We start from the raw sequence: 72,089 nt of genomic DNA on the forward strand, positions 1-72,089 counted from the left end.
GCTCCACTAGTCAGAAACACTAGCACACAGGAATAGAGCAGCTGAGCAATCAGCCCACTGCTTATCTCTCCCAGCACACGCCCGCTGCAGGGAGAAACACAGGATGCTGTTTTGTTACCAGGGGGCGTAGCTTAGCAGCCCTTTTCTCCTGGCATGGCCTCACCGAAGCCAGATATGGCGCTGCTGGAGCCCGGACAGGTGAGTTTGTGACACACATCTAACATCTGCTGGCATCAGATAGGCTTAGGAAAGTTAATTTGAATATCTTTCCCAGAAACCCAGAGGGGCATTGCCAGACCTACAATACTCTGCATACATATCTCAGACAATGCTTATATATTGATAAAAAAAAAAACTCAGAGTAGAGTACAAGGCTCTCGTTCTCACACTCAAAATAGGAGCCCTGATAGTGTTACATGCCAACTTTCAGGTCAACTTGAGCAAACTCGATTGGGCAAAATAAGTTCAGGTCTAAACCAAATGTATTGAAAAATTTGGCGAACCTGAAACAAACCAAATCTCAAAAGGTTCTTTTATGTGTAACTCCTACCACTTCACCCTCGACACTTTCAGCACAGCTGCTCTGAATGGGCCCTATATCATTGTGTAATACAATGAAGGGAACACATGGTGGCATGGTTACGTTCATTGTATTAATATTAAAGTTATCTTACCTGGTGATAGGTGTCATCCACGAGGATCAACTGTATTTCTGGTCAGTCATCTTCCACTTTATCTTCATTGGATGGCAGCCTAACAGTGAAGGCGGGAGGACACCTGTAAAAAAAGAAGTTAAACGTTAATTGCGCATTCACGGTGCAGAGAAGCATCTCTGAGGACCTGCTACACTCACCCCAATAGAAGACTTACTAAAAGAGCTAATCTACAAAGCTGAAGCTAATGGGGGAGAAGATTGGCTAAGAAAATGCTTGTCCCTATCCTACTTACCTTCCGATGACGTTCCGGCATCCTTCTGCGCAGTCCCCTGCACAAGCCACGAGCTGATCGATCCTTCTCTGGTCGACGCAGCGCACACGCACAGTAAAGATCCAAACATATCGGAGGTTAGTAAGAGGAATTGTAGGGACAGAGTAATCTACTCACCTCAGCCTCCACCAGCTAAGAGAGCCAGAAGCAGGAAGAGATCTCCGGAGCCACCTAAAGCAACTTCTAAGAAGAATCACATATCATCTTCAACCCCCCCTCCTTCAACTGCCACAGGATCGTGCCAGGAGGGTGAGACAGTTATTTCTCATGGTGACAATATTTCATTGTGCATCACACCAATTACATCAAACAGGTCCATTTCAGCAGATAAAATCAATTTATTTAACGATTTTATTAACTTTTTGTCAGTGAGAGATAAAAAAGAAAATATTGCTAATATTTGGGATCAACCAAAAATTCTAAATAATGACAAATTGCCTAATTCAAATATTTATCAATCGTCTACTTCTGCTGTACCCGTATCTGACATACCAATAATAGTAGAAGGTATTTCTGATACACGCTTTAAGGAAGCCATGGTCTGTCACATATCACCTTTAGGTTTTCATCTCCCTTTATCCACTAAGGAAAAAATATGGAAGAGAGAATATATAGATTTATATTCTCTGCTTCCGTCAATTAAAGATAAACCTGATAAAAAAGGTTCTAAGAACGAAGAAGAAGCTAAATTTTCAAAAAATAGATCTATTTTTAATTGGATTCAAGCATCTATTCAGCAGTGCTAGGAGAAAAGCACCCAGAACTCTGTAGTAAACTGTTTTATTATATGGATTCTGTATTAGAAGCCTACTGGAATTTCGGTGGTAATGCTTGGAATTCATATGATGAAATGTTTCGTCAAAAATTGGCGGTTTACCCAAATCTTCAATGGAGACATAAAGATGGAGGCCTTTTTGATTACTCTTATGTTGCCTAATAAAACACATCTTTTTCATCAAAAAACAAACAGCCAATTATATTCAAAAAGAGGTATCTGCTTTGCTTTTGATGAGAACCAGTGCAAGTGGGCAACCAATTGTAAATATCGCCATGAGTGCACCTTCTGTAATGGATCCCATCCAGTATTCAAATGTTTTAAAAAGATGGGAATGGCTGGACACTCTAACCCAAAAGACGCTCACGGAAAAAGCATCGACTCCAGTGGATATCCAAGAATTAATCCCTTGGCTAAGCTTGTATCCAAACAAAGAGATGGCTGATATGTTAAAATTTGTTTTTTTTTAAAGGTTTCTTTGTTCCAAAATACAAAGGAATAGGTTGTAAGTTAGTCAAAAACTTAAAATCAGTTAACATTAATCCAGTAATAGTAAAATATTTTTTTTTACAAAGAAATACAACAAGGTAGAGTAGCGGGTACTTTTTTCCGCTCCCCCCTTCTTTAATTTCCATTTATCCCCTATTGGTTTGGTACCAAAAAAGGAAATTAATTCTTTCCATTTAATTCATCACTTGTCCTATCCCAAAATTACTCATTAAATGATGAAATTGAAAAAAATGTTGACTCTTTATCATACGCATCTTTTGACTCGGCTCTCTAAAAATTCTGAATGAGTTGGGTCAAGATACATTATTAGCCTAAACAGACATAAAATCTGCTTTCAGATTATTGCCTTTACACCCAAGTGGTTTTAATTCTCTAAGATTTTAATTTCAAAGATCGTATATCTTTGATAAGGCTCTACCGATGGGTTTCACACTATCGTGCTTCTATTTTGAAGCCTTCTCCACTTTTTTAAATTAGATTTTAGTTCAACCTCCATCTATAGGAAAAGTAATTCATTATCTCAATGATTTTTTATTTTTTGGAAAAGGTGATTCTGAATGACTGCATGTTTATACTTAGCAAATTTTTAAACATGTCAAAACAATTCAATATCCCACTAGCTGTGGAAAAAATGGTTCTTCCAACAACATATCTAACTTTCTTGGGCATTGATATTGACACAAAAAACATGCAATTTAGCATTCTATCCGAAAAAACAAACAGACTGTAGAATCGCTGCTTCAAATTTACTTACCGGTATTTGAAAAAAGACCACCCTGAAGTATCTTCAATCTTTACTGGTTTTTTATTTTTTTATTTCATGTGTGATTCCAATAGGTAGACTCTTTTCAAAAAGGTTATATAGGGCTACTAAAGGTAAAACATCACCTTTCTCACACGTATGTATAAATAAACAATTAAAAGAAGATCTAAAAACCTGGTTATTATTCTTGGACAATAATAATGGTCATACTATATGGCAACAGGACTTTATTGATTCCGACGCATTAAAATTGTACTCAGATGCAGCAGGATCGGTTGGGTATGGTGTGATTTTTCAAAATATGTAGTCTGCTGAAAAATAGATAAGTTCCAATATAATACACTAAACATGTTTCACTTCATAATGGAACTGGTTGAGAAAAAAAATTGCAATCAGTTCCATTAAAAAAATATTAGCTGGTAACTCTCAAGAAGAAAGAAATAACGGTTTCAATCCTATTAGTTCAAATTTCTTGTTGAAAAAAACAATCTACTCAGGGAGAAAGAATAAGACCAATTTCTTTAAACAATTTATGTAATATAATTTACAGTTTACCTTCAATTTGCTCTTCTGCATTCGAGACACATCTTTTTCAGACTATGTTTCGTATTAGCGAAATAACTGCGAAAAACAAAAAACAACCATCACCCATTTTACTATCTGACATATGTTTAATCGATTCACAATTAAAAATCTTTATAAAAAAGTCTAAAACAGATCAATATAATAGGGGACACTGGATAGTTTTGAACTCATGAAGTAATCCTTTATTCTGTCCAGTTTTGGATATGAAAAGATGGCTGGACATAAGACCTGAATTACCTTTATGTGGTCCTTTATTTACCCATAAAGACTCATCACCGGTTACAAAATACCAATTTATCTTCATATTAAAGAAATGCATTACTCAACTTGGCTTCTCTAGCTTCTTATCGAATCGGAGCTGCAACATTGGCAGCTCAACTTAAGTTAAATGAAAAGACAAATAAAAAATATTGGTTGCACTCCCTTTTTTTTTGTGTGATTTCATATGTTAAAGGAGTGTACCTCCTGAGTTAGAGACCGTTGGTGATTTCTTTAAATAAAAAATTGGCAGATGGCAATCGCATAGATTCAACATTTATGTAAGACCATCTTTAATAGTAGATTAGTTTTCTTTATTTTGTAGGTTCACCCCGTAAAATTTAGATTGTTGGAAACTCCATTGTAGTTGGAGCGGAAAAACATGTACAAGAACGGAACTACGCAGCAACATTAGGATTAAAAATAAAGATTAACATTTGCTGGAATGGAAAAAAGGACTTAAAAATAAAGGACTTGCTATTTGAATGTAACAAAATGTCCTAAAATTTTCCACCTCCAGATTTATTAATTGTTCATATAGGTGGAACGACATAGGAACAGTTAGCTCCCTGAGTTTCATTTCTGAAATCCAGCAAATTTGGTCACAAATAGGATTGAATTTCCCAAAAGCTATCCTTATATTTTCAGAAATGATCCCCAGGGTCACCTGGTCTGACAAAGAGAGAAAAGAGGAATAAAAATGAATAAGCATTTATAAAATATTTTATTTAACACAGGTTTTTGTTCGTACAGACACATTAAAATAGAAGGATTTACAAGAGGCCTTTACTCTAATAATTCCTTATGTCTGTCTGACATTGGAAACCATATTGTTAATGTAGGTTTCCAAAACCTTATAGAGTCAGGCTTGCGATGTTTGGGGGATGCCATGTAATAAATTACATGGCGTACGGGGTAAGTTTCTCATATGTTTGAGTGGACATGAGTTATTAATTGTACTAATTTATTGGATTGGTAAATATAAAATGGTAAATAATTGAACATCGCTGCCTATATAATCCACAAATAAATATGTTTTATTATGCACAAATAAATTGGTTTAGTTAATATTATTTAAGGGAATCTCTGGAACCTAGGCCACCATGAATGGGCCCTATATAATTGTGTAATACAATGAAGGGAACACATGGCGGCATGGTTCTGGCATTGTATTAATGTTATTAAAGTTATCTTACCTGGTGATCGGTGTCATCCACGAGGATCAACTGTATTTCTTGTCAGTTATCTTCAACGTTATCCTCATTGGATGGCAGCCTAACAGTCAAGGCGGGAGGACACCTGTAAAAGAAGAAGTTAAACGTTAATTGCGCATTGACGGCGCAGAGAAGCATCTGTCCCTCCCACCCGCAAAAAATAAATAAATATTTTGTTTCGTCGCGATGTCTCATTATGCGGTAAGTCGCTCATATGTAGGAGTGGACATGAGTTATTAATTGTACTAATTTATTGGATTGGTAAATATAAAATAGTAAATAATCCCAGTATATATAATCCACAAATAAATATTATTATACACAAATAAATTGGTTTAGTTAATATTATTTAAGGGTTGTTGTATGTTATTTAAGGGAATCTCTGCAACCTAAGCCACCATGATCTTCTCCAACTCTGCTGCCATTTTTATTTATTTTTTTACAGCGTTTCTAAACGTATCTGCTTGATATACAGCAAAAATGAGATATGAACAGGCTTAAGTCTGTTTACACACCCAGATCTTTTGTAGTACACACCAACTATTGGTCTGATTGGACAGATAATGTATATTATATCGTCCGTATAAAATAACTAACTCCCATTATAACAAACACACAAAGAAAAGAAAAAGCAGCAGGGCACAGAAATGAATGTACTGATAGATTTTCGCCACCAGATGTCAATGTTGAGCCAATAACCAGTTAAGAAAGGCAGCAACAACCCGTAGATCTACTACTCCACCAGCAGGGGGCAGCATAATACTAGATATGTCATGTAATCCCATCCAAATTAAAAATCCACATCACACAACACAGCTCCGCGGCTCAGAAGGACAAGGTCAATGTATGATTTTTTACAATGCACGAGGACTGGTGTTATTTATGGATCCGGCGGCACAGGGGGAGGCAAGGTAGGTACCTGGAGGTAGAGGGCTCACTTTGGGGGCAGGGTTGTTCTTTGGCTTCCATGTGTGTGGAAGATGGGAGACCCCTCATCTGATGGACGGGTAGTGATGGATGCTGGAGAGGAGGGCGCAGGTGCTGGAGACCGGGGATCGGGCACATGATGCCTCGGATGCCATTGCTGGGTGAAGTCTAGTGCAGGCATGCTGCTGTCATTGCTCTGGATTCCTACAAGTGCATGGGGCCCCTGCAGCTCCCTGGGGTCCCTGGAAGATAGACCCTGTCCTGCTTCTTCTCAATGAACAGAAGGCTGCCAGGGCAGGGCAGTGGATGCCAGGATGGCACTGACTGTCCCCGAAAGCACTGCCATTCTGATTGAGCAGAGAGAAACCTGAGGACCTGGGGCAATGTCATGGGATGCTGAGGGGGACTGGAGGAGCAGCAATGTGTTAGTGAACGGGTTAACTGTGTAATGGAATAGTATAGTGTGCACTGGTGTGTGTACTATTGTAGTATAGTGTGCACTGGTGTGTGTACTATTGTGGTATAGTGTGCACTGGTGTGTGTACTACTGTAGTATAGTGTGCACTGGTGTGTGTACTACTGTAGTATAGTGTGCACTGGTGTGTGTACTATTGTAGTATAGTGTGCACTGGTGTGTGTACTATTGTAGTATAGTGTGCACTGGTGTGTGTACTATTGTAGTATAGTGTGTGCACTGGTGTGTGTACTATTGTAGTATAGTGTGCACTGGTGTGTGTACTATTGCAGTGTAGTGTGTGCACTGGTGTGTGTACTACTGTAGTATAGTGTGCACTGGTGTGTGTGTACTATTGCAGTATAGTGTGCACTGATGTGTGTACTATTGTAATAGTGTGTGCACTGGTGTGTGTACTATTGCAGTATAGTGTGCACTGGTGTGTGTACTATTGCAGTATAGTGTGCACTGGTGTGTGTACTATTGTAGTATAGTGTGCACTGGTGTGTGTACTATTGTAATAGTGTGTGCACTGGTGAGTGTGTACTATTGTATTATAGTGTGCACTGGTGTGTGTACTATTGTAGTATAGTGTGCACTGGTGTGTGTACTATTGCAGTATAGTGTGCACTGGTGTGTGTGTACTATTGTAGTATAGTGTGTGCACTGGTGTGTGTACTATTGTAATATAGTGTGCACTGGTGTATGTACTATTGTAGTATAGTGTGTACACTGGTGTGTGTACTATTGTAATATTCTGTGCACTGGTGTATGTACTATTGTAGTATAGTGTGTACACTGGTGTGTGTACTATTGTAATATAGTGTGCACTGGTGTGTGTACTATTGTAGTATAGTGTGCACTGGTGTGTGTACTATTGTAGTATAGTGTGCACTGGTGTGTGTACTATTGTAGTATAGTGTGTGCACTGGTGTGTGTACTATTATAGTATAGTGGGCGTAATATTGTGTGTGTACTATTGTAGTAAGTGTGTGCCTTACTATAGTGTTCTATATGCACTGTTGTAGTGTGAGCATTGCTGTTGTTACCATTATAATTTCCTGTGCATTGCTGTGTGTACCATTGCAGTATAATGTGTGTATTGATGTATGTACTATTGTAGTATAGTGTGTATTGCTGTGAGCTATTGTAGTATACTGTGTGTATTGCTGTATATACTATTGTAGTATACTGTGTGTATTGCTGTATATACTATTGTAGTATACTGTGTGTATTGCTGTATATACTATTGTAGTATAATGTGTGTATTGCTATATCTACTATTGTAGTATAATGTGTGTATTGCTGTATATACTATTGTAGTATAATGTGTGTATTGCTGTATGTACTATTGTAGTATAGTGTGTATTTCTGTGTACTATTGTAGTATAATGTGTGTATTTCTGTATGTACTATTGTAGTATAATGTGTGTATTGCTGTATGTACTATTGTAGTATAGTGTGTATTGCTGTATGTACTATTGTAGTATAGTGTGTATTTCTGTGCACTATTGTAGTATAATGTGTGTATTGCTGTGTACTATTGTAGTATAATGTGTGTATTGCTGTGTACTATTGTAGTATAATGTGTGTATTGCTGTATATACTATTGTAGTACAATGTGTGTATTGCTGTGTACTATTGTAGTATAATGTATATTGCTGTGTACTATTGTAGTATAGTGTATATTGCTGTGTACTATTGTAGTATAGTGTGTATTGCTGTGTACTATTGTATTATAGTGTCTATTGCTGTGTACTATTGTAGTATAATGTGTGTATTGCTGTGTACTATTGTAGTATAGTGTGTATTGCTGTGTACTATTGTAGTATAGTGTGTATTGCTGTGTACTATTGTATTATAGTGTCTATTGCTGTGTACTATTGTAGTATAATGTGTGTATTGCTGTGTACTATTGTAGTATAATGTGTGTATTGCTGTGTACTATTGTAGTATAGTGTGTGTATTGCTGTATATATTATTGTAGTACAATGTGTGTATTCCTGTGTACTATTGTAGTATAATGTGTGTATTGCTGTATATATTATTGTAGTACAATGTGTGTATTCCTGTGTACTATTGTAGTATAATGTGTGTATTCCTGTGTACTATTGTAGTATAATGTGTGTATTGCTGTGTACTATTGTAGTATAGTGTGTATTGCTGTGTACTATTGTAGTATAGTGTGTATTGCTGTGTACTATTGTAGTATAGTGTATATTGCTGTGTACTATTGTAGTATAATTTATATTGCTGTGTACTATTGTAGTATAGTGTGTGTATTGCTGTGTACTATTGTAGTATAATGTATATTGCTGTGTACTATTGTAGTATAATGTGTGTATTGCTGTGTACTATTGTAGTATGTGTGTATTGCTGTGTACTATTGTAGTATAATGTGTGTATTGCTGTGTACTATTGTAGTATAATGTATATTGCTGTGTACTATTGTAGTATAGTGTATATTGCTGTGTACTATTGTAGTATAATGTGTGTATTGCTGTGTACTATTGTAGTATAATGTGTGTATTGCTGTGTACTATTGTAGTATAATTTGTGCTCTGTAATGTAGTGCAGTTGTTTGTACTATATGTCCTTTTACTATCGCACCTATAGATGTGTATACCGTGCTATAGGTTACTCATCCGCAGTGCTATGTACTACTGTATATCATTGGCGATGCGATTTGTAGTTTTATGTCTCGTCTCTCACTATCTCGGGGCAGAGCTGAAGGAATCTTGTCAGTTCTGGAGAAGACTTGTTCTGGGTGTTATGGGACTGTAGAGTTGTGGGTGTATATATTATGTGTATACAGAAGGAGTGAAGAAATCATGAATGGGAGGAGGATAGTAGATGGTCAGTAGAGGATAAGTCACCTGGCTGGTACTTTAAAGAAGGATGGGTTAATTTTTACTCTCCACCCTAAAACAGGCTGGTCTCTGAAAGCCAACCCCACCTGCTGAGGTCTGAGTGAGATGGAGCTGGTGGGACCCTATAAAGCCCCGCAAGAAAAAACCTGGTGGCTGACGCTCATTGACTGGCAACCAGCAAAGGGACTTGTCCAGCAAGAGGAGCTGAGAGCAGAAGATAATGGCACACGCATGGGGATATGGTCCTGGCAAGGGTGAGTGATGGGAACATGTGTCTTTCCTCTTGACACTTCTTCAGCTTGTGGTATGTTAATTGAGGACATGTTTTTAAGAGACCATTAAACTAAGTCTTCCCCACGTGTAACGTCTGGGTCAAGATATGGGTGACTTTCCTTAGTTTACCACTGTGGACATCTATTTTTGAATTCTGCACCTTCTATATCTAATCAGCCAGTATCGGTTTTCATGGCTGTCCTCTCACCAGTAGCCATTCTCATCCCGTGCCGTAAATTGCCTTTTCATTAGCACGGAGCGGTTCCCTCTAGGCTGGAGCCGTGGGGATACACATTAAACTAATTGCATTTGGATGGTTTTCACAATGCTAATCATTCATCTGACTCTATGGATATCACGACCGAACGTTTCCCTAAAATAGCACTCATGGTATAGACCGGGCTGCTAGGTTCTCCTCTGAGAACTTCCACCTTATGATTTAGGATTTTATGAGTTACCTTGAGTCATCACAGTGTCTGCTGAGATTTCCTGCTCCACGTCTTCTGTCTAGCATGACCTTGAAATGACAAGATTGCTAGAATTAAGATAATCTGCAACATTTATAGCGTTTCCTCAAACCACCTCTTCTTTCTGACCCGTTCTGGTTTTAACATGGGGCTTGAGATGATCTCATCGTTGTATACGGCTTCCTGGCAGATACAAACTAGCTCCTGAATGGGTTAATATCATGTTAAGGATTATCTGCTCTCCTGCAAATTCACTATTAACTTTTGAAAGCTACTGATTAAACTTGGAAACATTTTGCAACATTATAACATTTCATCGAAGGTTGACCTTGAGACACCTTGTCAGCACTTACACTGGATTGTGATAAGGATGATGATGATGATGAATTCTGACAATATGTTACAAAATGTCTTTGATGTAGACCGCCGATAATTAAAGCATTTGCTGTTTTTCTTGTAGGACCTGACACATGGCATAAATCCTTTCCAATTGCTTTGGGTGATCATCAATCCCCTATTGATATTAAACCAGGTGAAGCCAAATACGACCAAACACTTCAACCTTTGAACATTAGCTATGATCCATCCACTGCGACACTCATCCTCAATAATGGCCATAGCTTCAACGTTGAATTTGAAGATTCTCAAGACAAATCAGGTCAGTTTATTTTTACCAGAACATAGATATTACTTGGTCATTGACCATTTGGGTGAAGGTTAGGCTTGTTAGAAACGTTTCTCTGTAGTGCATTGTCTACCACTATAACTGGTGAACATCCATCATTTCATTCACTCATCCTAATGATATCTCTCTCTGACCTTGGGCAAGTGATAGCATCTGATGCAAGGGTGAACCTAGCCTTTCTGCTGCCTGAGGCGAAAATTGAAACAGTGCCTTCCTCTCCCCATTGACAATTTCTTAACCTAACTCCTTCCCTTCTGCCCATGGACCTTAGGCTGCCCACTCCACCCCCTTGCCCCTACCTTGTGCTGCCTGAGGAACTCGCCTCACCTGCCCTCATTGGTGGTGCACCCCTGGTCTGATGGTCGGGACCACCATGGACCCAGTATGAAGGAGGCAGCAGGGCTAGTTCAGCTCTGTGCAGGGAACTGCAGCTCAGCCCCATTCACGCTGTAGGGAGAAATCGGAAACAATTTTTTCCCCCTTCGTTTGGCAGGGGTGCCAGCGGTCAGGCCATCATTGATCAGAAGATCATATGTTGGGAATGCTCTTATAGTTATTTCTACTAGGACTGATTATTCCACATATACTGGTGGCTCTACAGTGATCCCCCCAGTGAGGAGACGTTACCTGGATATGTCCAGAAGTCTTCCCATTTAACCCCCTAGCACACATAGGACTCAACCTAATCTCCTTACTGGAAGGCCTTGTGCCGGTACCTACCTGTTACAGGTGCACACATTTCAAGGTTACAGCGGCCTTATCTGTAATAGATATGTTATGTACACACGTCGGCTGCTACTGGAATACTGGCTGTCGCTGGCGTCACTGGATCCAGGACAATTATAATATCAGTGTCAGTGTTCACTGCAGAAAAAGAGAAACGCAGTCAGAAATGTAACATATATCGTAGTGATTGTTCTCATCGCCCTGCGCATTCTACTAAGCCTATAGACAGTCCTTACAGAAGTGATGTGCTCAGTGCCTCCCTCAGTATCTCTAGTGTTTATTACAGTGGTGGTAAAATGTTTTTGTGCACAGACTTTGCTAAACATTTAAAATGTTTGACACGTAGCAGAGCTGTGTTTGTCATATAGGAGAGATAAGTATCTTAATGCACCAGTGGGCTCAGGTCAGGGTTATATCTGTAGTATTAAAGTATTACATACGGAACATCATTAGCTGAATGAGACCTCCAAAGAAAGAGTTATTTGATCTATCTATTATCTATCTATTATACCTATCTATCTATCTATCTATCTATCTATCTATCTATCTATCTATCTATCTATCTATCTATTATATCTATCTATCTATCTATCTATCTATCTATCTATCTATCTATCTATCTATCTATCTATCTATCTATTTTTAGTATGTATGTGTCTGCCTGTCTATCTCATATCTATCTATCTATCTATCTATCTATCTATCTATCTATCTATCTATCTATCTATCATCTAATATCTATCTAATTATCTATATCTATTTATCTATATATCATCTGTCTATATATCTCTAATATCTATCTATCTATCTATCTATCTATCTATCTATCTTTCTATCATCTCATATCTCTCTCTATCATCCATCTATCATTCTCACCGGTGACGTCACTGTAGGATCTCCTGACACAATGTAGGAGCCGCCCCTCCGCGCAGGGACAGTAATGAAATTCCAGTTTATAAGATCATTATCTTTCACCTTGGAAGTCACCGCAGCAAGGAGATCACCGATTGTGTTCACTATTTGCTGCACTGTACAGCGGTGTGCACCAGTGTATACACCCCCCGGGCTCACATTGATGGGCCGCTCACTTGTCATACAGTGCTGTGTATGTGATAAAGGGCTGGACTGCTGAGCGCGCGCTGCCATTAGTAGCTGTGTGCTTTCACGCTAACAGCTTGCAGAGTCCCCAGACGGATATACGGAGCACGCTGGTAGCAGTAAATTAAGCAGTCATTAATTATTGTACTTAGTTAATATCCCGCATCTGCAGGTGGACAGGGTGTTACATTATAGCCGCTGCTGAGCAGTAAGGCGAGCATTCAGCGCGGGTGCAATGCGTGAGGTAAACGCATTGCACCTGCACTGAATACAGACCCATTAATTTAAATGGGACAGTGTACATGAGTGTTGTTTTTCACGCATCACTTATGCGTTGCGTGAAAATCGCAGCATGTTCTATATGCGTTTTTCACGCAACGCAGGCCCCATAGAAATGAATGGGGCTGCGTGAAAATCACAAGCATCCGCAAGCAAGTGCGGATGCGGTGCGATTTTCACGCATGGTTGCTAAGGAGACGAGGGATGTATGACTCGGGACACCATTTACTTTAATATTTTCCATTATAACATGGTTATAATGGAAAATAATAGCATTCTTTAATACAGAATGCAAAGTCAAATGTCAATTGAGGGTTAAAAAATAATAAAAACTACTCACCCCATCCACTTGATCGCGCAGCCGAGATCCTCTTCTTTGTTGTTCTTGAGGGACCTGCAAAAGGACCTTCGCTAAAGTCATTGCGCTCACCACGTAGTGAGCATGGTGACGTCAGCGCAGGTCCTGCTGAATGAATATAGAAGGACCTTCTATCTTTATTCAGCAGGACCTGCGCTGACGTCATCATGCTCACCACGTGGTGAGCGTGATGACGTCAGCAAAGGTCCTTTTGCAGGTCCTTCAAGAAGAACAAAGAAGAGGAACCCGGCTGCGCGATCAAGTGGATGGGGTGAGTAATGTTTTTATTATTTTTTAACCCTCAATTGACATTTGACGTTGCATTCTGTATTAAAGAATGCTATTATTTTCCATTATAACCATGTTATAATGGAAAATAATAAAATCTGCAGAACACCAAACCCAAACTTCAGTGAAGAAGTCCGGGTTCGGGTCTGGGTACCGCATTCAGTTTTTTATCAAAAACTGAACAACTGAACGCGAAAGCAGGCAAAACTGAATGACTTTGCCTGCGAACTCGCCCAGTTTTCACTGAACGCAGACGCAACGCATCCGGACCAGGTCCCCGATCACAGTGGTCTGTGTATGAGCAGTTTCTTTTTGTATAGAGAAAAGGGGACCTGGACCGTCTTAGCTGCTGTACCGTACATGTACGGCACAGGACGGGATGGCAGGTTCATACCTTGTTTCTTTAATCCAGTTGAAACATCTAGCAGGGTGGCATGTTTCCTATTCTTCACCACCCAGTTGCCATAGGCTTGCATTGTTCACCAGAACAGAAAAACAGTCTCCACGTGTGTGTGTGTCCTCTGGAAAAGGTGGATCATGATGGAAATGTTTCCAGGGCTCAGTTCCAGTGGGCGGTTTCATTGAGTGATTGACAGCATGCACACAGAGATATCCGTCAGTCACTGATAGCACCGCCCACTGGACTCTTAAGCAGAAAAAAGATCTTTGTTTTCTGCAAAACTGTATATCAATCTGCTCAGCTCCTCCTGCACCATAACATGCTGCCTGCAGATAAGACAGTATGCTCAACATGACAGGTTCCCGGGGGGCATGGCCTAGCCAGCATGGTGTAAGGAAGCAGCTACGCAGTGCTCCAGAGTAATCCTGAGGAAATCCTGAACTCACCCAGTATTAGGTATACCACCACTCCCCCAGCCTGTCTCATACAGCGTTTGGACTTGGGAGAGCAGAAGAGAGTGGTCGGCAGTAGCGCTGCCCCGCCGGGAACGGAGCGCCGGTACAGTATATGGCGCTTGAGCAGGGAGCTGCACTACGCTAGGCAGCACTATCCCCTATCTGGCCTTGAATACACCTTACCTGACCTACACTATCTCTTGCTTGGCCTGCTTGCTGTCCGGTGCCCCCAAGGATCATCTCAGTAAGCTGGTGAAGCGGAGGGGACAGAGGTGGAGGTGGGGAAGACACGTAGCGGGCGCCATTTTAGATGAAGGAGAGCGCGGGTGAGAGAAATAGAGGGAACAAAAAACTGCTCTGTGGAGGGCTTAATGAGGGGATACCTAGGACTTTCCCTCCAGAAATAGAAGCTACTGTGAAAGTTACAGTACTGTGCCCTGGAAGAGACCTATTCTCCTAACTGCTGTGGGAAGTGTGCCCTGCCCAACTTACATCTGTTGTGCCCAAATCTCTCCTGGATAATATCTTATACCTAGTGGATCATTCCTGCTAAGCCTACTGTTACACTAGCCCAGGTTCTCCTGATTCCACCTGCTGCCGTCCAGCTATTTGCCTTCTATTGATACCATCCTGGGGACCATCCTGTGAAGATCGATTAATGTGCTGGCAAAGCTGTCTTATTTCATATTTTACTATTCCTCCTGTCGTGAGGTTCTTATATGGGCCGCAAAACTGCCACATCCGTTACTTCTCCTGTTGCAAAAGTGTTTATGGATGCCATGAGTCAAACAGATCAGGAAGGCGGAGGGTTTCTTCCCTTAGAAACCTCAGCCGAGGTCTCTCAAATTATTAAAGCGATTGCCAAGCGGCATTGACGGCGAAAATTGATCATCTCAGCTGTCTGCGGCATGACTTTAACAAAATACGTGAAAGAACCACTGAAGTGGAACGCAGATTGAGTGACGTGGAAGATATAACCAAAGCGGGCGAAACTGACACTAGACAATTGCAGAAACAGGTCAAGATGTTACAAGCCAGGGCTGAAGACTCAGAAAACCGCAACCGACGAAATAATATTCGTATACTGGGTCTGCCCGAGCGGGCTGAGGGATCTACACCAGAAATCTTTGTGGAACAACTGATTAGGGTCCATTCACACGTCCGTAGTGCACCCGGCCGGCACCCCCATAGAAATGCCTATTCTCGTCCGCAATTGCAGACAATATTAGGACATGCTCTATTTTTTTCCGGAGCTGCGGACCGGAAGATTGGGGGCACGCTCTGAAAATGCGAATGCGTAGAGCACATAGTGTGCTTTTCGCATCCATTCAGTCCCCAAAGAGAATGAATGGGTCCGCACCCGTTCCGCACAATTGCAGAACGGGTGCAGACAACACTTGCGGACGTGTGAATGGAGTCTAAGAGACACTCTACAGCCGATTACCCTATCCAACAGTTTCGTTATTGAAAGAGCACATAGGGTCCCTTCGAAACCTCTGCCTGCGGGGGCCCCTGACAGACCGTTTATGATGAAGATTCTGAATTACAGAGACAGGAATGCCATACTCTTAGCTGCCCGACAGAAGGGTACCATCACCTATAAAAATGTTCGGTTGTCCTTCTATCCGGACTTCTCAGCAGAGGTCCAAAAGAAAAGGAAGCAGTTCAATGAAGTCCGGGCACGACTTAGGGAGTGGAATATAAAATATGCAATGATATATCTCTCTCAGCTGCGAGGGCAAGATGGTGACACTGTCCGTTTCTTTGAACCCCGGAAGCAGCAGCGGATTGGATTGACAGGCGTCTGCATGTGAGACCTCGTCGCTGACAAGCTACGGATTGGGGAGTAAATAAGAAAAACGTTCTTGAGCTGTTGTCTTCTCTTCCTTAAAGGGGGTCTACAGTTTGTTTCAACTGATGATCTATCCTCTGGATAGATCTTCAGCATCCGACACCCGAGACCCCGCTGATCAGCTGTTTGAGAAGGCAGCGGCGCTCCAGCAGCGCCGCGGCTTTCCTACTGTTTACCGCAGGCCCAGTGAAGTCATGACTAGTATTAACTGGCCTGGGCGGGGCTAAGCTCCATTCAAGTGAACAGAGCTTAGCCCCGCCCAGGCCAGTTGATACTAGTCGTGACATCACTGGGCCGGCGGTAAACAGTGAGAAGGCCGCGCGCTGCTGGAGCGTCGCTACCTTCTCAAACAGCTGATCAGCGGGGGTCCTGGGTGTCGGACCCCCGCCGGTCAGATGCTGATGATCTAGCCAGAGGATAGATCATCAATTAAAACAAACTGCAGAACCCCTTTAAATACAGTTCTTATTTTCTGTTCCTGTTTTTTATTGGAAGTCGGAATCTATATATGGTTGCTGGGTGACAGTATTCTGATATGTATGCACTGTTTGTTGAGGAATTGTTCTCTTTATCTTTCTAATTGCCATTCTTGTATGGTGTGAATATGCGCCTAATTGGCTAGGGGTAGTACTATACCCAAGTGCTTCTGGTTAAGGGTTAAAGGGGTATTCCCATCTCAGACAATGGGGGCATATCGCTAGGATATGTCCCGATTGTCTGATAGGTGCAGGTCCCACCGCTGGGACCTTAACCTACAACGAGAACAAAGCTGGGAGCACTGTGGCTGGAAGACCCCAAATGCTGTTCCCATAGAAGCCCATGCTTCCATTTATTTTTCGGCTATTTTCGGCGGCCCCATAGAAATTAATGGAAGCATGGGCTTCTAGTGGGGAGGGAAGGGATCGGTTTTAGTTCCGTGGTCGTTTATGTCAGTGTGTGTGGGTGTGAATGTCTGCTCTTTCACGGGACCTGGAGACCTGATTATATTCTTTTGGTAGGTATATGGCTTTAGTTAAACTAATATCCTGGAATGTTAGGGGTCTCAATAATAAGATTAAACGTTCACTGGTCTTCAATTACTTTAAAAACTATAGTCCCGATATAATTATATTACAGGAAACGCACCTCCGGGGCCAGAAAGTGTTGGCTCTTAAACTCCCCTGGGTGGGATCTGCATATTATGCGGTATATTCTAATTATGCAAGAGGAGTTTCTATTCTAATTGTCCAAAAACTTTCTTTTCAGGTTATTTCAGTTCAACTAGATGTCTGGAAGATATGTGATTTTACATGCCAGGATTAGAGAAGTGCAATACCTAGTCATAGGTCTCTAGATACAACCCCCATTCTGTACGGAAATTCTTGATTCTATTATGAGCAAAGTCATAATGTTCCCAGCAACTCCCTTTATCATTCTGGGCGATTACAACGCCACTTTAGATCCACCATGAGACAGGTTATTTCCCCAGACTTCTCCTAATAAGTCTCAATACAATTCAGTTGTATATAGCTCTTAGCTTACATGTATGAGTGAGGAAAAATTGCTACTCACTTTTTATGAAGTGTTTGCACTTTGAGTCCTTTATTTGCAAAACATTGAAAGCAGTTTCTAGGCTCGCAGGCCTGTGTTCCTGAGACGCCGAGTTGTACCCTACTCCATCATGTGCAACGTTTCGGGGGTCCTGCCCCATTACTCATGCATGTAAGCTAACTGCTATATACAAACTGAATTGTATAGAGATTATGGACACAGAGTCCAAGGTCAGTTGTTGTCCACTAGTGGGAGTAATTTGATATTTTGCAGTTCTCATAATAAGTCTCTATTACATTGGGTGGAAGCCCATGGTCTAATAGAGGTATGGCGTCATCTTCATCCTACCAATACACAATTCTCGTGGTACTCATATCCACAGGTTCTTTGTCCCGTATAGATCTAGCCTTTGTCTGTAGGGATTTTCTACCCTATATCAAAACTAGTGATTATCTTCCTAGGGGTATTTCGGGCCATGCCCCCCTTCTCCTGATTTTATCCTAGCCATTGGCCCCCCTGATAGGTGGTGGCGCTTGAACTCAATGTGGCTTGATGTTTTACCAGTGGAGAGTGGCTGTCATGAGGCTATGGACCACTACTGGAAAGAGAATGAGGGGTCTTTGAACCCTCTGCTAGAATGGGATGCCTTTAAGTCAGTGGTGAGGGGGGCGTTAATCCATGCGATAGCATCATATAGAAAGGAATTATCCATCAAACGGACTAAGTTAGAGACAGCGGTGTTGGACAGGGAGCGAGAGTTTTCAAAGGACCCAAGTAGTGATAAGCAGAGTGATTGACACCGCCTATTCTGCCTACATCTTACTGACTATACTCAGAAGAAACTCCTGGCTCAGAGATTGGCTACATGCACACGACCGTTGTGTGTTTTGCGGTCCACAATTTGCGGAATGGCACGGACATCCATTAATATAACTGCCTATTCTTGTCTGAAAAATGGACCAGAATAGGACAGGTTATATATTTTTTCCAGACCACGGAACGGAGCAAAGGATGCATTCCTGTCCGCATTTTTTGCAGCCCCATTGAAGTGAATGGGTCTGCATCCAAGCCGCAAAAACTGCGGCTCGGATGCGAACCAAAACTACGTTCCTGTGCATGAGGCCATAAGCAGTTTTTTCCAGATGGGGATAAGAATGGTAGGACTTTAGCATACTTGGCCCGCTCAGAGGCCCCCCTTGCTGGAGTCATGACTGCCCAATGTGTACTGCTAATAGACCCTCGGGATGTGTGTCACCAATTTGCTTCCTATTATTCTGATCTATATGCTTCAAAAATTACATGTACTCAAGGGGATATATCCTTTTTTTGGCTGGGTTTAAACTTCCTACACGTGCATGCGAGGATAAGGGGGCCTTGGCGGCACACATCACGGACTCTGAGATTGAACTCGCTATTGGATCCTTAGCAGCGAGGAAGGCTCCAGGACCAGACGGCTTTCCGGCTGAATGGTACAAGTTATTCTCTAAAGAGCACAGAACCAGACTTCAGAAGCTTTTTGATTATGCTTTTTGATAGGCTCCCTACCTCCTTCTTTTTTAGAGGCGACAATTGTGGTGATCCACAAACCGGAAAGCCCTCCAGACCAATGTAACAACTATCGACCTATCTCGCTTCTGAATCTTGATGTTAAGATTCTGGCAAAAATACTGGCGATGCGACTGAGGGAGGTTATGCTTTCTTTAGTGGGGGTGGACCAGGGTTTCATGCCGGGGAAAACTACTTATATAAACTTGAGATATTTATACACTAATCTACTACAGGTTTGTCACGATAATCGGGTATGAGGGTCCTGGCCTCATTAGATAATGAGAAGACTTTTGATTCAGTGGAATGAGAGTTTATGTGGGCGACGCTCAAACGGATGGGTTTTCCTAGGAATTTTCTACACTGGTTACAGTTGCTCTATAGGTCTCCCACAGCGAGGGTCAAAGTAAATGGGTATGTTTCGGACTCTTTCCCTCTGGGAAGGGGCACCAGGCAAGGCTGCCCCCTCTTCCCCTTGCTGTTTGCATTGATAATGGAGCCCTTATCCATACTCATTTCTTCCAACTCATATATAGAAGGCTGGTAAGTGGCTGGCATCATGGAGAAACTTTATTTATATGTAGACGATATGTTGGTGTACTTAGCGAACCCAGGGATTTCCTTAGTTGCACTCTTAGATACTGTAAACAAATTTGGTAGTTTCTCGGGTCTCCGGGTGAACTGGACCAAGTCGAGTCTTTGCTTAATCGATGATTTTGATCCAGTTCAAATCTCACAGCAATCCAAACTCCAAGTAGTAGAGCAGTTTAAATATTTAGGGATCAAAATCCACAGGGAGGTTGCAAAATTGGACCAACTTAATGTCATTCCCACCATGCAATATATCACTAAGAAAATAGAAGCCTGGGAGAACCTGCTAGGTCGCATTAATGTTATAAAAATGGTTCTCTTGCCTAAACTATTATATCTTTATAGAGCAGCTCCTGTAGCTCCACCTAAGAAACATTTTGTTTGCATGGACAGAGTGTCCACTCCCTTTTTGTGGCATAAGTCATATCCCAGAATAGCGAAACAGACCCTTCAGGCACCTTATAAACAGGGGGCCTAGCACTGCCTAACCTCTCTATGTACTATGCGGCTGTACAGCTGAGCTATGTGTCGTGGTGGATTAGAGCTGATGAGAGTAATCCAGCAGTGGTGTTGGAAGCTGCCTTCGTGGGTTCTTATGAGGACCTTACAAACTTAGTATATAGGAAGGGGCCGGATCTACAAAATACTATACCCTGACGATGGCTTCTACGGTGGCAATTTGGGTTAAATGGGTGAATGTGCATATAGTTTAAAGAGAATGGGGAGAGCTGGTCGCCATATTTACCGCTGTGGAGAAATAGAGGTTTACCAGAATTGTTTTCACTGACAGATGTTAAATTTTGGCCCCAAAGGGGCCTGCGATACCTTACACAACTTTATGACAGGGGTCTATTCAGGTACTTTAACAGTCTGAAACAGGAATTTAAATGGCCCCACCCCTGCTTATATAGATATTTTCAGCTCAGACGTGCTTGTCATGCTCAATTTCTTAAAGATCCGTTGAGACTGGAATGTGGCCCTATTGAGGGGGTGGTAAGGAGGGCTCAGCTGGCCAAAACGGTTCCAACCTTCTATGCGTCATTACTGGCTGAGCAGGACTCTCCACTAGACGATCTGGAGGCCTCACATGTGAGAGAACTTAGGCTAGTTTCACACTGGCGTTTTGGTTTCCGTTTGTGAGATCCATTCAGGGCTCTCACAAGCGGTCCAAAACGGATCAGTTTTGCCCTAATGCATTCTGAATGGAAAAGGATCCGCTCAGAATGCATCAGTTTGGCTCCATTCCACTTTGGAGGCGGACACCAAAACGCTGCTGACACAATATGGGACAATGGAAAACAGATCCGTCCACCATTGTCACACATGGAGATCCACAGTTGTTAGCGCTAGAGATCAACTTATTCAGGTGAAATGGCTACATAAGATATACTATACACCGGGTAGATTGTTTAAGATGGGTAAACTGCCCAGTCCTCAGTGTACGCGATGCGGACATGAGAATGGCTGTTTCTTGCATATGGTTTGGCAGTGTCCGATTATTCAATGCTTCTGAAAAGAGATTTATACTTATATTAAAGCTAAACTTGGCTTCCCTGAGTCTTTTAGGACTAGTTAATGATGATAATGAAGTATGGTAGACAACTATACAGGTTGCTCTTGTTCTATGCAAGGAAAACTATCCTTCTGAATTGGAAGACCCCCCAAAACCCCCACTTTGCAACATTGGATACAATTAGTTAATTCTGATCTATAACTATATAAGTTTGTATATGAACATAGAGGATCCCCTGCATAATGGAAACGGGACGGATCCGTTTTGCAGCCCATAGACTTCTATTATGACAGAATGAATAACGGAATGCCTCTAAAGGGATTCCGTTATGCATTCCGTCATAGAATTGCGTTATGGTCCGTGGTAACGGAATCCATAACGCAATTCTGCTTTTACCACCAAACGAAGCCTGAACAAATTTCAAAATATGAAATTCGCTTATCTCTAGTTACTTCCATACTGCAGTCCAGCAGTGGTGGTCGTATATAGGAATAAGAAAAAGCGCCTATGTGCGCTCCCACACTCCCGGCCACCAGAGAGGTTGCGCCTTTTCCTACAGTGTGCAAGCATGACCACTGCTACTGGATTACAAGGGGTCATAACCCCTGAATATAAGCAGGGTATAATGTGATGGGAAAATGAATCCAGCCAGCAAAGGAGGCAATATGGACAATCACAATACATTAGTAAGTGCCTTGTATTAAAAGGGTTTTCCGAGATTTAAATACTGATGACCTATCCTCTGGATAAGTTATCAGTATCTGAATGTTGGGGGTCTGACACCCGGGATACCCACCGATCAGCTGCTGCTTGAGAAGGCATTGGCACTCCTGTGTGCAGCACAGCTTTCTCGCAGCTCACGAAGCACAGCGCCGTACATTATATAGCTGTGTTTGGTATCGCGCTCAGCCCCATTCACTTCTATGGGGCTGGGCTGCGCATAGGCCATGTGATCGATGAATGTGACATCATATGGCCTTGGGAAAGCTGGTAGAAAGCTGCGGTGCTACTGCGAGCACCAGTGCCTTCTCAAACAGCTGATCGGTGGGGGTCCCAGGTGTCAGACCCCCACCGATCAGATACTGATAGGAGAAAAGCCATTTATTGAAGTGAGGAGCCCCTTTAATGTTTATTTTTCAGCTTATGGAGACTACTAGGCCATGTAGGGCATAGAGAAATATATGAAGAACTTTTGATGTATTGGAAAGTAAATGGATCCTTCTAATACATAAACACAGCACCTAGGAGTGTAAGTAAGACATGTCTTCTGGCAGGACATCGACATATGGTGTCAGGGTACCCTTAAAGGGGTATTCCTATCACATACAGTGGGGGCATATCGCTAGGATATGCCCCCATTGTCTGATAGCTGTGGGTCCCACCTCTGTTACCCACACCTACAACAAGAATGGAGCGGGGAGAGTGGTGGCTGGAGGACCCCGGGTTTCCCGGGGTCCGTCCACCGCCAAGCGCTGCTCCTCGCTGCTCCTTTAGAGGTGAATGGGAGCGCACGCGCTGACCCTGCTCTGATTCATTTCTATGGGGCAGACGGAAATAGCCGAGCCATCGCTCGGCTATTTTTGGCGGGCCCATAGAAATGAATGGAGGGTGGCTGTGCATGCGCAATTCGCCCTCCGTTTATTTCCTATTTTCATTGTAGGTGTGGGTCCCAGAGGTCCCTATCAGACAATGGGAGCATAACCTAGCGATATGCCCCCATTGTCTGAGATGGTAAAACCCCTTTAAAATGCAACCTCCTTGGCAGATTCCTACTTGTAAATACCTACATTTCACTGTACAGAAGCCTTGTCAGAGAAGATTCATATCTGCCAAGGAGAAAAACTTAGACCGCTTCCTGGCAGAAATCCTGGACGTACAGTCATGTGAAAAAATTAGGACACCCTTTGAAAGCATGTGGTTTTTTGTAACATTTTTAATAAAAGGTTATTTCATCTCCGTTTCAACAATACAGAGAGATTAAAGTAATCCAACTAAACAAAGAAAACTGAAGAAAAGTCTTTTCAAGATCTTCTGTAAATGTCATTCTACAAAAATGCCTATTCTAACTGAGGAAAAAGATAGGACACCCTTGCCCCTAATAGCGAGTGTTACCTCCTTTGGCTGAAATAACTGCAGTGAGACGGTTCTTGTAGCCATCTACCAGTCTTCGACATCGGTCTGAGGAAATTTTACCCCACTCCTCAATGCAGAACTTTTTCAGCTGTGAGATGTTTGAGGGGTTTCTTGCACGTACAGCCCTTTTCAAGTCACCCCACAGCATCTCAATGGGATTCAAATCTGGACTTTGACTTGGCCATTCCAGGACTCTCCATTTCTTCTTTTTCAGCCAATCTTTGGTTGATTTACTAGTATGTTTTGGGTCATTGTCATGTTGCATGGTCCAGTTCCGCTTCAGCTTTAATTTTCTAACTGATGGTCTCACATGTTCTTCAAGCACCTTCTGATACACAGTAGAATTCATCGTGGATTCTATGATGGTGAGCTGACCAGGTCCTGCTGCAGCAAAGCAGCCCCAAACCATGACACTTCCACCTCCATGCTTCACAGTTGGTATGAGGTTCTTTTCTTGGAATGCTGTGTTTGGTTTACGCCAAACATGTCCTCTGCTGTTGTGTCCAAATAATTCAATTTTGGACTCATCTGTCCAAAGAACATTATTCCAGAAGTCCTGGTCTTTGTCAACTTTATCTCTGGCAAATGTCAGTCTGGCCTCGATGTTTCTCTTGGAAAGCAAAGGTTTCCTCCTTGCACACCTCCCATGCAAGTTAAACTTGTACAGTCTCTTTCTGATTGTAGAGGCATGTACTTCTACATCAACAGTAGCCAGAGCCTGCTGTAGTTCTCGAGATGACACTTTAGGGTTTTTGGAGACCTCTTTTAGCATCTTGCGGTCTGCTCTTGGGGTGAACTTGCTGGGGCGACCAGTCCTGGGCATGTTGGCAGTTGTTTTGAAAGCCCTCCACTTGTAGACTATCTTCCGGACAGTGGAATGGCTGATTTCAAAATCTTTTGAGATCTTTTTAAATCCCTTCCCAGACTCATAGGCTGCTACAATCTTTTTTCTGAAGTCCTCTGACAGCTCTTTTGCTCTCACCATGGTGCTCACTCTCACTTCAACAGTCAGGAGCACACCAAACTAAATGTCTGAGGTTTAAATAGGGCAAGCCTCATTCAACATGCAGAGTAACGATCTACTAATTATGTGCACCTGGTGTGATATACCTGTGTGAGATCTGAGCCAATTTAAGAGGGAATACATGTGAGGGTGTCCTATCTTTTTCCTCAGTTAGAATAGGCATTTTTGTAGAATGACATTTACAGAAGATCTTGAAAAGACTTTTCTTCAGTTTTCTTTGTTTAGTTGGATTACTTTAATCTCTCTGTATTGTTGAAACGGAGATGAAATAACCTTTTATTAAAAATGTTACAAAAAACCACATGCTTTCAAAGGGTGTCCTAATTTTTTCACATGACTGTATATCATCAGTCACCTAAACGTCTCTATCATGGTATACATGTTCGCTGGATGTGGAACAGTGCACCTTGTTATGCTGTTCTGTACCGTGAAGCATGTAGATGTAGACAGCGGCCAGGAGGACACACTTTTTGTTACTGTTCAGGTGAATTTGAACATCTATTTTGAACAATAGTAGGCTTCACACATGCTACAACGTTGTGCTAGATCCTTAGGACAGTATATGAATTGTGTCCAGACAGTGCCTATGTGTCAGACCTGGTGGCATCAGCACCATGCCAGGAGACACCTTTGGTTTGTGAGGCTTTATTATTATTTTTCTGGTTATGAGGAGGCGGTGATTGTGAACTTAAAGAGTCCAAGAGTACTGGTTATAGTTATTAGATTTCTGGAGATGTCGTTGATCCATAGAATTATTCTGATTGCCTGATTGGAGTCACCAAGGAATTTTTTGACTAAAATGAGGAAAATTGGTTTCTACCTCATGAGTTTTTTTTTGTTTCTTTCGGATCAACTTTGCAGGATAACAGGCTGAGTTGGATGGACAGATGTCTTTTTTCATGTTACTATGAAATTATTTTTGCGGTAATAATGTAACTGCCCCAGTACTTGTAGCCTTCCAGTGTGTGAGAATATCACCAGCTACAAGGGCTTCCAGTGTTCACTCCCCTTCGCGCTCCCCTCCTTTTGTACTTGCCTATGACTTTGCTGCCTCTTAACAAAGCATTCTTTGTGGTTGTTTATTTAACTGTCCGCTGTGTCGCTTCATATGCGGAAAATTGTTAATAAACTGTCAGGATGAGATTCGTCAAACTAGCTGAAACCCCAAATTGAGTTCACAGTCATAAAGTAAATAGTGAACCTGCGACCTGTCTGGAGTTTTATGGCTTTTGACATGTTTTATACTTTAATTTGTAATATTTTGTCACCCCCTCCCCATTCACTAGTCTGGTTTTCCATCCTGCTTACACGGTTTTGGAATTATTCTTGTTTAAGCAATGATTGGATTATGTCATCTGAATCCAGGAACCATGACGGTGGAGGCCATTATTATATTATCATCTATGACAGACATCCTCAAACTGCGGCCCTCCAGCTGTTGTAAAACTACAACTCCCACAATGCCCTGCTGTAGGCTGATACCTGTAGGCTGTTCAGGCATGCTGGGAGTTGTAGTTTTGCAACAGCTGGAGGGCCACAGTTTGAGGATGCCTGATCTATGACAATCTGATTCCCATAAGTCTTATGTTTTTCCACCTTTCTCTACCTTTAATAATTTGGTTGAAGGTCTTCATGCTTATCAATATATTGTAGTTTAGGCTACTTTCACACCAGCGTTTTTGCTGGATCCGTCATGGATCAGCAAAGCCGCTTCCGTTCTGATAATGCAACCGCATGCATCCGTTATGAACGGATCCGTTTGTATTATATTTAAAATAGCCAAGACGGATCCGTTATGAACACCATTGAAAATCAATGGGTGACGGATCCGTTTTCTATTTTGTCAGAGAAAACTGATCCGTCCCCATTGACTTACATTGTGAGTCATGACGGATCCGTCTTGCTCCGCACCACATCGCGGACAGAAAACCGCTGTTTGCAGCATTATTCTGTCCGCGATGGGGATGCAGCCAAACGGAACGGAATGCATCCTGGGGCACTCTGTTCCCTTCAGTTCAGTTTTGCACCCATTGACGATAAATGGGGACAAAACGGAAGCGTTTTCCCCTGCTATTGAGATCCTATGACGGATCTCAATAGCGAAAAGGGAAAGCGCAGCTGTGAAAGTAGGCTTAGTTGTTGTAAGTAACCATAGTTGGAAATAGTTTTTCCTACATTGATTGGTCCATATGTATTTGTTCTGCTTTGGTTGACTGTTGAAGTAAAAGCAGGAGGTCTACCCTCAGACGACTTTGCATCAATCAGTGGTAGATTTGTTGAAGTTGCTGGAAGAAATTTTTAATACGGGTCAGTCAGTCAATGCTGTCTATTGGTGCAAAGTTGTTTTATACAGGACTAGACTATTCATACTTTGACCATAGATGGTACTCATGTAGCCCCTAGACCAGGCATGCTCAACCTGCGGCCCTCCAGCTGTTGCAAAACAACTCCCAGAATGCCCGAACAGCCTACAGCTATCAGCCTACAGCAGGGCATTGTGGGAGTTGTAGTTTTACAACAGCTGGAGGGCCACAGGTTGAGCATACCTGCCCTAGACCCACTACACCACTTTTATCCAGATCCATTATGTAATAAGTTCATAGCATTGTTGCCTTGAGGTGCCTGGGTCTTAGGTTGAAATCCGACTAGGGTCAAAATCTGCAAGGAGTGTGTATGGTCTTCCCGTGTTCGTGTGGGTTTCCTCCGGGCACTTCGGTTTTATCCCACACTCATAAAACATACTCATTGGTGAATTTGGAATTTATTAGATTGTAAGTCACCACTGGGTACAGACTGAAGTGAGAGGCTTTGATCTAGATGGATTAAGATCGATATATTACATTTTTTTTTTCACTTTAAACCTGTTGCCACTTCTGGGCATTGCATTTTGGGATCATAAATCTTGAATGAAAAATGACCTTGGTCAATAGACAATATTGTCTTGAGTTGTTTGTCAAGGCACCAAACCATTAGATAAAAGTGCTGCAAAAGCGGTCGATTTCCATTAGTTGCATCGTGACATCAAAGGTTTGATAAATATAAGCCTTAGGCTAATTCCAACATGCGGTAGAGCTATCCGGCAGGCTATTCTGGCAGAGAGAGGTTCACCGTATCTGGCTTACCTGGATACTACCGTGCACCACTACTCCTCCTTGACTGTAATGGGATCAGTCAGGGATCTCGATGCATGAGCACCAGGTTTCAGCCATACAAAATCTTGTGCACGCATCATTTTTTTGTCTAGCCGAAACCCAAAGCTAATGCTAGAAACCAGCAGGATCCCTGCCAGATCCAATTATAGTTAAAGGGGTCTGGTGGTGCACAACAATATCCAGCCAGGTGAACTCCAGCAGGCTGTTCTTCTGCCAGATGGCTTTACTGCATGTGTGGAACTAGCTTTAGTCTATATCCGCACGTAGCAGAAATGGTGCGGCTCGTCTGTCCAGATTTGAGAGTAAAAAATCCACAGTGTGTTATGGTAGCAGTAAAGAGGAAAAGCCTCAGTATCTGATCTACAATTTAAATCCACACTATGTGAATTCCGTTCAGATTGGTGCATTGAAATTTGGTAAGATTTCTTGGTAATGGTCACAATATTAGGGTGCATTGACACGATTGTATAAATGGATCTGCATCCGTTCCGCAAATTGGCGGAACGGGTGCGGACCCATTCATTTCAATGGGGCCGCAAAAGATGTTGTCCGCATCCGTTGTTCCGTTCCGTGGCCCCGCAAAAAAGATAGAGCATGTCCTATTCTTGTCTGCAATTGCGGACAAGCTTAGGCTTTCTCTATATAGCGCTGGCCATGTGCGGTCCGCAAATTGCGGAACGCACGCGGCCTGTATCTGTGTTTTGCGGATCCGCAATAAGCAGACCGCAAAACACTTACGGTCGTGTGAATGCACCCTTAATGACATTTTTCCTGTATCGTTTGGAGCCATAGTGATGGGACTCCCAGTGTATAGAAGTCAGTCCAGGCTGTGTCTGTTGAATGCTGCCCAGGCTTTGATGCAGACTGTAGAACTCCTTGACATTGGAGCCCTCAGTTCGGTTACCTCTATAAGAAAAAACTCTACAATACATTGTCTTAAGTGGAAGGAGAAGACGTATTGTTCCAGCACATCAAGAAAATTACATTTCATGCTTCTTTCATAATGGGATTTAACGTAAACTGCATAATAATATCTAAGTTTTACTAGAATCTGATTAGGGCTTTGTTACGTGGCGGTATTGACCAACCTAATGGCAATTGTAAAGTCAGTTTTCTTGAAGCTTAAAATGGAAAAGAATAGCCAAGACGTAGCAATGGAGCGATTAGCAGGTCTTCTCCATCCTTAACTCTTTCAGGCCGCTGTTGCAGGTAGCTTTCTGTTGTATTATACAGTAAGTAGCAGAACAAGGCCTTGTGAAGTCTTCTGTGTTCCTGCTGTCAATACATACAACGAGGAATCACTTAGAAATCCTTACAATCAGTGTGAGACAGCAAGTTTCCTTTTAATTGTACCGTAATCTTTGGTCTTATCGTTGCACACACAGGACATTACATCAACAAAGTCTAATAGGTTTTTTTGGAAATCATTCCTTAAGAAGTGGCAAGTGATTGGCTCCAAAGTAAGCTCCAAGTGAAGATTTCTTCTACTGGACTTTAGAGGCCCTGATAGTTTAGGGTCCGTTTAGTAGTGCTTATGGTCCATGTTGTAGTAATAGGTTTTAGCAGCTCAGGTAATGTTATGAAAAAAAAAATTGAGCTTGGATTATTCATGCCTGCAGTTTGTGCTCTACAAGTGAATGGAGTTTAGCCGCGCCCAGGCCAGTTGATACTAGTCGTGACGTCACTGGGCCAGCGGTAAACAGTGAGAAGGCCGCTGGAGCGCCGCTGCCTTCTCAAACAGCTGATCCCCTTTAAAGTAGCAAGAAGCAATGTGACAGTTTTTTATGGGCAATGGCTTCATTTTTTTGTCATGCACCTGTATTTGTAAATCTCCTTCAACGAAAGCAACCGTTGTGTAGACAACTGCCTTCCATAAGTCTTCTTAAAGCGTAAGGATGTCCTAGAGGAGGTTCTCCTGCTCAGAACCCCCTCTACATGCAAGAATGAAGTTCCATTCTGGTGGACTCTACATTTCCACACAGTAGATGGATGATCATTCATTTGAATGGCTTCTGTATAATCCTACCTTTCTCCTCTGCTGCTGGAGAAAATGTTTGCCTAGATTCAGCTTCGGGGGTGAGAGAAGCCAGACCTGGACCGACTAAAAGTTATCTTCATGATACAACTCCGTTTCGACTAGATACAAAACACAAAAAAGATTGTTAGACTGCATACAAAACACATAAAAAGAAATACTGAAGGAGCAGTTGACTGACCTGACATCTTATATATTCTTGTGCTGATAACCTTTATGACCTGTCAGCTGGACAATAGTACTTTCTTCTCAGTTCTCCTCATATTGATCAGCCGCCCCCTGGCTCAGTGCACCATCCTCTTCACATAAATGGTACATGATGGTAATGGCGGAGCACTTGGAGCACTTTATCATGCTGTATTCTGTGGATGGGCTAGGTTTTCGTTTTGTCTATATCTTTTGTCTATATTAAGAACAATTTACAGAAACAGGAATAATTGGATGGCTTTTCTCACACAGTGGATCCTTCATGGCTCTAGTTATAATGGACACCATGAGGGTTGGATTCTAGCAGATCCACCTTAAGGCTATATGCACATGCAGGTATTTTCATTCCGTGTCCGTTTCAGTTTTTTTGCGGACCATATACGGAACCATTCATTTCAATGGGTCCGCAAAAAAAGAAACGGAAGGTACTCTGTGTGCATTTCGTTTACGTATGTCCGTATTTCCGTTCTGCAAAAAAATTGCGGACAAGGATAGGACTGTTCTATTAAGGGCCAGCTGTTCCGTTCCACAAAATACGGAATGCACAAGGACATCATACTTATTTTGTAAGGATTCATTTTTTGCGGACTGCAAAATACATACAGTCGTGTGCATGAGGCCTAAGGCTGTGAAAAATAAGAGCCTACATTAACCGTGGGCCTGAGGTTCAGTTTACACTGGTGTTTTCTCTATAGTAGGACTCTGTGGACTCTAGGGTTTTTAGGGGCTCGCCACATAGGAAATTTTTTTGATATTTTAATAGTTTGGACTTTTTAGGCATGGCGATATGTGATATGTTTATTTATTTATTGTTTAGAATTTTTTTGTGTGAAATTGGGAAAAAGGGTGATTTATACTTAATAGTTTGGTGTTTTTCTTTAACTTTTTTCTTTTTTTTTACTTATTAACTATTTCCCCCCTTAGGGGCTAGAACCCAGGATCTTTTCATCCCTTGTCCTATTCTCCCTGATAGATCTCTATTAGGGTGAATAGGACTTCACACTCTCCCTGCTGCCCTGTACCTAGTACACACAGCATCAGGGAGATTACCATGGCAGCTTTAGTAGCGTCCTGGCTGCCATGGTAACCAATTGGAGCCTCAGGATTACACTGCTGAGGCTCCGATCAGAGCTGCCACAGCACCACCAATGATAATTAACCTTTAATACAGATACAGGAGGCGGGTGTGGCAGAATCACATAGCCGACTCCTGACCTCTGACAGGGAGCTGCGATCAGCGGCAGTTAACCCCTCAGGTGCCGCACCCGCCTCCTGTATCTGTAAGAGGACCTTTCATGGGTCCATACTTTATTAACTAAGTAGCAGGACATGTAGAGCAGCGCCCAGGGATCTCCCTGCACTTACTATTATATCTGGGCGCCACTTAGTTCGCCCGCTGTGTCCCCCGTTACCGTCTCCCGCACTGTATGCTAAGTAACAGCATCGGAACACCAGGAAGGAGACATCATCTTCTCTCCCTGGGCGTTCCTTCTACCTGGCCATAGCGCTGTCTAATCGCAGCGCAGAGCGTCACAGCCAGGGAGAAGGTGAGTTTTTTTCTCCCAGGGAGAGAAGCTGATGTCTCCTCCCTGGTGTTCCGATAGTAGTAATTAGCATACAGCGTGGGAGACGGCGCCCAGGAATAATAGTAAGTGCAAGGAGATCCCTGGGCGCCGCTCTACATGTCCTGCTACTTAGTTAATAAAGTCCGGACCCATGAAAGGTCCTCTGGTTAATTATCATTGGTGGCACAGTGGCCACAGTCCCTCCCCTCCTCCGCCCACTCTCTCCTCATTGGTGGCAGTGGTTGGCCGGCATCACATTTGGAAGGAAGGAACGCTCTCCTTCCTTCCCGCTGTACGGCCGCCTTCTCTGTGTGATGTGCGTGTCGGGCGCGTATGTGCCTGGCATTTCCGCTCCGCCCGGCAAACAATCTTCCAGGTCCTGGGCCGTGGCCCGGCATTTGGGGACGCCTGCATTGGAACGTAGAGTCCTGACCAAGTTTTCACCTCTAGTAGAAGAGGAGATAATCCCAACTAAGACTGGGCACCCTATTGCTCTGGGCCCCATAGCAGTCGCATGGTCTGCCGCTATGGTAGTAAGCCCCTGCTGCTTAATAATTTTTTTGCATCTTGGACTGTCCATGTGCCACAAGCTGAAATGTATATGGGCTTCTATAGATTTTGGCTTGTGGCACATGGACAGTCCAAGATGACATAACTTCAGCCATCATTTATGTCATTTTTTTGGTGTAAAGTATGATAAATATATTGGGCTGAGGACGTTCCGGTAAGCTCTGACCACCTTTTTGAAGAAGTAGTGTGAGCGTCAGAAAATTACAAAAAGTCACAAAGTTTTGCACAGATTATGGCACACACATAAATGTGGGACTTTTGTACACCAGAATACTGATGCACTGTATTGATAAATTACCCCCACAGAGTTGTTCTTGTTGGGTTCCATATAAATCCAACAGAAACAAATTTGTATTATGTTGTGTGGGTCACCATATGGTGTATTATAGTGCCTTACAGAAGTACCATAGTACAGAGCCATCGGGACTCTGTGTGCCTCTGCACCAGTGCCATCAGATGGTTTGAAGCAGTCCATACAACTTTAGTAGCTGTTGGCAGAACACTCATGTGGCCCACAGCTACCTCTCCTGACCCCATAAATGTAAGCTGTCATCTCAGCTGAGCATGTGTGTGTTTTCAAAGGGAAGAAAGATACTGACAGAGACCTCTTATCTCCTGGGACAACAAAAAGATAAGGCATTAAAGTTCAGATTGACCAGCCATTCTCTTCTCCCACATCATCTATCCGGGGCAATCTAGAAGGCCTCCATACACATTACATTCTCTGCCAGTCCTGGTGAAAATGGTTGGTTTGGCCAGCAATAGCCTAATGTGTATGGCAGGGGTGGACTGGGAACTTAAAATGGCCTAGAATAAAACCTAAAAGTGGCTCCAATGTAGGGTCTAAATTGACAGAAGGTGGGGCAACACAAGTAGATGGGGCGAATACAAGTTGTCAGGGTCAGCAGTACCACAGTACAGGACAAAATACCTCCCCAGAAGCTTGTCCCTCCATGGTGGCCATCAATAGCTGCTGATGTTCTGTACTCTTCTTCCCCTAATTGTCTCTAATAAAGATATGGAGCAGGGAGCTTAGGAGGTGAGATGTTGCCACAGCACTAAGCCAGCCCTACCTGCTGCCTGGACTTCTCTAATAATGACCCCTATAGTACCCCCATTAGTATGTGCCTGGCCAGCGGCAGTGAGGAGGACACTCTGTAATGTCTATGGCCATTAGGGGCCTTTAGTTAGATTTCTGCTAGGTACAATAATGTCTGCCAAGAGGGAGTTTATAGCTGGCCTCACACATTAGATAGAAGTTGGTAGATGGTTGAACAGCAGTTGAACAGTCATCCGGTGACCAATCGTTTCCCAGACACTTTCGTCCATATAGGCCGTTACAGTTGCCCAAACTGCCCATACATGTTCAATGAAACCGGGTGATGAATGAAAGGTCTTTTGTCTGATTATCAGGCAAAAATATTAAACACAGCTGACTTCTTTTCAGATGAGAATGGTCTGTCATCGATCAACTAAAATGATCACCATTGTTAAATTTCAACCAACAAGTGGTCATTTTGGTCGAAATCATCCGTTTTGATCAACTGTAGACAAATGTGTACGGCCACGTCTTTTCTCTGGAGGACCCATCACAATCGTACATCCTATTGATTTCCATACTAACCTGTAGATCAGTGTCAGTCCAGTGCTGATAAACCGTGAGGTCACAGCACAGACATGTAAGACAGACAGTCTAAAATGTCTAGTAAAAACTGGACATCGGAGATTAAAGAGGAAATACGTTTCCGCTGTGTATTAGGAATGACATGGTTCATCATCTGCTGTGTTTTGCATGGGAACAATAGGTGCAGGCTGGTACGTGACTGCGGTTATCACCGCGACTGATGCAAACAATGAGGTTTTATCTGGCGGGATGGCCACAAAGGATTATTCAGCCTCTGGATCGCCTGTTACTAAATACACACAGTTACAAATGTATGCTACAATGGCTCTCAGGTTTCAGATTTCAGAGAGAACTGTGAAGAGCCATCAGGTTACACCCTGCTGAAAAACGTAGTCCTTCTTTGTAAAATGTGTCATGTTGCTGATCGGGCTATGATTTACGAGATAACGCTAAATAATTTAACCTGGCAGGTATATGCTCAGGGGGCATGCACTTTTCTCAGGGGGCATGTCCTTACTGCTGCATCTGGTAGCAGTGAAAGATGGAACTGAGCATGTATGTCCATCTCAGTCAGCTGGACAGAGAAGTTAGAAAAAGGGCAAACCACAGGTGGCGCTATACAGATAGATTTCGATGAATAACTCAGTGGCTATACTACATTTTTAATTACATGCAATTACAAAAGTAATCAGATCCAGGTGCTGGTATAAAAACTGTAGAATTTTTTTTGGTGGAAACCCCCTTTAACAGAAGACGTCAACTGAAGTATTTCTGTGTTCTGTATGTTTCTATATATACTGTAAGAGATCCTGGAAGTTCATCAAAGGGAATCAGTCGCCTGCTTCTGGCCACGTGCCGATATTCAGTCTAAGTCCCAAACCTGACCATAGTGAAACCCGTCTGTCCCTGCAACAGAAAGTAAATTAAATTCAAGTATACTGGGAGAATAGTCCGGGACGCCTGGCTTCAGTGGACATGCACCAGACACTGAGCACATACGCAGTGAAGCGAGGTGTACCACCCAGCATTAGCACAGTGCCCATGTGTCCCACGCTGCTGGAGAAGAGTCACTAGCTTATCTGCTTATAGGTTTGAACTTCATTTACTTTATTTTGTGGGGATAGATGGGTTTGCTATGATCTGGTTGGGGTCCCAGGTGTATAACATAATTTTAGTGGTTTAGTGGCATTTTGCGGCATAGGGCCTCTGCCGAGCTGTGTATGTGGTCCGCATCCAGGACCGTTTGTTTTTAAGATGGCAATAAAGCGTCAAACTGTAATGTGGTGAGTGCCGCTGTTTATTATATTCATTGTTGAAAGCTCGACTGAATTCTATGAGCTGAGAAACACCGGTGGGCAAGAACCATAGACGCGGACTCCAGTCGAGCATTACGCACGTGGCAGGGCCGATCTGTGCTTTCTTCCACTAGATGTGTGTCTTCTTTATTTAGGTTGACTTGTTCCTTGAGAAAGTCTCCCCCACCATCACTGACATATTTGTGCTGTACATAGTGAAATATACCTTTAAGGAGTCTCTGTCAGCTCCTGACATATCTATTTTGCTATTTCTCTGTTATTCTTCCTAGAAATGCATAAATAAATTGAAAATTGGGTGTTACCATTTCCCTTGTCAAAGGGCCATGTCCCTAAACAGTCTGCTACCATCAGCACCGTCAGTTTGTAGAGACACATACACAATATATAGTTATACATTTTCTAGGAGGAATAACAGAGGAATGACACAATGTAGAGTTGTAAATAAAGATATTCTTAAAGCACATTACGTATTCTGAGCCTTGGTGCCTGGTACATGGAGTAGAATTAATTGGTTTTATCCCAATCATTCCATGAACGCAGTAAGTTTGAATATTAAAATGTTATCAGGCTGAGCCTGCTGTGTACTGATATGCCTTGTGCTGGGGCGGCAGGGTAGGCCTGCCCTATATGTTACATAGATAGTGTGATAAATATTCACAACTCATGCTGCGGGCCTCATTATCCTCTACATTCTTATTTCATGTGCTCTCTTAAAGTGTAACCGCCTTGTTTTCATCAAAAAATCTATTTTAGCATAAGTTACTGCTGCTACAGCATTATGCATAAAACAATCTTTAGTTTCTTCCCATACCACTGTTTTCTTTGCGTTTTTCTCTTAGTTACGGCTGTTTTAACCTGTACAATAAGAGGACCTTCTCAAGATGGCTCCTCTGCCAGTTCTCTGAGGCCAAAACTGCTTTCCCTCACTTCACATACACACTTGCTGTAGCCAGCAGCTCCCTGCCAGCCAATCAGATTGGATTACTGAGAGACACGCCTCCTCACTCTGAAGCCTAAGGCAGGCATGCAGTGTGAAGGACCGCCCCTCTGTCTTCCTGTCTTCTTAGCCAGAGACAGACAAGCCATAGCAATTGTCTTTTAAGGAACCAGTGGAAAGGGACAGGGGACATTAATGAGCTGTTATTATAAGGTAATTACAGATCTTTTGACAACCATTGACAGACTAACTCAGGTATACATGCCTAGCTGTAATAAACTGCCAAATAAAAAAAATATGACAGTTACACTTTAAGTATTCTACATGTACAAGAAATATTATGTAAGAATGGATTATTTCTTCCCACGAGCGTACCGGCTCCATACCCGTATTGTGGACCATTTACGGCCGGTCCACAATATACAGGCACTGGCCGTGTGCACTCCGAATTGTCTTGAATGGATCTGCATCCGCCAGATACAACCTAAGATATCGCTTCACCTATCTTTTTGCGGTGCAGAGGCACGGATCGGAAGCTCATGGACGCATTACAAAATGCTTCTGCTGGCTTCTGATACATGCCTCCGCACCGCAAAAAGATAGAACCTGTTCTATGTTGGCCATATGTTGCAGATCACGGACTTATTCAAGTCAATGAACACGGCCAGTGCCCATGCATTGTGTACTGCTATTTGCGGCCCGCATCATGGCCACTGAGCAAGTACTGTCATGGGCATGAGCCCCATACCTAAAAAGTCTCTTTCAGCTAACCTGTGGACAGAACATACTTGGAGCAGTAATATTTGAGTCGTTAATTTGGTAATATTAAAGGGGTTCTTCACTTTCATTTAACTGATGATCTATCCTCTGGATAGATCATCAGCTTCTGATCGGCCGGGGTCCGACACCCGGGACCCCCGCCGATCAGCTGTTTGAGAAGGCCGCGGCGCTCCAGCAGCGCCGCGGCCTTCTCACTGTTTACCGCCGGGCCGCCCGCCCACTGACGTCACGACTTGTATCAACTAGAGTGGGCGCGGCTAAGCTCCATTCAAGTGAACAGAGCTTAGCCGCGCCCACTCTAGTTGATACAAGTCGTGACGTCAGTGGGCGGGCGGCCCGGCGGTAAACAGTGAGAAGGCCGCGGCGCTGCTGGAGCGCCGCGGCCTTCTCAAACAGCTCGGCGGGGGTCCCGGGTGTCGGACCCCGGCCGATCAGAAGCTGATGATCTATCCAGAGGATAGATCATCAGTTAAATGAAAGTGCAGAACCCCTTTAAATATTTCAGTAAATAAATATATAAGATAAAATAATAATAAAAAAAAATATTTCAGTAATTTGAGCAGTAATAATAATTTTTTAGTTCTGCAGATTCAACGATCCCATCTGGGTTTATGTGACGGCCCAACTGGCTATGGGCTCTTCTTCTGATGTGCCCCTCTTTCTTCATTTTCATTTGCATAATGTGGATGTAGTGGAAAAGTAAGAAAGACGAGCACACCAAAGTCAGTGATTGTGGAATCGGTGGAGTGTCTGAAGTGTACATACTGCTCAAAATGTCTTCTGTCTGCAAGGTTAGGCCGAGTTCACACGTCAGTTATTTGGTCAGTTATTTCCATCAGTGATTGTGAGCCAAACCCAATAGTGAAGCCGACTCAGAGATCAGATGTAATGGAAAGATCTGCTCCTGTTCTGTGTTTTTAACCCGCACCTGGTTTTGGCTCACAATAGCTGATGGAAATAACTGAAGTGTGAACTCAGCCTTAGCTGATAGAGACAGCATGGTGGCTCAGTAGTTAGCACTGGGGTCCTGGGTTCAAATCCAACCAAGGAAAACATCTGCATAGAGTTCGATGTTCTGCTTGGGTTTTCTCCAACGACATCCTGATAGGGAACTTAGATTGTGAGCTCCACTGTAATGAACTTTGCTAATATATTACACTACTTACATTTACTCATCCAAAGTTGCAACCTGTATTATATTGGTGCGCTTTACATTGCCTAAAATTTAGCTGGCTTCAGAGCTGAAGTCTCCCAGCATGCCACGCTGGCTCAATGTTTGGACGAAGGTGGTTCTGGCAATTTTCCTGTGGACAGGACACCAGATATTGTACAGTGAACCACCCTACTGCATTCTAGCAGCTCACACGTGGTGTTATGTATTTGTGGCCTTCAATGGTGGAGTCACCCTTTAAACAGAGCACTGAATGTAGACCATGTCTTGTGAAGACACTGGACTCCCACTGGTCGCTTTGTAGTATATCTACTTTATGGTTCCCCGTCTGGTAATAGCTAACCACTGGGGCTTCCAGTAGAAAAAAATCAGCTTGATTCAGGAGAAGCCTACAATGATAGGTGGAGTAGATCAAATCATACAGCCGCCCTAAGGAATGTTTCAGACTATCCTGTTTTTTTTATGGCTAGTCACCATTCACATTCCTTTGTAGCTGGACCTGCGGTTGAATGGTTGCTATTTCAGAAAACCTGTGTGATCTGAGCTTCCCGCACACTAGGCGGAGGCAGCTACATGTTGGGATTTTGTTGCAGCCTTTTTTTACTTTAATTTCTTAAAGAGGAGCCATCAGCTCTCCAGATTAAGGGCTCATGCACACGACCGTTGGATGTTTTGCGGATCCGCAAAACACGGATACCAGCCGTGTGCATTCTGCATTTTGAGGAACAGAACAACCAGCCCCTAATAGAACAGTCCTATCCTTGTCCGTAATGTGGACAATAATAGGATATGTTCTATTTTTTTGCGGAACTGCCATGTGGGCATACGGACACGGTCTTTTCCTTTCTTTTACCGGCCCCATTGAAGTGAATAGTTCCACATATGGGCCACAAAAAAAAAAAAAAATGGAACAGACACAGAAAAAAATACGTTTGTGTGCATGAGCCCTAATTGTGCTCCCCAAAACAATTCTGCAGCATGTTTTGTAATAAGTGTCCTGCCTTTCCTCTGTTATTCCTCCTGAATATTTATGAATACATTGACAACTGGGTGTTATCATTCACCCTGTCAAAGGGGTGCTGCCCAACACAGTATGGTACTGTCAGCATTGATGGGACAGTGTCAGACTCTGGAGGGACACCCCCCTCCCCCAAACTGGTTAAACCCAGTTGGCAATTTATTTATACATTTTGTAGGAGGAATAACAGAGATTTATCAAGAATTGTATATTAGTACACACAATTATTTTCTTAAATTGACATGTCAGGAAGGAGAGGCGAGAGATCATTTCTAAACTAGTGAGACTGACATATGAGCAAGCACAAGCAAAGTTCTGAACGCCAATGAAAAGTTTGTAGAAGGGCCCCTTACATACCATATGCCATTTATAATATGAATCCATTCTTATGTGTCCTGTGGGCCCTCTCAAGCACCTGGGCCTGGGTGCTACTGTGAACCCCTATAGCTACAACCCTGATTCTATACATTAAAAATGTAATGTCTATAAAAATATAAAGCTTATTGGGTTTCTGGATTGTGACTGGTTTGTGCCTCTTTTACTGCTTGCATATTTCTCAAAGTCAGTACATTCAGGATCCAGGTGAGACATGTGAACATCTAGGCCAGATTCAACTATTCACAGCGTCTTTTGTAAAACCAGTAACGATGTAATCAGGAAGATTGGCAAGAGATATATGTCACAGCTCATTTGGCTAATTAAGACAGATTCCTAAGCCCTCAGCCATGAAAGCAGAGTCTTAATAGGTCAACAATCGCTTAAGTATTCTAAGAACATGAAGATGTGCATTTCCTGTGGTGCAGATAAGTAGGCACTGAGCCCTTGTTTGTTCTGGAATTACAGTACTTAAAGGTGGAGCTCTGGAAGGAACCTACAGACTGAAGCAGTTCCACTTTCACTGGGGATCTTGTGATGGGCATGGATCGGAGCACACCGTTAATGGGCATAAATATGAAGCAGAGGTAGGTGTCGATATAAGGGGTCATTTACAAAGGCTTTATGCCAGGATTTTGGTATAAGGCTACTTTCACACTCGCGTTTTGCGCAGATCCGTTACAATAATACAACCGAATGCATCCTTCAGGAACGGATCTGTTTGTATTATCTGTAACATAGCCATGACGGATCCGTCATGAACTCCATTAAAAAAACAATGGGAGACGGATCCATTTTCTATTGTGCCATATTGTGTCAGAGATAACGGATCGGTCCCCACTGACTTACATTGTGTGCCAGGATGGATCCGTTTGGCTCAGTTTCGTCAAGCGGACAGCAAAACGCTGGAGGTAGCGTTTTGGTGTCCGCCTCCAGAGCGGAATGGAGACTAATCTGAGGCAAACTGATGCGTTCTGAGCGGATCCTTTTCCATTCAGAATGCATTAGGGCAAAACTGATCAGTGAGAGCCCATGACAGATCTCACAAACGGAAAGCCAAAATGCGAGTGTAAAAGTGCCCTTAAAAAACAGCTATGCACAACATGCCATCTTCTGCGCTGCAGTGCAGGGCACAGGCCTTTTCAGACTTGCGTCTTAAAGGGAACCTGTCACCAGTTTTATGGTGTCCTAACTAAGGGCAACATAAATAAGTGACTGATTCTCTTAGCAAAATGCTGGGTCACTTTCTTTAATAGAACTAGTCAATCTGCCAACATCTTGTATTAAAAAGCTCCACCTGATAATGATGAGTCCTGAATATTCATGAGCTCCTGACTCTCCCCACCCACCTGCTGCTGAATGACAGTTATTTTCCATATGAATCAGCAGCAGGTGGGCAGTGGAGTGGCTAAAGCTCTGAATTAAATAAACGCTGGACTCAATGACATCACGCTGGACTTAAATCAGCTCATTAGCATGCAGCATCTTTGTGTGTATATTATGAGGTAACCATCTGTCACACCAGTAAGTGAATACATCCAAGGTACTTTTTAGTAGTTAATAATTGTATATAATTAGTTAGATTATAATAATAGGTTCCCTTTAAGTTGTCCTGGTTCAGGTGGTCGCCATGACATCTGCACTGTCCTCTCATAGGCATCAAGCCTAGTGGCCTATGGCTTATAAGAGAGAACGGCGTGGCAGAGAGGCATCGGCTCCTGTGCCTCGCAACAGTTTCCACCGTATCGCCATCCTGAGGAAGGTGGAGCGGCCCTACATCAGTGTCCTAGCAATCAGCAATGAAATATTGCTGGATGCTAGGGCAGTCTTGCGTACCCCCTCACCCCACAACTCGTATCCCCTGGGGTACACGTAATGCAGGTTGAGAAACACTCTGCTTACTGGGGCCAGTGGAGATTATTATATGAGTCAGGCTTCTGTAGCTCAGCCGGTCCTGATGTTTGACATATTCTTCATTCCTGACTATATATCTTTCTGTCGTTTGTGTCTTGCAGCTTCACTTGGTCCACTGGAACACGAAGTACAGCAGTTTTGGTGAAGCTGTGAAACACTGCGATGGGCTTGCCGTAGTTGGTGTTTTCCTGAAGGTAAGTGACCATAAATTGTCTGATACAGATGTTTTTTCTGGATGTGTCTTGAAGACGTCAGCTGTTTGTAAAAGGCTGGAGCAGAGGGAGACAAGGCGTGTGTGCCTCACAATTGTCTCCTCTCTGACACAAGTCCCTCTATCCCTCCTTTTCACCCGGGACATAAATGTGCATTAATAACTTTACTAAATTGCTACCTGTATATTAGACCTCAACTTCATTATTTGGGGCAACCTTAAAATATCTATAATCAAATAATATATGCTGATGTCTAAAGAGATATTGAAGGGCAAGAAAAAAACCTGTCCCAGGGGCTGCACATGCTGTAAAAAAACAAACAAAAAGGAACTTTTACGGCGCTGACCGATCCCCAGCCACGGCAGTACTGATGGTGCCAGGTCCCCGCTGTTACAATGGCTGTGAATGCTGCTCGGTCAATCACTGGCTGTCAGCAATTACCCCCTCTTCCAGCGATCGGATCTTTCACAATATAAGCTGCAAGTGTCCCTCTTTGACCATCAGAAAAATTTGGGTGTTATGGCTTTGTGTGTTGCACCTAGATTCCTGCATCCTACAGTATTTATGGTCCATTTCTACAATATCAGCATGTATGAGCAGCTTGAGGCCTGAGCTACGTGTATTTGGCCTTTTTCTTAGCCAATGCCAGTATTGATTCATGGTTTATTAGTGTCTGGTTACCACAAAACAGCGTCATGGCACTCACGTGCTGTGAACTGCAGGTTTTGTCATCTGTCACACCGCTTCAATGAATGCACATTGCGGAAGTTATAGCTGAAGTCTATGCCTCAGCGCATGCGTGCCCATCGCACCATTCAAACAGAGGACTAACTTCACCCATTCACATGATCAGTGCCAGTCCCATTGGTTGAAACCCCAGGGATCATATATATATATATCACCTATTCTGGACAGGCAATACATGTAATTGGCGGAGGGGGGCAATCTCTTTAAAATCCTGGGGGCCTGATCCTAGATCCTGGAGCCAATGCAGATTTTCCATTCATAAGAGTAGTTAATGTTGGCGTAGGGATCAGCAATCCCAGTTTTTAGTATACATTTTTTTTTATTTGAAATATTATTTAACCACAATGTAGCTGAACATTTCATCATTACCGATCACTCTGATGCCACATTGAGAATGAATACCTGTACCTACTGTATATTTGAGTACAGTTGATCCATCACTTAAATATCCTGAACCCCGATCCAAAAACATCTTGATTGAGTTCCCTGCAGTAAAAATATTAAGGGACTCCCAGTGCTGTGCAGCCCCTTCGTTCTAAGGATTAGTAAGAGACGGACCCCCAATCAATGTGGAAGTGGTGACATATCCTAGCCATTGCTTAAAGCAGGAAAACCCCTACAATATACAATTAAATATGATGATTTCTATAAATATGAAAGAATTACCAACAATTTTCTTTTAAAGTTTATGTAGATTTCCATACACCTTGTTGGTTTACGTTGAGTTTAGTTCATTTAGGACACAATAAAAGTAATCTAAAACTGTTTTCTAATTGCTCTGCCGAACTGTAATAACTATAATTACTGCATTGCTCCAGACATTAAAACAAAAATTAGTGAACGTCTATTGCTTGTTGTATGTTATTATACTGTATGTTGTTGTGCCACGTTTAAGTTGTTTTTGTGTGTATTACAGGTCGGCGATGCCAAGCCAGAGCTCCAGCAAGTGATTGATGCCTTAGCATTAATTCCAACAAAGGTACGAAGCAGCATTTCTTATGTTCTCTGTCACAGAATGTGAGCTTTACGTGATGATGTGCATGCTGGGAATTCAGTTCCTAATGTGCAGTATGTCTTGAATAATGAGAGTGAAGTACAACGAACCTTAAAGGGGTTGTGCAAGAATATATATACTGTATGCCATGTCACTGTATATACTGTCACTGTATATACTGTTGAGGGGGCCCTGACAATAACATTTTTGACTCCTTCTCCTGGACGGTTTTGAGTTTGGGCCCCGTAGCAGCTGCTTTCCCTATAGCTATGCCCCTGTTTATACCAGTTTTAGAGTAAATGATAGTAAATCTGTCAGGCCGCAGGTGGTCTCTACCAGTCCTGCCAAATCCCGTCTACTTTTATCACCACTTTTGAAAAGTGTTGAGAGAAGTGAAAAGTGACAGACTATGGCTTGTGCCATAATTTGCATCTTTTTTTACCCCTCAATAGTGATAAACGTCCCTCATTATGTTGTATAATTGCTTAATGGAAACATATTCTTATCTTTCTAGGGAAAAGAGGCACCTTTCCATGATTATGATCCTTCAGGTTTACTTCCAAAATCTTTGGATTACTGGACCTATAAGGGATCCCTGACCACCCCGCCTCTCCTGCAGTGTGTCCTCTGGCATGTACTTAAAGAGCCAATTAGTGTGAGCAGTGAACAGGTATGTGGAACGTTTAGTACATCTCTGGTAGGGATATATTGAAGTTTTTTTTTTCAAATTGCTGGTGATAAGAATTATAATTTATTCATTCATATATTCATTCCTTCATTCCATTTAATGTTGATGTGTACCCAGCATTCGGTGCTGATTCATTTCTAAATATATCTAATATAGTGGTCACAGCTCATACTTTTTGGCACAGAGCTTCATATCCTCCTCATGGCCAAAGAGATAGATGGAAAACTTTGGCTACATGCATCCACCACTAGGGGGAGCTTACTGCATACAGTTTTATCATTGAATTCAATGTATAATCAGTATGCAGGAAGGTCTTAAAGGGGTTGTCTATCCTTTACTGAGAAAAAGTAATCTCTAGTTGATCCATTGGGGTCCAACACCCCACATTAATCCCCTCAACCGTTAAAGTTGGCTCCAGAACTACCCAGCTCCATCAATTTTGTATTGGAGGGAGATTGTTACTACAGCACTGCTACCATGAAAGGTGTTTTCTGACATTTTACTACTGATGACCTATCCTCAGTATCTGATCATGGGGGTCCGACACCCGGGACCCCTGTGGATCAGCAGTTTGAGAAGGCAGGCTCCTGTGAGCGCCGCGGCCCCGCTACTGACGAGAGGTTCATCTGTCACGTGATCTAGATAAAGCTCAGTCCCATAGAAGTGAATGGCGCTGAGAGCGATAGCAAGCTCAGCGGTTATACAGTGTACGGTGTTGTGCTTGGTGAGCTAAGAGAAGTCAGTGGTGCTCACAGGAGGTCTGGTGCCTTCTCAAACAGCTGACCTATTTTCAGGGTAGGTATTTAATATCAGATTGGTGGGTGTCCATCTTCCGGCTTCCCCTCCGTTCAGCTGTTAGAAGAGGTAGCGCACTTGTGCAAGCTCTACTTCTGCTTCAGAATTGCCTGCGTGTTGTCTCCTTTGTCTGAGTAATTACAGCTGCTCGCCCCATGTGACTGAATGGGACAAGCAGTTGTAATTGTACTGCGCGGCCACCAAGGAGACGGCGCACAGGCATTTTATTAATCTGAAGCAGAGCTCGCACGAGCGCCGCTGCCTCTTCAAACAGCTGATCGCCGTAGGTGCCAGGAGTCTGGCCCCTGCCAATCAGATATTAAGGATAGGTTCTCAGTATTTTAGCACTCCACAGCCCCTTTACAACATGATTGAACAATTTTGGCCCCAGAAAACAAAATAATGTTCAACCGTGCAGTATAACAAGCTGAACTGGGTGGACGTACGTCTTTTTTCAGCCTTACAAACTATGGGGGAGGTTTATCAAAACTGGTGTAAAGGAAAACTGGCTTAGTTGCCCATAGCAACCAATGAGATTCCACCTTTCATTTTCCATAGGAGCTCTGAAAAATAAAAGGTGGAATCTGATTGGTTGCTATGGTCAATGGTCAACTAAGCCAGTTTTCCTGTACACCAGTTTTGATAAATCTCCCACTATGTTACTATGTTCATGGGTGGACATTAAAGGGGCTGTCTCACTTCAGCAAATGGCATTCATCATGTAGAGAAAATTAATACAAGGCACTTACTAATATATTGTGATTGTCCATATTGCCTGCTGTGCTGGCTTCATTTATTTTTCCATCACATTATACACTGCTCGTTTCCAGGGGTTATGACCACCACTGTAGCACAGTAACGTGGTGGCCGGGATGGGAGCTGCTGCGCATGCGTGCCGATACGCGCTCCTGCAGTCCTGGTCACCAGAGATACCAGAGCCTTTTCCTATAGTGTGCAGGCATGACCACCACTGCTTGATTGCAGGGTGGTCATGACCATGGAAATGAGCAGTGTATAATGTGATGGAAAAAATTAATCCCGCCGGCAAAGGAAGCAATATGGACAATGACAATACATTAGTAAGTGCCTTGTATTCATTTTCTCTACATGATAAATGCCATTGGCTGAAGTGAGACAAAACCCTTTAAGTTTTCTTACAGAATTCTGTTAGGATCCTTGTATTATTCATACATAAGGAGGAAGTTCACATCCATCTGGTCCATCAATGAGTAGATTGTGCACAACTACAATTTACTAGCTTTACTGTAATCTCTTCAAGCTGAAAGTAACGCACAGCAATGTGATAGCATTCTGTCTAATATATTTCGTACTAGAGACCAGAGAATAGTCTAATCTGGTTTATAAAACCCATGTTCATATAATCTATTAGGGAATAGAGGATTCACTCTGTAAACCGGAGTTGAAAGCAGCTATAAAGAGCGCCTTTAGATCTGGAGGGCTCAGCACGTCTCATTGAGTGCATGCCTTCAATGGAAAGTATGTAATGCTTCATTTCTCCTGCGGGGGTGCTGTTAGAGAGTTGATCACTTGTAGCTAAAGCAACAGATTATAGCTGGTCTCAGCATTTGGACCTTACAAGACCTGGCACTGTCTAGGACAGAGCAGTTTTTAGGTGACGTAGCAGAAATTATAGTATAGAGCCCAGAGCTAAGGGTGCTTTGTAGCGGTGTCATTGGCCTTGGTGTGGTCCTGCATCTAAATTAAAGGATGTCACTGGAAAGGGAAAAACATGAGAAAGCTGCAGAGAACGAAAGTAGTCAGTGGCCTTCATATTGCCTGTGGGTGTATTAATTTAGCTGTCATGATATAGTTGTATGGTAAGATGTTGGCGGTGTGTCAGAAGAGGAACACTGCTGTAAAAAAATGTTCGCCGATGATAAGGGCAGAGAATCCGCTAAGTAACTGTTTACAGCTTAAGATTTTGACATCTGCCATGACTTTCCATTTTCATCATAGGGAACCTCCCTTATCTCACAGCAGCAGTGACATGTCACCGTAGGCTCTCTGATTGACTAATATTCACCAAGGCTGTCTATGTTTTTACAATAAACTATGGGATTTTCCACAGCCCTCGATGTGTCCATAGTGCTCAGGCTACCGTCTGCCTTTCTGCGGCCCATGTCAGACCATGGATGTCATATTCCAGTTTTATATGCATGCAGAAGTCACATTCTATGCAGGAAATGATTTTTTTTTTCCCCCCATAATGTTTGTATGTCTAAAATATCCATAAGCAAGAAGTAATACGTGAATGAAGGCTGCATTCACGCAAAGCTGCGCAACACAGATATTTAATGAGGCCATATGTACAATCACTAATTCCAAGTGCCATGGGAGGCAACTAACAACCACAGAAACAGCAGCTCTTGATAGGATGTTGTTGGGTTTTACAGAGATAAATGTTCTAAACGAGCAAAGGCAAGTAAATCCCCTTATTATTCTCATTCTCATTCATTCATATAGCGCCATCAGCTTCCGTAGTGCTTTACATAGCGCAATATTGGGGTAATGGTTTTAAAGACAGTGTGGTTTACACAAATGAAATATTGTGGTCAAGATCCATCAGGTAGGAGCTCTGCCCTTGTGAGCTTACAGTCTCTAAGGCTTGGGCTACATGTTCTACATACCAAGTAATTGAAGTAATCAAACACAATGCAACAGCATCTGCAAACACAGACTATATGAACGGATGCTATACCCAATATATTAATAAATGGACTTAGCAAATATATTTGATCAAAATCATTTGTGCCCATCCACCACGACAAGGTTACATAGTTACATAGTTAATATGGTTGAAAAAAGATGTAAGTCCATCACGTTTAACCAAGGGATAGGTGGTGACCTCTATTGGATGGGAACCTATACTAAATGTCACCTTTTTGGTGCGAACCAGCCTCCAATAAATTCAGAGAAGGGAGGTTCCAAATATATACTGGACCCACTCTGTATGCTACATCTCCTGGAGCCAGCTGGCCTCCAGTGAATAAAAGAAGGGCAGGCTTCAGCTTTATGCTAGACTTATTAAAATCACCCTATGGGAAAGATGGGTTAGTCAGGAATGCACCACCAAAATGGAGACAGCCACAAACCCAAATGCGCACTGCAAAAAAAAACAAAAAAACAAAAAAACAAATTTAGCACATTCTAATGTGCAGTTGCACGTAGCTATGGCTGAAAATAGAAAATAGAAAATCAAACACAATGCCACAGCACTCTGCAAACGCAAACTATATGAACAAATGCTATACTCACTAGATGAATACACGTGAGGTACTTAGCAAATATATTTTGATCCAGATAGTTGATGTACCTCCCGTTTATTCGTCTTTCCCACAGGCTGACTTTAATTAGTGTAGTACAAAGCTGAACCCTGCTCTCCCTGGCACCAGGGGAGGTAGCGTACAGAGTCCATCCAGTATATTGCCACAGGGTGTGATAATAATACAGACATTAAAGCGGACAACTGTCTGAAACCTTAGGTGCTTCTCTAAATGTTATATAATAGTCATGACCTTTTAATAAACTTAAACAAAAATGTTTCAAAATTCCAACCCACAATATTAAGGCTACTTTCACACTTGCGCTTTCCCTTTCCGCTATTGAGATCCGTCATAGGATCTCAATAGCAGGGGAAAACGCTTCCGTTTTGTCCCCATTCATTGACAAATCTGAACTGAACGAAACGGAATGCACAAGGATGCATTCCATTCCGTTTGGTTGCGTCCCCATCGCGGACAGAATAACACTGGAAGCAGCATTTTTCTGTCCGCGATGTGGTGCGAAGCAAGGCGGATCCGTCCTGACACACAATATAAGTCAATGGGGACAGACACAATAGAAAAACGTCTTGGCTATGCTAAAGATATTACATCTGGTTCCGTTCCTAACGCATGCATGCAGTTGTATTATCAGAACGGAAGCGTTTTTGCTGATCCATGACGGATCCAGCAAAAACGCTGGTGTGAAAGCAGCCTAATGAAACAGTAAGCTAAACCTGTGTTGAAAAAAGGAAGTTGCAGAGCGCTCTGCCCCTTCAGCTTTTCTTGGCTTTGCTCTGCTTTTTGAGTGCGTAGAGTACTGATCCCATTTACATTCCACAGGCTTGAAAAGCCGAGCAGAACCAATGAAAGTCGAAGAGGAAGAGCGCCCCGAACAGTGCTTCTGCCCCTTAGTTTTTTTTTCTGATAGAGAGCTCCAGGGTCTCACTGCATTTTAGGTGCCCTTTTAGTGTAGTGCTGTTTTTGGAAGAAAGAGACCATGATTTTCTATTTGTGCATAACAGCTAAACCATAGTTTACCATCAGATTTGAAATCTTAAAAATGAATAATGTAATTTATTTTCAGTATAGCTATTTCTATATATTATATAACATTTTGTGCATTTATTTTAGATATCAAGACTGCGAGGCCTTTACTTTAATGACGAACTTGAGAGCCCTTGCCACATGGTTGACAATTATCGCCCACCACAGCCACTGAAGGACCGAGAAGTTAGAGCCTCATTTCATTAGGATCAGAACCAACCACGGGTGCCGAGATCAGACTTGGCTCTAATGATGGCCAGTTTCACATGAGCATATTCAGTCTGGGGAACCGGCTTCCGCGGGGCAGTCGTATTTCCCCGACTGGACACTACTTGTCTAACGTGAACTCGCAGCATCATAATAATTTATGATGCCGTGAATTCCCACCTGACGGCAGGTCTACTGAACTGTACTGATGGCATTATGTGCATCATGTCAGTACAGTTCAGAAGACCTGTGGCCAGACTGGGATTTACAGCATCATAAATTATTACGACACTGCCAGTTCACTTCCGACCAGGAAATACAGCTTCCACATGGAGTGCTTTTCCCGGACTGATTTGTGTCAAACTGGTCTATATCTGGCTGGTGCAAACTGGTAGCAGTGATCTCTCTATGCCGATTCTCTAATCCCTGTGTGAGTATTAGGAACTGATTAATGAAATGTGAAAAATGTAGGTGAATCATTTAAAATGTGAAATGTTGCTCACAGCCTAACCAAGCCTAGCTTCTACTGATTTTCTTCCACAATTAATGCTGCACTAATATGGCAAAAGACGGGGGAAGGGGGGTCGCTTTGTCCATAGGAATATTTAAAGATTATGTCTTAAGATGAAAACTTGAACTACATACACTGCTATGTATAACTTAATGTGAATTTGTGTTTTAAAATCTTATCTACTTGATGCATAAGTAATATATTGATTTTAATAGGAGTGTAAATATTTTAACTGTACATGTCAAAAAACACATGAAAAGTTTTATTGGTGCTTACCATGTCTTAACATGAAGGAAGAGGAGATTATAAATGTATTTTTCAATACCTTAATAAAAATTGCTACCACAAACCATTATGAGTGTTGTTTTTACCTATTTACCTACAAGATCAGTAGAAAATTGAGATATTGGAATATGTTAATTGTGACTGTCAATGGATGGGTTCACCCAGTATCATCAACTTTAGTTCTGACATTAGATTTGACGTCTGCAATCTAGCACATTCAGGACAGTGTAAGGCTACTTTCACACTTGTGGTGTTAATTCCGGTATTGAGATCCGGCAGAGGATCTCAATACCGGAATTAAATTGATCCGTTTTGATTTTGCACATCAGTATGCATCCGTTCCGTTAGGATGCAGTTGTGTGAAATCAAAACGGAAAAAAACGGATCCGTCACTAAATATATTGAAAGTCAATGGTTGACTGATCTGTTTTTTTTAGGCTCCTAATGTCACCATTGACTTACATTATTTTCAGTGCCAGATCCATTTTTTTCTTTCCTTATGACCGGACATAAAACCGCAGCTTGCAGCGGTTTTGTGTCCGGTCACAAAGCTGAATACTGATGGAACAGAAGACATCCTGATGCATCCTGAACTGATCTCTTTCCATTCAGAATGCATGAGGACCAAACGGAAACATTTTATTCCAGTATTGAGATCCTCTGCCGGATATCAATACCGGAATTAACAACACAAGTTTAAAAGTACCCTAACACTAAAATAAGCAGGCCTTAAAGGGACACTGACAGGCCCAATAACCATAATTAGCTGTACATATGCATGCACAGGTCTTCTAGTGTGCATTAAAAACATATAAGTATCCCCCCTGTCCACATTATGAATACAGTAAGCTCATGTTTTATAACCTGAAGTAATTGCTTTTCTTTCTGCCCAAGGGGCGGGGTTTCAGCTCCACTGATGCTGGCGGGGCACTAGTGGAGCTGAAACCCCGCCCCTTGGGCAGAAAGAACAGCGATTACTTCAGGTTATAAAACGTGAGCTTACTGTATTCATAATGTGGGCAGGGGGGATACTTATATGTTTTTAATGCACATTAGAAGACCTGCGCATGCATATGTACAGCTAATTATGGTTATTGGGCCTGTCAGTGTCCCTTTAAAAAAACCTTTTGAAGCCAAGGAAGGTAGGAAGTTCCAAGGTTTATTCCAGCTCTGCAGATCCACGGGTGCACGGCCAGTTCTTAGGGCATATTCACTCAACAGTTAAAAAAACAGCAGCTAAAAATGTTTAAAAGTTTTTTCTGGCCTTTTTTATAGGGGGCCGTCTTCCTATGAAAACAGACATGTCCTATTTCATAACGGACAGAATTCACAGTCCATTAAAAAGATGGAGACGTGAATACACCCATAGTCATTGTTCTGAAAATGGCCGTGTGACGGCCGTTAAGGGCTATGTACACCTTTTGGGGGCATTTTATTTTTATGATTGCATTTTATACTCATTTTGGGCTAAAAATTATTTCTTTCAATTGGTCTTTATTAAAACTGTTCAGCTGTTTCTGAGACACAAGGGTTAAAAATCAGTCTGTTTGCAAGCTGTAACAGTCTGTTTTCTTTGAATCTCGTCATCTGTCGGCTCATGTGTAGCTGTTATCTTTGATCTCCTGACCTCATAAACACTTATTTAAGGCTACTTTCACACTTTTGCGGCAGGACGGATCTGACAGGCTGTTCACCATGTCGGATCCGTCCTGCCGCTATTTCGCCATGCCGCCGGACCGCCGCTCCGTCCCCATTGACTATAATGGGGATGGGGCGGAGCTCCGGCGGTGCACGGCGAAAGCCGCCGGACTAAAAAGTCCTGCATGTCCGACTTTTTAGTCTGGCGGCTTTTGCCGTGCTGCACCGGAGCTCCGCCCCCATCCCCGTTATAGTCAATGGGGACGGAGCGGCGGTCCGGCGGCACGGATCCGACATGGTGAACAGCCTGTCGGATCCGTCCTGCCGCAAGTGTGAAAGTACCCTAAGACATGTTCTTATCAGTTTGATAAGAATTAATAATGATAATAATAATATGTATTTATATCACGTCACCATATTCTGCAGTGCTTTACAATTCAGAGGGTTTGTGTACAAAACAAAACACATCACAATGTAACCGGCTAATATACAACTGAAACACTGGGAGTCAGGGCCCTGCTCGCAAGAGCTTACAATCTATGTATGAGAAAATAGGGGTAACACAGGAGGTAGTTGATTGTTATATGTAGTAATTGAGCCTTTATACTGAAAGCAGTGGTGTAGGCCGATCTGCTTCGGGTGTGTGGACTGTCAGAATATTGAGTTCAGGTCTGAAGAGTGGGTGGGTGGGGGGAGGTTACTCGGGAACAGTCAGTTTAGGAAGCATGATAAGCTTTCTTGAAAAGATGTGTTTCCAAGGCACGTTAGAAGGTAGGGAAGTTGGGAACTAACCTGATATTCCGGGGCAGAGCATTTCAAAGAGTAGGTGCAGCTCCAGAAAAGTCTTGAAGACGGGAGTGAGAGGTACGAATAATGGAGGGTTTTAATCTTAGATCACTAACAGAACGGAGAACACGAGTATGGTGGCAGATGGAAATGAGGAAGAAGATGTATGGAGGTGCAGCACTGTGGAGAGCTTTGTGGGTCAGAAGTTTGAACTGTATTCTGTGTGGATGGACATCAGTGTAGTGGGTGGATAGATAGATGAGCCTGGCTGCAGCATTTAGGACAGACTGAAGGGTGGAGAGTTTAGTGAGAGGGAGACCGATTAGTAATGAATTACAGTGGTCAAGACAAGAATGATTCAAGGCAACAATAAGAGTTTCGGCCGTTTCCACCGTAAAAAAAAAGGGCGGATTCTGGAGCTTCAATAAATGTTTATGAGATCAGGAGATCATATATGAGCTACACCTGATCCGTCAGATGATGGGATTCAAAGAAACTAGACTGTGGCGTTATTCAGAGAAACAGACAGTGAGATCTTGCAAACAGACTGATTTTTAACCATTGTATCTCAGAAACGGCTGAACATTTTTAATAAAGACCAATTGAAAAAATTATTTTAGCTCAAAAAGAGTAAAATGTAATCATAACAAAAAAATTGCCCCGAATTTGTCCATAGCTTTTAAAAAGGATGTCTGTTTGACAGCCATTTTCTTTTTTACTGTTGTGTGGATGTACCCTAAGACTTTATTCACAAGTGTGCAGGAGCAGCAGCTTTATGAGGAACATGTCACATAACCTTTGCATGCTTTCTTACCAAAACTACAAAACCCTTGTGTAACGGATCTCCTAACACCCCAACTGGGTACCTCCGTTGATGGATGCTCCTAGTGCTTTCCGAGGACTCCAAGCACTCCACTTGACACCGTAAGCACTGCCGACCCCACGAACCGCCAAAAATTGGTTGGGATCTCGTCGTCTTCTACACACCCTGGGCCTACGACAGGGTTTCCAGGTTCCAGTGGGTGACCCTCTCTTCTTTCAGAGAGCTATGCAGGAACAAGCTCTTACAAGAGCTAGGGATTATACTCTGGAGAGTATAATGATTATAGCAATCCCCAGAGTGTAGTTCTACAATCCCCCAAACATGAGCCCAGACTTCATGAAGGGTAGAACAGGACACTTTAATGAGGCTACATGCCAGTCTTTTATGCAGGTCTCCCAGCAATGGGGACCTTCTGGAAGACTAAGACAGTTTGTACATAAACCAATCACATGCAGTTACAGGCAGAAAACACACACATGTGATACAATTAACCAACACAATGGGATACCGTAATCACTCACAGGCAGAAACTACCCATTTTTCCCTTTGTAGAATAATGAGCCGGGGGGAGGGTCTCCATAGTTCTTGGTCCATAGTCCATAGGAAGGAGGCTAGCCCTCAGGCCTCTCCAGCAGCCCCAGTGACAGTTCAATCCGTCACATCTTGTATGCTTTCTTATCAAATGGAAATAAAGTATGAACCCATAGACTTCTTGGGATGCAATGTTACATCTCCATAGGCTTCAGAGTTTGTAGGCCTAAGACCTGATGATGGATCTAGTATGTCTTCCTCATACTTATCTCTATCACTGTTAAGCTGGCTATGCACATATGTAAGGTTCAGTAGTAAGATAGCAATGTCGTTTGTAAAGCTGGAGAAAGATATGTCCATTCAGTTCAGCTTATTCCAGGGGAAGGCAAACACCCCCCAAAAAAAGTCACTTTTCTTCATCTTAGGGAAAAAAAATCCTCCAAACCTGACAATCAGAATAACTCCCCGGATCAATGACCCTTCTCCAGAAATCTAGTAACTATAACATGCAGTATTGTTGCCCTCAAGAAATGCATCAAGGCCCCTTCTCTCTACCTTTTATAATATACTAATTAGCCTCTAGGAGTGGGGGGGGGGGGGGGGGTGTTGTTCCTGCTCCTAGAGGCTCCGTTCTCCCACCTTTGTCGCCTCCCTCCAAGTCCTGATTGACAGGTCCAAGCAGTGCTCGCATCCGTCTGCCAGCCCTGTGCTCTGGTAAAATCTTGCACCGCTCAGTATTAGGCACGGTGAGGAAGCTGGCAGCCTGCGATCGTCTTTCCCTCACCGTGCTTGCGCCGAATGCTGAACGGTGGGAGATTTCACCAGAGCACAGGGCTGGCAGACAGATGTGAGCGCTGCCTGGCCCTGTCAATCAGGATTTGGAGGGAGGCGACAAAGGTGGGAGAATTGAGCCTCTAGGAACAGGAACAACGCCCCCCCCCCCCCCCCCCGCTCCTAGAGGCTAATTAGCATAATATAAAAGTTAGATTTCTGGCGTAACGGGGGCACAGATAAAAGTAGGAATAGGCTAGTTAGGGTTAGCTGACATTAGCACATCGCTAATGTCAGCTAGCTTAATAGGGTTAAATCTGGTGACAGAATCCCTTTAAGAGGGTGCAGTTGCACACTGCCCAGTGCGATGAGGTGGCCCAGCCCTCGGTGCACTTACCTGCTCATTTGCATATGGATTAAAAGTGTTCTCTAGGATGAAATAACAGATCGCTAAATAAAAGGTATTTTTACATTCAACTCAGCGAGCCCTACAAGGCATTGTGCCTGGTGTAACAGTGAATTTTCTAGTGAGAGATGCCCTTTAAGAGGAAAGGTTTTTGAATTTCATAATTTGTATGGTTCACAATATATCTCTTTGTCACAGCATCTACCTCAACATCAGTTCTGATATCACCTAGACCTATGGGTGCCTCTTATCTGCCTAAAAACAAATACCGCCTGAATTGATCATCTGTTTTGCTTGACAATAACACAGTTGTTGCTATAGCAGACTACTGGGAATTTGACAATACTTCCTTGCACAGGTTAAGGGTAAAGAATAGATAATCCATTTCCAGCTTAAGAGGATGTCCCCACCCCCCCCCAAAAAAAATAATAATAAAAAATTGCACATTTTTTAAAGCTGCACTTGGATCTGAATAGTTTTGTAATTGCATGTATTTAATAAAATATATCTTTATGGCGCCACCTGCTGTTTGTTCTTTTTCGCCATCTCTCTGTCTACTGCTGTAGACACTCATGCTGCAATCATAAGAGCTGCAGAGGAGAGAGCTGCAGCAGAAGGGACACACCCCCTGCACTGTAGCTGAAAGGACACCCCCATGACAAAGGATATGCCCCCTGAGCTGCCAGCTTGAAATTTATCTAGCAGAGCAATACGAGTAATATATGAGAGCTCTGGATCCATGTGAGGTACAGGGCTGGTTGTAACTTTTCTAGATTTTATTTACATTAATCATGGGATAGCCTCATTTTGACCCAGGCAGCCTCCCTGATCTGAGCATCGGAGAATTTCATACTTTGATGCCCTCGTTTGCCCTGCGCGGAATCACGCAGTGCAAAGGCTTTTTGGAGAACCAGGCTCTTAATGGGAATGCTAGGTGGAGGCTTCCACCTAGCAGTGAGCCCAGTGACGTCACCGGCGCTGATAGACGGGCTTTAGTGCTACCCTAGAATACCCTGGCCTTTAAAACGACTAGGGCAGCGCTAAAGCCCACCCATCAGTGCCCGTGCCATCACTAGGAACACTGCTCGGCCCTAAACAGACAGCCCTTGCCCTGTGCGATATAACGCAGGGAAAGGGAGAGCATGAAATGCTCCGATGCTCATATCGGGGGGGGGGGGGGATGTCTGGGGGATATGGGGATAACCCCTTTCAGTTGACCATATACAGTACTTTAGATAGGTATTGACCGAATGCTTGTTTGGCTGCCAACTAATCAACTGGACACCCCATGAACATATCAATAGATTGAACTTAAGAACGTCCACAACATACGGTACATGTATAAAATTTTATACTTTATTGAAATCATTAAAATTAAATTATAAGATAAAAATGAGTCACACTACAAAAAAGTCAAACACATTCCCTAATTAATTCTAATTAAAATATTTGTGCCAAAATTTAACCTGACCGTAGAATGGAACAAAATGTATTCAACGTCACTTTCTATCTGGAGTTCAAGGTATTCACGAATCTTACTATGTTATTATTTTTCTTCCTCATGGGTGGTGTTTGTAGGCGTTCAGATCTTTTCGTGCGAAGATTTGTATGGATGAGTCCATCAGATGCACGTTTGATAGTGATAGCTAGAAAGTCAATGACATTATAATTCCATTCATATGTCATATGTAATTTATTAAGACTGGCATTTTACTCAAATGATTAAAATGACATCTATATATATAAAGAAGGACTTATATATGTATGTATGTTCCGAGATCACTCAAAAACGCAACCATTGATTTCAACGAAACTTGGTATACACATCCCTTGCTACCTGGAAAGAAATCTCGGGGGGGGGGGGGGGGGGTCCTACGTGCCCCACAGCAGCTGCATGGAGTTTGTATGCTCCAACTGTTTTTGCTACACACATATTGCTCTGTAACTCAAGAACTCATCGATCAATTTCTACTAAACCTGGTACACATATCACTTACTATCTGGGAAAGAAAACTGTGAAGGTAACATGCCGGTACACAATGATTTGCTGTCTGTCCCGACGTCTGTCTGTCTGTTCTTTATGCGCGACCAAACAACTGGACCGATCTTCACCAAATTAGGAACACAAGTACATCAGGTGTCCGGGAAGGTCTCAGCTCTCTAGGACGTAAGTCAGTTGCTGCCTATCATTATAAACATTTTTGAGACAAAATGTCATGCGACACATGTCGTCGTGTAGCCCTAGCCCTAGCATTACAGGGGCAGGGCGCTGTGGAGGTCACTGTTAAAGGGGCAGGCACTGTGAAGGTCACTGTTAAAGAGGCGTTCACTGTGGCTGTTACTGTTAAGGGGGCAGGCCGCTGTGGAGGTCACTGTTAACGGGGCGGACACTGTGGAGGTCACTGTTAAGGGGGCATGGGCCACTATTAAAGGGCAACTTCTGTGGAGGTCACTGTTAAGGCAGCAGGGTACTGTGAGGTCACTGTTAAGGGGGCAGGGTACTGTCAGGTCACTGTTAAGGGGGCAGGGTACTGTCAGGTCACTGTTAAGGGGGCAGGCCCCTGAGGAGGTTTCTGTCAAGGAAGTGGGGAGCTGTGAAACTCACTTTTAAAGGGGGGTTGGGGGGCTGCTGTTTAGGTCAAAGTTAAGGGGATAGGCTGCTGTGGAGGTCCCATTTTAAAGTGAGGGGGACTGTGGGGGAGGGGTCTGTGTTAAGAGGTGGGGGACTGTGTAGTTCACTGTTAAAGGGGCAGGTTGCTGTAGAGGTTAAATAAAGTGCCCAGTGCATATAACGTAATAAATAAATAATACAATGCAGTACAAAGTAAGTACAGCTAATGTTATGGTAGTAATCAGTGCCAATGAGTACACAGTACCTCAATATCAGGCTCTACCAAAATGAGGGCCCAGTTGAACCTTTTCTCCCACAATATCTGCTGTGAAGATTGAATCATGAGTCCTTTATACATGGTAGATGATTGGTTAGTAAAGCTATCTAGAGGGTAAACAAGCAAGAATATCTGGTGCGTATGCCTTTTATAATAAAAAAATGTCTACAAGCTCCTGCCACGATGCAATTAAAATGCAGTCTTGTGATATCATATTAAAAGCACAGAGGTGCGCATCCACAAGAAAATCCTCTGCACTCACATTACTACACTGGGTCCACCATTTAACTCTAGGATGCTAGACTTCAGTTTCTCCAGATAAAACAATATCACTGTACTGTGCTCAAATGCAGCCCTGTGATAAGTAACCCATTTATACTAGTTCTTCGCATCCTCTAGATGAGCAGAAAAAGATCATGAAGATCCCACAAGTACATTCATGCCCTTACCTACCAACTCTATAAATCAGCAATATTGCAAAATACAACTGACACAAATTAATGTCAGAAGATATTACCCCAAAATATCCTGTAATATGTATATACAGTGCTGCCCATAATTATTCATACCCCTGGCAAATTTTGACTTAAAGTTACTTTTATTCAACCAGCAAGTAATTTTTTGACGGGAAATGACATAGGTGTCTCCCAAAAGATAATAAGACGATGTACAAGATTATTGTGGAAAAAAAAACATTTCTCAGCTTTTATTTACATTTGAGCAAAAAGTGTCCAGTCCAAAATTATTCATACCCTTCTCAATAATCAATAGAAAAGCCTTTATTGGCTATTACAGCAATCAAACGCTTCCTATAATTGCAGACCAGCTTTTTGCATGTCTCCACAGATATTTTTGCCCATTCATCTTTAGCAATGGCTCCAAATCTTTCAGGTTGGAGGGTCTTCTTGCCATCACCCTGATCTTTAGCTCCCTCCTGTCTGGACTCTGGCTGGGCCACTCCAAAACGTTAATGTTGTTGTCTGCTAACCATTTCTTCACCACTTTTGCTGTGTGTTTGGGGTAATTGTCATGCTGAAATGTCCACTGGTGCCCAAGGCCAAGTTTCTCTGCAGACTGCCTGATGTTGTTGTTGAGAATCCTCATGTATTGCTCTTTTTTCATGGTGCCGTTTACTGTGATTAGGTTCCCTGGTCCATTGGCTAAAAAACACCCCAAAAGCATTAGGTTCCCACGACCATGTTTGACAGTGGGGATGGTGTTCTTTGGGTTGAAGGCTTCTCCTTTTTTACGCCAAATGAAGGAAACATCATTGTGACCAAACAATAAAATTTTTGTTTCATCTGACCATAACACAGAAGACCAGCAGTCTTCTTCTTTGTCCAGATGAGCTTTTGCAAAGGCCAAGCAAGCTTTTGTGTGCCTTATCTGGAGAAGTGATGTCCTCCTTGGTCTGCATTGTGCAGTGTCCGTTGGTTTGTCTGCCTTGAGACATTGCCACCAGCAGAGCCCAGATTCACCAGGATGACCTTGGTGGTGATCCTTGGATTCTTTTTCACCTCTTTAACTATCTTCCTGGCCAGCACAGGCGTCACTTTTGGCTTTTGACGTCATCTGAGATCAACAGTGCGGAACATCTTGTATTTTTTGTTCAAATGTAAATAAAAGCTGAGAAATGTTTTTTTTTTCCCCACAATAATGCCTCTTGTACATCGTCTTATTATCTTTTGGGAGACACCTATGTCATTTCCCGTCAAAAAATTACTTGCTGGTTGAATAAAAGTAACTTTAAGTCAAAATTTGCCAGGGGTTTGAGTAATTTTGGGCAGCACTGTATATTTTTTTTACTGTGTTGACCTTTGACTATGTCCTGACAGTTTTTCTTCTTCAGGATAAGCATGGGCAGTTGGTCTACCTTCCCAGCTAGTACAGCTTCTCTCTCCTTCACTGCAGTGAAATCTTCTGAACCCAGCGAGCATATGCAAAGAGAGAACAGGATGCGCCAAGTTACTGTATTTGGGTATGGCCACGAGGTCTGAACTGCTGAACTGGCTGTCCTAAAGAAGTTCCCTAAGGGTACCGCTAAGTGGTCGGGTTTCCTGATGCAGTTTTTGAAGCCATAACCAAGAGGATAAATCATATCTGTCCTTTACACTTTCTTTCCTTTTAAGATCCCCTCTTGATTTTGGATACCAAAGCTGCATACATAAACCTGCCCCTGAGGGTGTACCGTACATATGACAACAGAGGGTTCTGGAGATGTCTTCTTCATTCGTGAACATAAAGGATTGTTTTATCAAGACAAATTCTACAAGAGAACTACACTATTTCAGGCATGGCCAACCTGCGGTTCGCCAGCTGTTGTAAAACTACAAATCCCACCATGCCCTGCTGTAGGCTGATAGCTGTAGTCAGGTCTACAGTTTGGGCATGCTGGGAGTTGTAGTTTGGCCATCCCTGGTCTATTTTGTCCTCAGATCTGGCATGTCTACATAAGGTGTCTAGTTACTACATGTAGAATTTCTACTAAAGGCAATGAAGTCAGTTCTTCGACTGAAAGGTGTTTCAGTAACTGCTATCTAGTGTCTGTAAGCTTTGAGATGTCAGTACCCACACAACTGTCAGATCAAACTCAAGCAGGACGAGCTAAAAGCCCTATCAGGCAAGGTTATTTATGGAAATTCCATGTGTCCATTCATAAGCAATAATTTTATGCTACCATCACCGAGCTACTCATTCTTCTTGCCTATGGCATATACACTTCTATTTTTATGCACATAATAAACTCATTAGATTACAATGTGCATCAAAGCTGTACTGCTAGCCTTATCATGTATACCTTTGGCCTATCCAGGATTGTGCAGATTTTGAAGTTATTATGTTACAGTATGCAGATTAGCTCTCCTCATAAAAGAATAAAACTCTCTCTAGTATCACTTAACCTTAGCTACCCTGTAAGTCAATATCTGACCAACTAAAGAGCCTTCAGCTCTGACTAGGGATCTCAGACAAGTCAGATGCACCTTCTGAAGACAGCTGTAAGACTCCCTACAACAACTGGATCTCCTCAAGAAGGACCAACATTCCTCCTGAGCTGCACCAAAGCCATCTAACCTAACCAGCCTGTACTCTGCTCTTTACTGATGGGGCAATAATCCCGAAACAGCTGCCTAAAGACCTGTGGGTCTCAGCTGGCTGAAATCCCTAGCAATTGTTTCAGGATCTTTAACAGGTCGGACATAAACTTACAAGTTTATACTGGAGGTAGAATTAGAGAGTCAGTTTTCTTCCTAATGGAGAACTATTTGCCATTGCCTGTAAGACTCTCTACAGAAGCTGATCTCAACAAGGAGAACCGTTACCCACTGAGTGTTAAATTAGGAATTAATAGCCTGGCTGCAGGAGCTATAAATAGTAAAAAAAAGCTTAGAAAGAATTTTGGAATATATTTTTGGTAGTCTTTATTCTGCTATATATTTTAAAAATCAACTAAAATCATGGGCAAACAACAAGATTAAAAGGAGTAAATTAAACTGTTAAAGGGAACCACCATGAAAATACAAATTAATCTGCAGGTAGCATGTTATAGAGCAGGAGGAGCTGAGCAGATTGATGTATAGGTTTATGGGAAAAGATTTAGTAAAATTTGTATTTCATGCATTTAAAGTCCTGCTCATTCTGGGCTTTGAAGTAAAGGAGGTGGTCCCATCAGTGATTGACAGATTGACAGCTGTGTGTACACAGTCATAGAGGGATGGCTGTCAATCACTGATAGGACCGCCTCCTTAACTTCAATCACTGATAGGACCGCCTCCTTGACTTCAGTCACAGATAGGACCTCCTCCTTGACTTCAAAGCTCAGAATGCTCTATAACATGCTGCCTGCAGCTCAGACATTGTGTTCAATGTGACAGGTTCCCTTTAATTAAGGGGCTTAGAAGAAAAATTACATGATCAGCAGAAGTAAAAAAAAAGTATAACAAACACTGCAAACCACATACTATCTTGTTGCCTTAAAGGGATTCTGTCACCACATTTTACCCCCTACAGTAAAACATAGCTACTCGTAGGTCTCCCTGAGCTGTATGCAGCGCATTTCGCTCGACGATGCCATTACCTGTAGTCCGCATGGGCGCAGACTACAGTGTGTAGTGCGCACGCGCGGGATTACAAACAGGCTCAGGTTCAGGGATTACGTCAGCGTGACGGCTCTTGAATATATTATATTAGAGGCGGCGCTGGACTCAGGAAGGCGGCGCTAGGCACCGGACCGAGGGGTGCGGCTGGGCACCAAGTTAGGAAAGGACCTCCCCTTATGTAAGTCATTAGCATATCACTAAAATCAATTTTATAAAAAAAATAAATTAAGACTATTAGTTAATAAGGGCATCATTTAATACAGCTCAGGGAGACCTACAAGTAGCTATGTTTTACTGTAGGGGGTAAAATGTGGTGACAGAATCCCTTTAACCACCTCAGCCCCCTAGCTTAAACCCCCTTAATGACCAGACCACTTTTTACACTTCTGCACTACACTACTTTCACGGTTTATTGCTCGGTCATACAACTTACCACCCAAATGAATTTTACCTCCTTTTCTTCTCACTAATAGAGCTTTCATTTGGTGGTATTTCATTGCTGCTGACATTTTTACTTTTTTTTGTTATTAATCGAAATTGACCGACATTTTTGCAAAAAAATGACATTTTTCACTTTCAGTTGTAAAATTTTTCAAATAAAACTACATTTCTATATACATTGTTCTCTAAATTTATTGTTTTACATGTCTTTGATAAAAAAATGCAATAAGTGTATATTTATTGGTTTGGGTAAAAGTTATAGCGTTTACAAACTATGGTGCAAAAAAATTTATTTACACACTTTGACTTTCTAAGCACCTGTCTGTTTCCTGAGGTTCTACAATGCCCAGACAGTAGAAACACCCCACAAATGACCCCATTTCGGAAAGTAGACACCCTAAGGTATTCGCTGATGGGCATAGTGAGTTCATGGAAGTTTTTATTTTTTGTCACAAGTTAGCGGAAATTGATATTTTTTTTCTTACAAAGTCTCATATTCCACTAACTTGTGACAAAAAATAAAATTTTACATGAACTCACCATACCCCTCACGGAATACCTTTGGGTGTCTTCTTTCCAAAATGGGGTCACTTGTGGGGTATTTATACTGCCCTGGCATTTTAGGGGTCCTAAAGCGTGAGAAGAAGTCTGGAATCCAAATGCCTAAAAATGCCCTCCTAAAAGGTACTCATTGGAATTTGGGCCCCTTTGAGCATCTTGGCTGCAAAAAAGTGTCACTCATGTGGTATCGCCGTACTCAGGAGAAGTAGGGCAATGTGTTTTGGGGTGTATTTTTACATATACCCATGCTGGGTGAGAGAAATATCTCTGTAAATTGACAACTTTGTATAAAAAAATGTAAAAAGTTGTCATTTACAGAGATATTTTTCACACACAGTATGGATATATGTAAAAATACACCCCAAAACACATTGCCCTACTTCTTCTGAGTACGGCGATACCACATGTGTGACACATTGTTGCAGCCAAGATGCGCAAAGGGGCCCAAATTCCAATGAGTACTTTTAGGATTTCACAGGGCATTTTTTACTCATTTTTTACTCATTTGGATTCCAAACTACTTCTCACGCTTTAGGGCCCCTAAAATGCCAGGGCAGTATAAATACCCCACAAGTGACCCCATTTTGGAAAGAAGACACCCCAAGGTATTCCGTGAGTGGCATGGCGAGTTCATAGAAGTTTATTTTTTTTGGCACAAGTTAGCGGAAATAGATTTTTTTCATTTTTTTCTCACAAAGTCTCCCTTTCCGCTAACTTGTGACAAAAAGTTCAATCTTTCATGGACTCAATATGCCCCTCAGTGTCTTCTTTCCAAAATACGGTCATTTGTGGGGTGTTTGTACTGCCTTGGCATTTGAGGGTCTCCACAATCATTAAATGTATGGCCAGCATTAGGAGTTTCTGCTATTCTCCTTATATTGAGCATACGGGTAATGAGCCTTTGGGCTGAAAGAAAAAATGAACGGCACAGATTTCTTCATTTGCATCGATCAATGTGGATGAAAAAATCTCTGCCCAAAAATGTGCAAAAAAAAAAAGAGGGGAAAGGCGTCTGCCAGGACATAGGAGCTCCGCCCAACATCCAAACCCACTTAGCTCGTATTCCCTGGCAAAACCGATTTCTCCATTCACATCAATCGATGTGGATGAATAAATCATTCCCGGAATTTTTATAATTTTTTTTTATATACAAAGTGTTTGCCAAAGCATAGGAACACTGCCGCCTCCTCAGCTCATAAGCCTCGGCAAACGTATCTTTTTTTATCTCGTCTTGCAGCACCACATACACCGACTTTTGTGTAATCTGACAGCAGCGCAATGCTTCTGTCAGAATGCACATCAGTGCTGCAGCTGGTTGATCGCTTGGTCCACCTAGAAGACAGCAACACAATAAATTTATTAACAGCCACTTCACCATGTTGTACGGCAGTGCTGGTACTAGGTCCAAGATGGGCTGCGCTGCTGGTGTATGCCTCACCATGTAATCCGACAGCGCCAGCCCCACTCTGCTGCCCTTAAAGCGGATCCTGCGCAACCTGTGGTCTAGCAACATGGGGCCCGGTACGCCTGGTGGTATCAGGCACCTCAACCTCATCGTCCGAACTTTGGGTCAGACTGCCACTGCTTTCTACAGGTTCGTATTCTGACCCGCTGGATTCGTCAGATGAGGGTTCCCATTCCTCATCCGACTGGGTCAGAAGCCTGTAGGCCTCTTCAGAAGAATACCCCTTGTTTGACATTTGGACTACTAAATTTAGGGGGTATTCCCTGAGACTACCCAAGAAAAAAAGCAAGCCTGCCTTACAAATGGGAGGCTAGCGAAGTAAAGGAAGCCGCTGCGATTGATAAAAAATATCAAAACTGATTTTTTTAATCGCCACAGCGCTTGTGTAGTGATTGTGCAGTGATATAAAAAAAAAGAAATGTTGTCACTGCGGTGGGGCGGGCGTGGGTGAACGCACGTGTGGGCGACCGATCAGGCCTGATCGGGCAAACACTGCGTTTTGGGTGGAGGGCGAACTAAGATGACACTAATACTATTATAGATCTGACCGTGATCAGTTCTGATCACTTACAGATACTATAAAGTACCAATGCTGATTAGCGATACGCTAATCAGCGAATCAGTGACTGCGGTGCGGTGGGCTGGGCGCTAACTGAAGCTAACTATGTACCAAAGGGGCCTAAACTATCCTAAAACCTAACAGTCAATACTGGTGGGAAAAAAAAAGTGACTGTTTACACTGATCACTTTTTTCCCTTTCACTAGTGATTGACAGGGGTGATAAAGGGGTTAATTGGGGTGATGGGGGGGGTGATCTGGGGCTAAATATGTAGTGTTTGGTGTACTCACTGTGATCTGTTCTCTCTGCTGGGACCAACCGACGAAAAGGACCAGCAGAGGAGCAGAGAAGCCATTTAACACCTTATATTTATAAATATAATGTGTTATATGGCTGGTGGTTCGTTATTTTAAAAGTCACCAACCTGCCAGCGATGATCATTGGCTGGAAGGCTGGTGACCAACTCTTTGTGCGCCTTTTGCCGACCCGCACTGCGCATGTGCGGGCCAAATATGCGTGTCATCTCGCGTCTCACATAAATTTTACCATAAATTTTACCTATGACCTTTTCCCCATACATTGAGGGCTCAAGATTACCAATTACTTTCTAAAATTCTTTCTTGGGTTTTTCTGGCTATACCCTTGTAGGTTGTTTGGATATATTTTACTTTAATACACAGACATTCCACGTGCCAACCATTGGTGTGTGCCGACGCCACTGACCCGTGTAGCTGGAGTCATCCAGATGTGGTGTCCGTCAGAATATAGGATATTGTCTGCATCCACGATGATATATGTGTGACTATAGGAATTTGACAAATCACTGATTGAAATATAGTCGGTTTACGTTCACCTCTTAAACACTTTCACTCATAAACAGAACGTTTGTATCTGTATATGTTAAAACATAAACTTTATTGATTCACATTAAAATAGGAGGGTGAATAACTATTACAAAATAATCACGATCAGGACTAACCCTTGCTCAGCTATACACATAGCTAAATTGGCAACGGGTTGGTCAGAGAGTCCTCCTTCAGAAATAACTGCGGGGTGTGAGGAGAATTGTCACTGACTCATAAATAAACCCTGTGGTCCTGTTGTGACCAACTGCCAATTGCCAATTGTAGCTTGCCGGGTAAAAAGTCCAAATCACCTGTTGGGCATTCACCACAGCTGTGGTCATGATGTAATGCACCCACAGACAAATACCGGGCACTGGGGGGGACAGAAGCTATAGGTGGGGCAAGGAGGGGGACTAGATCCTGTATACAGTGTTCTATCCGAGTACTGAGAACTCACACTGTCTGAACTAGGATGACACCCGTAAGTACTCCTATCTAATACCCCAAGCACTGACTCCCTCACAGAAATATGTGTCCGGGACGGCACAGGGCCCTAATCCTAGCAGCTAATATAGTATGCGCCTAATATCGCCCAGCGACGCTCGACGCGTTTCTCTAAATCATCAGGAGCTTAGGGCATAAGCAGACGACACACAGACAAACAAACAGCGCTGCCCCTCTCACATGTGGAGGCGGATGGCCGCCACTATAGGAATTTGGATTTTGATGCTGGAGATTACACAAACTGTGTATTGTCTTGTACAGATGCATAATATCCTGAATGTTGGCTTGATGAAGGCCAAGGGTGGCCAAAACATTGCAATAGCTTTTTTTAATGAAGATTTGAATAAATATATCTTTTTATTGGATTTTCAGTGCCTTGAAAAGTCTTGGTATTGATGTGTGAATGGGAGGCCGTCCAAGTTTAGCAAGGGTTGTAGGATCTGTTTTGGGGGGAGACAATTGGATATATTTTACTTGCTTTGGTCCAGTAGTTATAGTTTAGAAATAAGTTTGCTAGATGTGCCATTAGTCTACAAATTTGTGGTGTGGCTGATGGAAACTTGCACTGGGCATTGATCAGAAATGATGGTTCGGCTATTCATCTGCTCGTGTAAAAGGGCCATAGAAGTACAGACATTTTCTTGTATGAGCTCAACTGTTTGTGCTCCAGTCTGTTTCTATGACAAGAAGTGGTTGCTTGCCAGCTACCATGGTCAGACATATCAGCCCTTATGGTATCAATTCTTACCTGGTCACCCAGTCACCCATCCAATCCCGCTGATGTATTCTGTCCATACGGTGTAAGGCAGGTAGACCACAGCCTGCATTTATAATCTAGAAGGTTACAGGCAGGAATTCTTGTACTGTTTTATTTCTTTTATCCAGTCATGGGGTAAGTAAACTGATTGGCTCTTATACTACCAGAAAAATGCAAAAACAAAGATTGACAAAGTCTAAACTGCTAATGGAGCTTGGTCAATGAGCATGGCAAAGGTCACCCAGATGCGGGATATCCTCCTGTGGTATGTCATTCCAAGCTCTTTCCACTTACAACTGAGCATACCAGAGTGTCATCCTGTAACAAGGGAAGATGCCACCCAGTATTAATGTGACTGCCTCAACATATACCCTGCGGTAGAACCCCACATTTTATACTTTGTTAGTCTCAGCTCAATCACAGTAACTTGGCACTGATATGAGTGTGACTGCCTCCGCTATGGAACTGCCACCATTATTGGAGAACTGTACAAAAATTAGGAACATTTTCCATACCAGGGACACTCTGTATACGTGTCACACGCAGACTGTGGGAAGCAGGCTGAGATTGTTCCTGTTTTTTTTTTGTTTTGTTTTTTCCCAGGGGCATGGTTTGATAGAAATTACTATTGCACTACCTAAATACCTTGAAAATCTTTGGAAATGCCTCTTCATTTAGAGACTGAAAGAAAAAACTGGGTTACTAAGAAAGAGGAAGTTTCTTATCTTATGAAAGGTTTTGAAAGGTTGTTTATGATGTTACAGTACTTCCACCAAGATAATTAAGAGATATAAGCAATAATCAGCATCGGTTCCCACCAATCAGCCCAAACATACAGTAAAAACCACTTGCTTAATATTGGGCAGGTCCCTCTTCTGCTGCTCAACCAGCATTGACCCTTCAAGACAAGGACTCTAAGGTCCCTTTCACACGAGCGAGTTTTCCGCGCGGGTGCAATGCGTGACGTGAACGCATAGCACCCGCACCGAATCCTGACCCATTCATTTCAATGGGTCTGTGTACAGGAGCGTTGTTTTTCACGCATTAGTTCTGTGTTGCGTGAAAATCGCAGCATGTTCTATATTCTGCGTTTTTCACGCAGCCCTGGCCCCATAGAAGTGAATGGGGCTGCTTGAAAAACGCATTGCATCCGCAAGCAAGTGCGGGTGCGATGCGTTTTTCACTGATGGTTGCTAAGAGATGTTGTTTGTAAACATTCAGTTTTTTATCACGCGCGTGAAAAACGCATCAAAACGCATTGCACCCTCGCGGAAAAAACTGAACAACTAAACGCAATTGCAGACAAAACTGACTGAACTTGCTTGCAAAATAGTGCGAGTTTCACTGAACGCATCCGGCCCCAATCCGCAACGCCCGTGTGAAACCAGCCTAAGGCTGAGTTCACACGGGCGAGATTTCCGCGCGGGTGCAATGCGGTAGGTGAACGTATTGCACCCGCACTGAATCCGGCACCATTCATTTCAATGGGGCTGTGCACATGAGCGTTTTTTTTTTCACGCATCACTTCTGCAATGCTTTAAAATCGCAGCATGTTCTATATTCTGCGTTTGTAAGGCCCCTTTCACACGGGCGACTTTTCCGTGCGGGTGCGATCCGTGCGGCGAACGTATGGCACCCGCACTAAATCCTGACCCATTCATTTCTATGGGGCTGTGCACATGAGCGATGTTTTTAACGCATCACTTGTACGTTCAGTGCAAATCGCAGCATGCTCTATAATGTCCGATTTTGACGTGACGCAGGCCCCATAGAAGTGAATGGGGTGTGTGAAAATCGGATGGCATCCGCAAGCAAGTACGGATGCCATGCGATTTGCACGCACGGTTGCTAGGAGACCATCGGGATGGAGACCCGATCATTATTATTTTCCCTTATAACATGGTTATAAGGGAAAATAATAGCATTCTGAATACAGAATGCATAGTAAACCAGCGCTAGAGGGGTTAAAATAAAATAAAAAATAATTTAACTCACCTTAGTCCACTTGTTCGCGAAGCCGGCATCTCCTTGTGTCTCCGCTGCTGATGAACAGGACCTGGGATGAGCTGCTCCATTAAATAGAGCTTAAGGACCTTCGATGACGTCACTCCGGTCATCACATGATCTTTTACCATGGTGAATCACCATGGTAAAAGATCATGTGACGTACCATGTGATGACCGGAGTGACGTCATCGAAGGTCCTTAACCGGTATTTAATGGAGCAGCTCATCCCAGGTCCTGTTCATCAGCAGCGGAGACACAAGGAGATGCCAGCTTCGCGAGCAAGTGGACTAAGGTGAGTTAAATTATTTTTTATTTTATTTTAACCCCTCTAGCGCAGGTTTACTATGCATTCTGTATTCAGAATGCTATTATTTTCCCTTATAACCATGTTATAAGGGAAAATAATACAATTTTCAGAACATCAATCCCAAGCCCGAACTTCTATGAAGAAGTTCGGGTTTGGGTACCAAACATGCGCGATTTTTCTCACGCGAGTGCAACGCATGACAATGTTTTGCACTTGCGCAGAAAAAATCGCGCATTTTTCCGCAACGCACCCGGCTCTTAGCCGGGCCAAAAAAATGACGCCCGTGTGAAAGAGGCCTAACGCAGGACAGGCCCCATAGAAATGAATGGGGCTGCGTGAAAAACGCATTGCATCCGCAAGCAAGTGCGGGTGAGATGCGTTTTTCACTGATGGTTGCTAAGAGATGTTGTTTGTAAACCTTCAGTTTTTTATCACGCGCGTGAAAAACGCATCAAAACGCATTGCACCCGCGCAGAAAAAACTGAACAACTAAACGCAATTGCAGACAAAACTGACTGAACTTGCTTGCAAAATAGTGCGAGTTTCACTGAACGCTCCCTGAACGCATCCGGCCCCAATCTGCAATGCCCGTGTGAACCCAGCCTAAGGCCTCTTTCACACGGCAGTTGCGGAAACATGTGCGGGTGTGTTACGGGAACACCCGCGATTTTTCTGCGCGAGTCCAAAACATTGTAATGCGTTTTGCACTCGTGTGAAAAAAATCGCACATGTTTGGTGTTCTGTGGATTGTATTATTTTCCCTTATAACATGGTTATAAGGGAAAATAATAGCATTCTGAATACAGAATGCATAGTCAAATAGCGCTGGAGGGGTTAAAAAAAATAAAAAAATAATTTAACTCACCTTAGTCCACTTGTTCGCGTAGCCCGGCATCTCCTTCTGTCTCCTTTGCTAAACAGGACCTGGGGTGAGCATTAATTACATGAACAGGACCTGTGATCACATGGTCCGTCACATGATCCATCACCATGGTAAAAGATCATGTGATGGAACATGTGATGACCGGAGTAACGTCATCACAGGTCCTGTTCATGTAATTAATGCTCACCCCAGGTCCTGTTCAGCAAAGGAGACAGAAGGAGATGCCGGGCTACGCGAACAAGTGGACTAAGGTGAGTTAAATAATTATTTATTTATTTTTTTCCCCTCCAGTGCTATTTGACTATGCATTCTGTATTCAGAATGCTATTATTTTCCCTTATAACCATGTTATAAGGTAAAATAATAATGATCGGGTCTCCTAGCAACCATGCGTTAAAATCGCACTGCATCTGCACTTGCAACCCCATTCATTTATATGGGGCCTGCGTTACGTGAAAAATGCAGAATATAGAGCATGCTGCGATTTTCACGCAACGCACAAGTGATGCGTGAAAATCACTGCTCATGTGCACAGCCCCATAGAAATGAATGGGTCCGGATTCAGTGCGGGTGCAATGCGTTCAACTCACGCATCGCATCCGCGCGGAATACTCGCCCGTGTGAAAGGGGCCAAAGGGATGAATGTATCATAAGTATATGCCAATGAGGGGATTGGGCTGCGGGTGGGTCACCCTACACATTACACCACTACACCCTAATATACCTCACCTTCTGATGGATGTCAGTACAATTCCATACTATACACTTCACCTGTTCACATTAATGTCTTGGCTCATGTTAAAGAAGTTGTCCCACGAAAAACATTCAACATTTTTCAAACCAGCACCTGGATCTGAATACATTTGTAATTGCATGTAATTAAAAATTTTGTATAGCCATTGAGTTATTCACTGAAATCCATCTGTATAGCGCCACCTGCTGTTTGCTTTTTTTCTAAATTCTTGGTCCAGCTTATTGGGATGGAAGCACATGCTCATTTCCTTCCTTCAACTGTCACCAGCTGCAGCAGAAAGGACACATGCCCCGAGCTGACAGCTTGAAATAAATCTAGCAGAACTCCTGGAGCAATGAATGGGGAGATCGCTGGACCCATGTGATGTACAGGGCTGGTTCTAACCATCGATTTTTTACATCGATCATGGCATATGCCCTTTAATGTTATGGCTGATCGGAGTATATAACCTGTATCAGTAAAGTAATAAATGTGGGCTCCACTGCCACCCCCCGAGTAGTTCAGGAGGCTGATTTTCTAATCTTGTCTAACATGTAGACAGTACAGATGTACGACCAAGCGCTTTAAAAGATGCACTAAATGTCAACAAAACAGCAGCGCTAGGTGCGGTGGATTATTATTTTTGGCACGTTTTCTTCATAAATACGATCAGAAACTTCACACAACATTATATGCCAGAAATGCCGCAAATGTTGGCACATTTGACCACAAAGTCTAGGTTCAATTGCATTAGTAAATTTGCCACATTGCTTCAATGTATATTATATAATGTGTATAAACCACTACACAGCCCTAGACCTCCAGGGATATTAGATACTAACCCATCATCATCTTCGACCACTAGGTGTAATGATTTTAAATATTGAAGTGGCTTTTGGGGATTTTAATATTGATGATCCAACCTTGGGTGAGGGTCTGACACTTGGTACCTCCACAAATCATCTGTTTGAAGAGACTGAGGAGTGCTGCTTGCCAGGCACACCGCCATACATGTTGAAGTGATTGTGCAATTTACTGCAGCTCCCTCATATTTACGTGAACGAGACACAGCTATATGTAGTACCAAACACAGCCAT

At 42.8% G+C, this 72,089-nt stretch overlaps 1 protein-coding gene across 1 annotated transcript; it reads left to right on the forward strand.

Annotated features, from left to right (window-relative positions):
* The first annotated feature begins 5,910 nt into the window (after positions 1–5,910).
* On the forward strand, positions 5,911–50,058 carry LOC122937783 (carbonic anhydrase 2-like). The gene is made up of 8 exons (XM_044292821.1): positions 5,911–6,003; positions 9,405–9,597; positions 10,544–10,741; positions 39,779–39,897; positions 41,326–41,418; positions 43,100–43,162; positions 43,692–43,847; positions 49,076–50,058. Exons 2-8 carry the CDS (start codon positions 9,564–9,566, stop codon positions 49,193–49,195), a joined length of 783 nt encoding a protein of 260 aa, XP_044148756.1. The 5' UTR covers positions 5,911–6,003; positions 9,405–9,563; the 3' UTR covers positions 49,196–50,058.
* Positions 50,059–72,089: the final 22,031 nt, after the last annotated feature.

The sequence above is a fragment of the Bufo gargarizans genome, chromosome 5 (genome assembly GCF_014858855.1).
Source record: "Bufo gargarizans isolate SCDJY-AF-19 chromosome 5, ASM1485885v1, whole genome shotgun sequence".
Taxonomy (NCBI): domain Eukaryota; kingdom Metazoa; phylum Chordata; class Amphibia; order Anura; family Bufonidae; genus Bufo; species Bufo gargarizans.

Bases quoted from the DNA above. Each gene is read 5' to 3' on its own strand.
- LOC122937783 (XM_044292821.1), top strand. From the start codon at position 9,564: ATGGCACACGCATGGGGATATGGTCCTGGCAAGG. The intron at 10,742-39,778 runs GTCAGTTTATTT...CTGGAATTACAG, and splicing joins AGATTCTCAAGACAAATCAG to TACTTAAAGGTGGAGCTCTG. The intron at 39,898-41,325 runs GTAGGTGTCGAT...TGTGTCTTGCAG, and splicing joins GGCATAAATATGAAGCAGAG to CTTCACTTGGTCCACTGGAA.